General features: G+C 38.0%; 2 protein-coding genes across 3 annotated transcripts; both read right to left on the reverse strand.

Moving 5' to 3' along the window:
• Window positions 1-2,641: 2,641 nt before the first annotated feature.
• Window positions 2,642-9,412, reverse strand: LOC127410161 (Krueppel-like factor 11). Its single transcript, XM_051645265.1, has 4 exons — window positions 9,248-9,412; window positions 7,984-8,229; window positions 4,144-5,029; window positions 2,642-3,729 (listed from the first exon to the last, which is right to left on the reverse strand). Exons 1-4 carry the CDS (start codon window positions 9,275-9,277, stop codon window positions 3,467-3,469), a joined length of 1,425 nt encoding a protein of 474 aa, XP_051501225.1. The 5' UTR covers window positions 9,278-9,412; the 3' UTR covers window positions 2,642-3,466.
• A 10,637-nt stretch (window positions 9,413-20,049) lies between these two features.
• On the reverse strand, window positions 20,050-41,728 carry taf1b (TATA box binding protein (Tbp)-associated factor, RNA polymerase I, B). Of its 2 annotated transcripts, XM_051645255.1 has the most exons (15): window positions 41,558-41,728; window positions 41,329-41,427; window positions 40,183-40,267; window positions 39,502-39,599; window positions 34,758-34,850; window positions 34,374-34,470; window positions 34,088-34,262; window positions 33,769-33,868; window positions 33,500-33,647; window positions 26,255-26,432; window positions 26,032-26,072; window positions 25,834-25,915; window positions 23,853-23,923; window positions 23,219-23,453; window positions 20,050-21,689 (listed from the first exon to the last, which is right to left on the reverse strand). In XM_051645255.1, the coding sequence occupies exons 1-15, from the start codon at window positions 41,573-41,575 to the stop codon at window positions 21,536-21,538; spliced, it is 1,674 nt and encodes a 557-aa protein (XP_051501215.1). In that variant the 5' UTR covers window positions 41,576-41,728; the 3' UTR covers window positions 20,050-21,535. The 2 variants fall into 2 exon arrangements, with proteins under 2 accessions (XP_051501215.1, XP_051501217.1); XM_051645257.1 differs by lacking the exon at window positions 34,758-34,850.
• Between the last annotated feature and the right edge of the window lie 21,934 nt (window positions 41,729-63,662).

The raw sequence follows: 63,662 nt of genomic DNA on the forward strand, positions 1-63,662 counted from the left end.
ACAGACGTTGTATTCAATAGCGTGCAATTTTACTTTTCCCTCAGATTACTTTAATTGTATCCTTTATTTGACTGGCTGTCGGTGAAAAATAATGCGATGTAAAAAAATAAAATAATAATAGAACAAATATACAAGCACAAAATACAGCAATAAATAAATAATTCAATAAATATTCACTCTGTTATGCACATTCCCTGTTAGGAAAAAAATATATAAAACATGTTTGGGCACAGGTAAACCGCCTGAAATATTAATTAGAAAACACAAGGGGTCGCGCTGCACTTGATTTAATTACCATCAGAATCAGAATCAGCTTTATTGCCAAGTATGCTTACACTTACAAGGAATTTGTCTAGGTGACAGGAGCTTCCAGTGCATAAAATAAATACAAATTGAATACAAATAAAAATTAAATAGAAAATAATGTGTATATATAGAATACACAATAAGACAATATATATATATATATATATATATATATATATATATATATATATATATATATATATATATATATATATACTCAGTGCAAATACAAATCTGTTATATGCAGTGCAAGGGCATGTAATGGCAGAAGAGGTTGGATGTGTTGGATAATATAAAAAGACTATGCTGTGAATTGCACATAACTATTGCTCAATGGGGTGCTCAGAGCTCTATAGCGTCAGCCAGAAGGCAACAGTTCAAAAAGGTAGTGGGCAGGTGAGTGGGGTCCAGAGTGATTTTTCCAGCCTTTTTCCTCACTCTGGAAGTGTATAGTTCTTGAAGGGAGAGTAGGGGGCAACCAAAAATCCTCTCAGCAGTCCGAATTGTCCTTTGTAGTCTTCTGATGTCTGATTTCGTAGCTGAACTAAACCAGACAGTTACTAAAGTGCAGAGGACAGACTCAGTGACTGCTGAGTAGAACTGTATCAGCAGCACCTGTGGCAGGTTGAACTTCCTCAGCTGGCGAAAGCCCACTTCATCTGCTGGGGCTTTTTCGCAATGGAGTCAATCTGGGTCTCCCTTTCATGTCCTGTGAGATGGTAGTGCCCAGGAACCTGAATGACTCCACTGCTGTCACAGTGCTTTTTAGAATGGTGAGGGGGGTCAGTGTTCGGGTGTTTCTCCTAAAGTCCACAATGATCTCCACCATTTTGAGGGTGTTCAGCTCCAGGTTGTTTTGACTGCACCAGACAGCCAGCTGTTCAACCTCCCTTCTGTATGCAGACTCATCGTCATCTCGGATGAGGCCAATGACAGTGGTGTCGTCTGCAAACTTCAGGAGCTTGACAGAGGGGTCCTTGGCAGTGCAGTCTTTGTGTAGAGGGAGTAGTGGGGAGAGCACACATCCCTGGGGAGCACCTAGCAATTAGTATATATTGTATCCCATATAACAAACGTTCCACTGGAAAAAGCCTTTTATATATATATATATATATATATATATATATATATATATATATATATATATATATATATATATATATATAGTAATAATAATACAGCAAAAAAAAAAAAAACACTCCTTTGTAAAAAAACAAAACAGAATTTAGACATCGTTTATAATATATTTAAAAAATAATTAGTATAAAAATGTATAGGAAAACAAATAGAAAAACAAGATCATAAAACTTGTTCTTGTTATTATTTTTAAGTTTAAGAGATTGAATAATGTGGGATATTTCAAATCTGGATGAAGAAATTTGCTCTTATGAATAAATACAAAACAAAAACTACAATTTGTTCAACAGCATGGTTATTACTTGAATTTGTTTTTAGAACTATATCTCTAAATTATAATATTAACTCACAGTTTATAAACAGAAACAAATAAGAACTAAAATCCTCTCAAAGGGATCGTATGTTTACACTCCTCCATTTTGCAGAATACACATACATTGGATAGATATTATGCAATATCTTAAAATGTACTTCTCCTATCTTGTTAGAAATGAAGATTTTTCAGGTAGTAACCAGGCTCTTTTTCAGTGAATATTTTCACTCACACACACACACACACACACAAAGAAAACCATTCTAATGTTTTTACAATACATCAAATTAATATAATTACCTATTTTTATTGCCTAGGCTGTAACACAAAGAACAGTTAGCACTACACTGGGGGGGAAAGGCAGACTTAGGTAAGAACGCGACCTTTAGTCTTACGTCACAAGCTAGATGGTTTCGTAACAAGGTTAATAAAGGTCGGAAATCATTTTTATGAATTTTATCTGTATAAAGTTTCTATAAGGTATAACGATTCCATAATGTATATCTGAAAAAGTTCTATCTAATTCAACCGCTTATAGCTATTAAACGAAATCTTCAAATTATCATAAAGGCCGTTGTTCATGTAATGGGCCTTCGTCCAGTTTTCCAGTTTGTCCTCACTTATATATTTGAACTTTATACGAATACGAGTATACGATTTTTATTTAGTGTTTTATCATTAAAACGGAAAATATTGGGATTAACATCGCCTTTCAACGCAGTGACAGTTTCTTTGTTCCCGTTTCCTTTTCCCGTTTGAAAATATCGGTCAGTAAGGCAAATGGGCGGAGACAAGACTTGTCACTCAAGCTACCGTTGCCATATTTACAACTCGTCATCCTCTGTGATTGGTCGCGCCCCCTAAACGCTCCACAAACGCGCAATGTGATTGGAGCAAGTTTGTTACTGGGTATAGTGGAGTGAGAATGTATATTGAGCTAGTGTTGTGTAACTGTGTCGTCACATCAATGCATGGTTTTGTAATGATTCTATTGTCTGTTTTCATTCTTGACGTTATAAACGGTCTGTAACACTTGTCAAATTTTAGTAAATGTCACCTTGTTTTTATGTTTAATAGTTTTATGATCATTTTTTTTCTAGTTGTTATCTTATGAAAAACATATTCAGTCATTGGTTTTCAAGTGTCTTTTTTACTTCCTAACAATGTGAAAAAGATTTAGTAAATACATTGTTAGTGTTAAATTATGTACATTTGAGCTTTGTTTCAGTCTAATAAAAATATCAACAAATAAAACTAATTATACATGTTATTATTACTACAAATGTTTATTATTAAATAAAATGGAATATTGCAGGTAGTATCACATACAGGAATACTGTCCAATTAACTGAAGTAACATCAATAACATTTATTTATATATCAACAATAAATGCAAGTTTGAATACACATTACATTAATTTATATAGTGATATTTATGTACAAATATACAACAGTAAAGAGTAAGTAACAGATGAACTGATGCAAAGACTTTGGCAAAGGGAGTAAATACATATTGGGAGACATAACTTACATAAAAGTAAACATGAATTCCTTTTAACAACCATGATTAAAATAAAAAATCCAGTGCAATGTCACTTTTTTATGTATATGGATGTGTAGCAGCCTTGGTTTTCTTACAGTATTTCCACTGTAAAATGGTCAGTGGGATGTTGTCCTGAGGTGACTGAGGTGAGTGGTCTGAGTTTCAACCTAGTTTGAGGCAGGAAGAAGGGGCAGGGAAGAAGCCATTTTGTTGAGATCGCGAACTTCATTAGGCCATGCTGTAGACCTCTTGGTTGTCATATGACGTCGGGCGTGCTTGGTCAAGTGGTCACTTCGCATGAACCGGCGCTCGCACACAGGACAGACAAACTTCTTTTCACCTGTGTGTGTCCGACGATGTCTGGAGAGTTCATCGGAGCGGGCAAATTTTTTGTCACAACCTTCCCAATGGCAACTGAAAGGTTTCTCACCTGAGATGCAGAAGAAAGATTTGTTTAGTCCAAATATTTATTCATTAAAGGTGGAGTAAGCGATTCCTGAGAAAGACTGTTGATATTTGAACTCAACAGCCAAACAAACACACCCCTCCCTTCAGTGCTCCTTCAGAAGCTCCACCCCCCCCCCCAAATTCATGCACACGCAATAGTGTTGTGTATAAGTGTCTGTTTATTTTCCCATTTACAGAGCCAGGGCTGTGTACAAACACTGGATTGTTTTTCAGCGCACACACTGAATGGACAGCTAGCGGAATTTGACAAAAACTGTATTGGATTAAAATGATTTACTCCACCTTTAATGGTAGCAAACACAACCTTTCCAAAATAGCATATAAAAATGCTTGTTTGGTACTTTTCTGATAAGTTTCCTGTCAAATGAATACAAACCTGTATGTGTTCTTAGATGAGCCTTCAGGTGGGAACTTTTAAAGTAAGTCTTCTTACATCCCTGGTAGTTGCAGACGTAGTTCCGCCGGCGAGAAAAGTCTGACTGTGTCACTCCCCCACTCTGACCTGAGGGCACGTAGACTGGCGCAGGAGCCAGCGGCAGGAGCTTAGTGTTCCCAAGGGTAACAACACTTTGTTGGCAGGTGGGGGCCTGGGACTGGGGGACTACAAACATCACAGTGCCCTGTGCCATAGTTGAGCTCACCAGAAGAGGTTGAGAGAGGGTGGAAGCCTGTGGAAGAATATTCTTTGACCCAGAGGCCTGCATCTGAACCGGGGTCTGAACAAATGCAGAGATGATTCCAGTCTGCCCATTAACAGGAAACACTTGACATAGCACTGGGGGGCTGGCTATGGGAGATTGTGGAATAGCCTGAGATGTGGGGATAACAGGGCTGGTGGAGTCAGGGGAAGGGGCAGTTCTCTCAGTATCTGTAGTGTCACATGGTCTGTTGAAGATTTTAAGTTCTGCTGGGGGGTCGGCACTGGGCTCTGTATGCTGTTGAGGGATTTCTGAAGAACGTGGCTTCTCCTGCTCTGTGGACAGTGATGGAATGTTGTGATCCACCGATCTGTCTGCGGTGTGCCGTATAACACTGGTGGCTCTGTGGAGTGAGGGCTTTTCTGTGGTCTGCGGTGGAGATGGGTTGAACACGACTGTGGTACTGGGATGCAGGCTGACATGACACGTCGCCCTGTTGGTCAAGGCTGAGCATAGTCTGGACTGTGACAAGACTGGTTTGAGACCTGAGCCTGCCACTGAGGTACTAAGAATTGCTGTGCCTGAAGTTTCCGCAAAACTCGGGCTGTGGGGAGGGGTCATGCACTGGTGGGAGAGAAGAGAATTGGCTTTAGTGACTTTTCAATTCCTCTTTCAAAATGATGTATACCATTATAGCTTTCACTTCTGTAGGATCCCCAAGACTCAAATCCTTTTTTGATTGAAGTTATTTACTTATTTGTTTGTTTGCAATGCTCTCTTAGCACAGGATCACTCACCCACTTTTTCAGCTGTCTAGGCCCTGAAAGTATTTTTCCCATTCATTTTTTCCATAGGGGTTAGAGAAAATGCTTCATAAAAGAGTTCTAAGCCATGAACCCAACCAATCAGTTCCAAAGTAAATCACAAGATTACAAATTTTAATTTGAAGCAAAAAATTATCAGACAAAAAGTCAAAGGTACATGACTGTGAACATACCCGTCTTTCATGAGGGCGCGAACTACAATCTCATGAAGCATTGAGAATGATGTAATTGAATTTAAAACGCTGGAAAAATATAAAACTATAGACCAATCCTTTGGCAACGTCACCACTTACGTCACACATGGAAGTGGTTGCTGAAACATCTGCGAACAGTAAACTTTTATCAGATTTGTAAAATTATTTTGAGGGCTCTCGTAGACGGCTGTGGCTTTAAGCCATCAACAGAGCTGAATGGACTGCAAATTATCTCCTCACTCACTGCTTTGCAGCAAACATTTATAGCAAACATTATTACAGGTATGTTATTAACTCACATCATTATAATAACTGTATAGCTAAGAACATTTATGTATTCATGATGGTTTTGTGTCATGCTTTTGTTTAATTGTCTAACTTGTCAAATCTAAGACAACAGTTTGCCGGTTTTCTGACACCACTTATTGCGCAAGCACTGACATTTTTGTAAACAATACGATTTGTCTATTGATTTAAAGTTGTTGCTTATAAGTATAAAAACAATATATTTAATTTTAATACAAAAATATTCTGAAACTTGCAAATCCAAGAAGTTTAAATGTTGGACTTTAAGAGCGACCTCCCTGAAGTTCACTCGGTTGCATAGTACACAAAAGTCCACTACAAAATCCTCAATAGGACAGTTCCCCTGGCGAAAGCGCATGAGGCTAACCACTGCGTTCATGATGCTGGTTGAGCATTCTGTAACGTGTCAGCGGGAACAAACAAAGACAATGATGTGCAAAACCCAAGTGCAGTTTTATGTACTACAATTACAAAACAAAAGCAATAACTAAAAAAAGAACAGACTAGACTAAACTACAACATTACAATAACAATACTCGACCAAGGACAAAGGCAAAACGAGGGCTTAAATATACAAGGGCTGAATTTGAAATTCCATACTACTCGTACTAATTCTGCCATATCTGCCTATGGCAGAAATAGTAAGAGTAGTATGGTAGTATGCAATTCCAAACTTCTAACAAGGTTAACAAGACACAGCTGGGGAACAATCAAGACAAGGAGGAAACAGGAACAGGAAACAGTGACAAGACAAGGACCCAAAAAGAAACTTTAAAATTAAAGTCCAACATGACTAGTGCCCCTACTAGGGCTGGGCGATAGGACGATGTAATCATATATCGACGATATCTTACAAAGAACCCCATACAGACACTCAATTGACCAACGATGATAGACAATATCGGGAAATGGCAAAACCATGGATCTGGAAAGTCAGCAAATATATTAAACAGTAGCCCAGGGTGTGAAACTAGCACCCGCCAAATGCGACGAGGCTGAATCCAGTTCGCAAGCTCCTTGTCCAAATGTATTTCATAAGCAGGTAATTTTGCTCATCTACCTGCAACAGGCGGGTGACCTGTAAGACATCTCGGTGTGACACATGACAAGATACAAGATGCCGTTAGACACAAAGACGCGTGCTTGAAGAAACACACTTTATTATTTTTTAAGAACAGACAAAAGAAAAGCCGTCAATGCTCGTGTCTGATTCGCTGTTTGTTCAGAGGCGTGCAGCACGAGCATGACTCGTGGAACAGGTGCATGCAAAGATTTTTCACTCTTTTTTCTGTTTCATTTGTCTGAAAACAGTTTGCAAGAATAGTGTCGTGTATAAGAATGCTGCAAATGACCAAAGACCATCTCGGGAGGTGCTCGAAGTTTAGTTCGCTTTATTTCCACGGACCAGTTCGCGGGTAACATGCATTGTGAATGCAACTCTGCAGGTTCAGAAATATATATCTTTGTATTAAAGAAACAAAGATCAAAGTAATTAAATCATAAAATAATACAAGACATGTTCACCTTGAATCTAAAATTGAGTTCTATTTTATTTTCTTTAGGCAGCATTAACTGTATTACCAAAATGCAATACAAACACAAATTCGATAAGAACACACATTTAGCAGCATTATTTTGGGAACACAAGGATTTTTAGGCTTTATTATTATTATCTTTACATTTATAATTGTCTTTAGTTCTTAATCTGTAGACTATTAGTAATTTTCCACCTGTTGTCATTGACTGAAACTTGCGTGATGGGTTGACGATATAATTGTATATTGCAATATTTTTTAAGGTGATTATCGATAAAATATTTTTTTACGTATCGCCCAGCCCTAGCCCCTACTAGGCCGATAGGGAGAACACATATGTTACAAAAGCACTCAATTGCATCATTCACAGTGCGTCATGGGAGTGGGCTTTTGCTGCAGAGCTCATTTGGCGCACTTTGTTGGCTGTGATTGATTGGTGGATCTTTCTCTACTGGATCATGGATAATCTAGTTTTATCAAACACAATTTTCAAACAGTGAAGTTGAATAAACTTGGACGGATGGCTTCAACAGAGGAATATACCTCAGAGGTCAAAGCAGGTCTGTCTTTAAAAGTTTATAAGTTATTAAAAATCTATTCACCTATGGAGAAAATGAATGGGATTTTTACTTATGGAATCCAAACTTTGCGCTCTTTTGCAATGAGGATACAGTATTAAGTCAGTACTTTAAAAAATAAAAATATATTCAGTTACTCACCAGTGATGAGAGAGACACCAGGTCTTTAGGGGACTCGGTGACTTCGGGCTGCAAGGCGAGAGAATCACAGGAGTCTGAGGTGGGCGTCAGTGGGCGAGGCTTGTGCGTCCTTTGGACCCAAGAGCTCATGCATACCAAAGCCTCTGCAGCCTCCAGATCATTGTATTCCAGAGTGGACGAACAGGACATCTGACTGTCATGCCTGTTTCTTTCCATCATCACTTCACAGATGTCCACTAGATTGGACTATAGTATATAAAAAGATGATAAAATGCACATTTATAATCTTGATGCCGCAGTGGGAAACGAGCTGCTGAACTGGCCCGTTATGACCACAATATCACATCATACAGTCAAGAGCCATTATAAGAAAAGATGCCCAATGTGATTGCATGACATAATATCAAAGCGTGAACGGCTTAGCACTGTTGGCCAAACATCTGCTGAGTGCTGAACTGTAAATAGCTGCTGCCATTCATGAGCAGAGAAAGGGGCACCAGTGTTGGGCGACTACACCCACCCAGCCCCTAACCGTGAGCTGCTGGGAACCTCCCATCGCCAAATATAGATATAAGAGTGACGTGCACCCAACCAAAGCGCCATGTGAGTATGCCATGCAATGAGTATCACCTATGGGTAGTTGACCAAATCAAGACATATTCCATTAAGGTTAATATTTTTGTCATAATGGAGACTCGTGCATAGGCCAACTACACCAAGCAAAATGCAATGTTAAGGGTACATAACGTTGTTATAACACAACAAATAAATGTATAATACAATAGCATAATTCCATCAAATGTATACATTAATGAGGAGCACTTGTGTTTTTGACAAAACGTGAAACGATAATGTAACCATGGGGCAAATAATGACGCAAACGCGTAAAAAAAACCGATGACAATAGTTTGAACCTAAAGTAGCTCTGCAGCTCACCGCCAATGAGCACAGCAGGGTAATGCACAAAGATTGCGGCAAATTGCTCATCATGACTTTTTACAATTCAATAAAACATTAGATTTTACACAGATGTGGCTCCTTGCAAGAGTCAGGAGCTGTTTTTATTAAGTGTATTAACAATTGCATACTAAATACTGATGTAGGTCAACAGTTATGTACAATATCTACAACAATGAGCAAGAAAATATGTACTTTGCGGCGCAACTTTGTAACAGCAAGAGCGGACGTTATAAGTGGGTCAATAAGCAAAAAGAAGAAAAAAGTAACAATAAATAAACTATTAGGTCAATGAAAACAAACTTACCCGGTGAGAGTCTGAAGCAAAATTCAGCATGCGTAAATCTCTAAAAAGCGTTAGCAACGGGAAGACAGTTGTGATACGACCGTTCAGGAAACCCTGGGCACATAAGTCTAACCACTTTTTTTTTTTACAGCAAGGTCCAACCTCAGCTGAGTGAATCAGGGAAGCAAAAAAAAAAAACTGAAACAGAAACAGAAGAAAAAAAACAAAAAACAAAATTCAGAGCGCTCTGGCGGGTGGTAACATGTCACCAATCAAAAACAAAGGTGTAGCGGGAATGGACCAATGGGAACATAGACAGCGCGTGATCAGTACGTGATCGCTCTGCGATTGGCGGAAACGGGGTGCGTGGCTGTTGGGGGGCGTTACAGAGGAGTCAGCGGTGTCAGTGTAAACCCGGTGAACCCGGTGCTCGAGAACGGGGGGAAAGGTCGGAGCTGCGAACGAGCGGAATCGTGAGATACTCGCGCACGTCTGAGCGTGTGGCATGCGCAGACGAGCGCACACGGGAAATTCGTGAGCCAACGCCTGTATGGTATGGAAACAAAACAAAAATGTAATAAAGAAAAACAGCGATAACTTACCGCTAGATTATCGTGCGTTCTTACTGCAAAAAGCTAACTGCTTGTTTTTTTATTGACTAGTATATAGACAAGTAGTCTATATTACGTTCGTATTTTAAGATGAACGTTTATAAATGATTAGTATCCTCTTACGACTGTTGCACAAAGGGGAAACGAGGACATTGTGAGATTATGAAAAGATACTGCTTATGCAAGACACACAATCTATATTACTAATAACAATAAAAACAATAATAACAAGAGCAGTAATACGATTCAGATAATTAACATGCATATATAATTCGCTTTTTTGAAAAACATAAACATTACTGATAAAATGATGCATATTCTTTATGACAACCATGATAAACAATTTTTTTTAAACATTTTATGTCTTTTATAAACGGCAGTTGTTATCATTGCATCTTCCACATCACGTGCGTACACAGACTTGCGGGTTTCACTGAGCTAAAATGAACTCAGGGACCTCAGTGAACAGTTTTCTCTGAAATAATTCCAGGGCGGAGCCTACGAGTATGCTGCATCTCTTTGTTGGAGCTACACTAACCTTTATGCGTTTCTCTCTTGTTAACTCACAATAAGCTCAGTGTGTTTTCCATAATAATTACCTGTACTAAAAAGAACAGAGAGAACAGGTTGAGATGTTCAGCACATTTCAGTGGAAAGGATAAATGTCCTAATTGTGTGTCTCCACAGAAGGATTTGTGATTTGGTTTTTGTAGGTCTGTCTGGGATAGCAGAGCTGAGTAGACAAAAGGCATCATCAGTCCCTCACTCCACCTTAGAGATACAGATATTCTCTGAAAAAGACAGAAAACATCCTATTTCTTTGTCTGTGATTTTTTTTTTTTTTTTTTGTACAGATGAGGCAGATTAGACATTTGCTTTTCCTACAAAATTTTATTTTTACATTAATCACAAAAAACATTAAAGACAAAATAAATTAATGGGTTGATATTCATAAAACTAAGAAATACTGTCTAATATACCACATATACCTCAAAACGGGCAACTCTTAATGTCTTATACCCCTTTCTGAAATTAGATGTGCATAGTAATTTATTCCACATAGAACCGATAACTTAAAAAAAATATGTTGACCCTAAACACATAGCATAGTAGTATGGGAACAAAGGCAATTAAAGGAATATTCCGGATTCAAGCTCAGTATTTGTGGCATTTTGATTTGTCCCTCCTTTTATATAAAAAAAAAAAAAAAGAGCAAAAATCTGGGTTCCAGTGAGGAACTTACAATGGAAGTTAATGGGGCCAATCTGTAAACATTAAAGTACTCATTATTTCAAAATTATCGCCACAAGACATGAACAGTATGTGTTAATATGATTTTAGTGTGATAAAATCGCTCACTAACCTTTTCTATGTAAAGTTATAGCCAATTTTATAGCTTCCTTGCCTTGATGTAGTCAACAAACCCAAAAACCCTAAAATGACTGTTAAAATGACAATTTAAACAACTTTAGAGCTCAAATAATGCAGGAGTTTTAACAGAATAATTAATGTGTGCATTTATAAAATTATAAGCTTCACATTTCCACCTTTAAACCCTCCAAAAATTGGCCCCATACACTTCCATTGTAAGTGCCACACTGTAACCTCGATTTTTTTGTTGAAAAAAAGGGTTAAAAATGGGGTGGAAGATTAGTTGAATTTTTTTTATTTTATTTTTTTATTTTATTTTTTTTGGTAATCAACATTATGCTACAAATGCTGTAGATTGAGCTTAACTTGTATTGAACCCTGAATATTCCATTGATATGAAGCTCTTCTAAAGATCAATATTTTATTCTGTATAAAGATACACTAAGGAGCTTCAGTCATTATGTCTGATAATACAAACTGCAGGTTTCTCACTAATCTGATTCCACAGTGCAAATTCATTACTAACTGGACATTAATTGTAAAATATTGGCTTCTCCCTCCTAATTTAATCAGAACAAGACCTTTTATTGCTGAAACACATGCTCTTTTAAAGCTACTGCATGGAGGTCAGTTTAAAAGGCAGCATCTGGTTTTATGTTATCATTTTAACATTCTAATTACAGACAAGTGATTTTTCAGTTCTTTTCTCATCTTTTGGAAAGGGGTTTGTATGAGTCACATACAGTAAAAAGAGACAAAGGTCTGCACTTGGTGTGAATAAGGACAATTTCACCGTTTAGAACAAGCTACAAACAGTAAAACAGTGTGGAGGCTGAAAAGGAACAGAGCTCCTGTGTTGATAGAACAAATAGAAACAGGCTAAATTGATTGTTAAAGAAGGGAGAAATATTACACGCACATACATTTAAAAAGTATTTATTTAGGAAAAAAATGGGTTTGAGGATATGTCCATGAAAACTGCTTCCTGCATATAATACAAACAATCTGTTTAAAAGATCCCAATATTTTTTCTTTATTGTTAACTGCTGCTGAAGTGAACTGTGGTTTTAAGTCAATGTGTTCTAATAATGTATTATTATATTATTTATATTTATCAGTGTTTTAAAATCCACTAAAGATGACTAATTAGTTCTCTAAAATTTTAATCAGATTACATTATTAATTAAATCATTGGAAAAGTACTTACATTACTAAGTTACTTTCTAAAACATTTTCTGCTCAACACATTCATAATAATGTCTATATTTCTTTCTTGTTCATTGCTACACACAAGTCATACACTCAGCACCTCACATTTCTCCTTCACAATGACTCATTATGGGGCCATAATTCATGTATTCTACATAAATAACATATTAGAAATAAGCATAACTCTTGAAAAATGCACTTACAATTAACTAAATTAATTGAAAGCCAGTAACTGTAATCTGATTACAAGAATTTAAAATATAATTTATTACACTATTTTTTTGGCTAAAAAGAAATTAGATTATAGGAACTAATTACTTTGTAATTAGATTACACCCAACACTGATATTTATATTATAAAGTAGTGGAAATGTAATTTATTTATAGTGAAAATTTACTTTAAGTGGGATAAAGCATTTTGTCTCAGTCACTAACACAATTCATGCAGAGAAGTATTATATATTGTTTACAATCTACATGGTTATCATAACATATCTGAGTGACATTTAGGTTTCACAAGGCATTACTACTTATGTTTTCAGGGTTTCGTTTTGTGACAGCGACAGCAAAAATTTTAAACTAACTTTGAATGTTCTTCCTTTTGTTCTGCACTGCATTATGATCACTTTTATAAGCAATGAGTAGCAATTAATGTTAAATTGCATATGAATAAAGCCAATTGGATGCTCTGAGGGGTGTGGAAGGTAAGGTCTTGCTATAATGACAACTTTCCACAATTAAGTCAAAAGATATTTAATGAGGAACTTCCAAAATCAAAATCAGATGAATTTGGAGATCTTCACAGCTGTGGACGACTTACATCCAACCTAACCCTTGAATGCTTTACACACTTATAAATGGAGCTGAGAAAATACCACATCATATAAATCTTTATCTCTTAATCAGATATGAAGTCATCAAACTTTGCAATCTTAGATGTCAGTAAATAACTTCAACCATCTTTTTAGGGTCATCATCATAGCTTGTGTTTTCAGCCAAGCAGAGCTTCTCCTTGTGGGTGGTATGAGCTGTTTGAACTCAGAGAACGTGGAAAATTTCAAGAGGCCGGGAGACAGTTTGTGTGTCTCTGTGTGTGTAAAGAGAGAGAAAACAGGGTGTGCAAACACACAAGCTATGTGGAGGGCTGGGTGACAGATGTGCTATCCACTTTGGGTTGCTGATGAAAAAAACACAGTGGCAGCATGGGCAGAACTTTGAAAAAGGGGGAACCAATATGTGGTGCTTTAGTGTGTTTGAACTGAATGACTTGTGCTCAGATAGGTTGGGTTCTGAGCAGTAGGTCATCCAAGAAAAGGCAGGCCTACTTTTAACCACTATGATGCAACATGTTTTTCGTGTTGTGTAGCCCAAATCTTTTCCATCTAGGCCATTAGAAAATTTTGTGAACTTTGCAAGTCTTTTTTAAATATCATAAATTAAACTCAGAGATTTTTGCTTTGTCACTTTATAAGTTCTGCACTGGAATAAGACAAACAATTACTTAACATTTTTAGTAATTAAATTACAAAGGCCCATCCACTGTCACTGGCACATGAGTTCAGACTATATGAGCATCTTGCCTCCACACCCAAGCAACTCACAGAGCTTGGTGAAGCAGGATGAAGAATTCATAATATTCGCAGTATTCTTTTCACAATCACACAAGTATAAATAGGGAACAGCAAAAGTTACTCACACTGAATAGCAAATACAAAAAGAGTTTGCAAACCGTTTGAAATCAACTGATTAAGCACATAAAGCAACTTTTTAGATGCTGTAAACGTTAATGAGATAATATAATGCTGTTATTGGTATTCTACCTATATAAAAATAATTAATTCATTTTAAAATATTCAGAAAAGAAAAACCAGAAAGAGCCAAATAATCTAAGGTGTGGAAATTTGAGGCATTTCATTCGCAATAACAAACACTTACTGTCTCACTTGACAATTCCCATGTCCTGTCTGAAAAATGCATTGTCTAGAAATATAGCAACAAGATGCATATTCCGGTTTCATGTTTAATTTTGGCAAAGAATTGTTGCAGATAAGAAGTAAAATGTAATTGTTGTTGGGCATATGGTCACATGTGAGCTCCATTTTCTGGGTTAAATGTCCACAGAGGGGCACCAAAAGTGAGTGGTTTTCAGTTGTAAAGGCTTTAATATACAGCAGTAAAGAGGAATGCATATTTTATAAACTATACTCCCCAACCCTTCATTGGAGTAAAAATGTAGCCTAATGTAAGAGGGAAAAAGCAACCTCCAAATCGCACTTGTCACTAATTATGCATGGGATCCAAACCCAGGTCTCTCACTCTGCTGTTGCAACGTGCTTCTAGTCAGCTACAAGGGAAGGTAAATACACTAAATCCGATGCAAAAATGTCTAATAGGAGATCGCGCTTTTCAGGGAGTCGGCACAATGTGGCAGATCAGAGACTATTTAGCAGAGACAGGCCACTTCTGTTAAAATTAATGGGAGAAATTGGAACGGTCAACGGATGTAGAAAGGAAGTCCTGCCTTACAGATAAAAGAGCTAATCACCTTTCAGATTCAGACATCGATAGTCAATCAACTCAAGAACGCGCATGCGCATTAGCTATACAAGTCACACACAAAAAAAAATTGCTTTAAGCGTAATCTGAGGTAACAAAGACCAATTTATGATACCAGTGTTGTCAGATTTTACTGCTTATTTGAAATATGTTCTTTGATCGTAATCTTGACCAACTGTTCTGGAGATTTTGGTGTTTCCTCATTCAAGGAGATAGGAGCTGCACTTTTATGGCATTTGTTTACATATAAAAATAGCTGCCCGAGAGCATTCCAAAAATGGCTGCCAGTGGACAGACTTGCTAGAAAGACTTTGTGGGAGAGCATGTCAACTTCTCCTTTGGTTGAGTAATGACAACATTGCTATCTGCATTTATTAGAATTCACTAGAATTCTCATTGCCTGACCAGTGATGATTGATAAATCCCTTTAAATACAATACTTTTATTATGACTAGACAGCCATAAACCATTGCAATAGTATACAGACGTTTATATTTGAGATGTTTGCCCACTGGCAGCTCATATGGCTTTTAAGAGGGCTAAAAAAACAAAAACAAACAAAAAAAAACATTCAATTTGAGTCACAGTCTTGTATTCAAATGATAGCTGCTTGGTTCAAAAATTAACAGGAAAGAGATAATTCTTCCTCTGACAGGACTTGGCACTCTTTCCATTGTAACTTCTCTTCTTTTGGAGATTTCTTTTTAAAATACAATTTTACAGTATGAAACAATTGAAGGGTTGGAAGCACTTTCAGACTTGATATGTCTGGCATTTATCTGTCTGTCTCAATCTATCACACCAAACAAGAAAGAATTCAGCATTACAGCATGAAACATTTCCTTACTGCTCATGAACACAACACAGCACTGAGAGACAAAGACTGACACAGACAAACAGTGGTGGGGGAAGGAGAGGAAATGTGTGGGATAAAAAACAAAAGATAGTATTGTGACGTATATTGTTTACAATGAAATCATGGTGGAGACTTTGCTGTCTGGTGTGCCTAGTGTGTTTGTGTATGTCTGTGTACACAACCCCTAGGTGAGTTATTCGAGGTTAAAACCCCATGCTGATATCAGACTCATGAAAATGCTTGCAGTGCAGTCCCCACATTGAGTGTTTTCCATTTGGCACCATGTACCTTTAAAGCCGTAGTGTTGTGCCCAACTATTTCCACCAGCTCAAAATAGTGCCGTCTGTTTGGACGAGTCTAAGTCGAACAGAAACCATGCCAGCAAAATTCTGAGGATAGCCCTCTACACATGAGAGGGGAAAACAATCCTAAAAAGCTTGCTGGGTAAGTTGTTAACCTGCATGCCCTGGGATATTTACAGGTGCATCTCAATAAATTAGAATGTCGTCGAAAAGTTAATTTATTTCAGTAATTCAACTCAAATTGTGAAACTCGTGTATTAAATAAATTCAATGCACACAGACTGAAGTAGTTTAAGTCTTTGGTTCTTTTAATTGTGATGATTTTGGCTCACATTTAACAAAAACCCACCAATTCACTATCTCAAAAAATTAGAATATGGTGACATGCCAATCAGCTAATCAACTCAAAACACCTGCAAAGGTTTCCTGAGCCTTCAAAATGGTCTCTCAGTTTGGTTCACTAGGCTACACAATCATGGGGAAGACTGCTGATCTGACAGTTGTCCAGAAGACAATCATTGACACCCTTCACAAGGAGGGTAAGCCACAAACATTCATTGCCAAAGAAGCTGGCTGTTCACAGAGTGCTGTATCCAAGCATGTTAACAGAAAGTTGAGTGGAAGGAAAAAGTGTGGAAGAAAAAGATGCACAACCAACCGAGAGAACCGCAGCCTTACGATTGTCAAGCAAAATCAATTCAAGAATTTGGGTGAACTTCACAAGGAATGGACTGAGGCTGGGGTCAAGGCATCAAGAGCCACCACACACAGACATGTCAAGGAATTTGGCTACAGTTGTCGTATTCCTCTTGTTAAGCCACTCCTGAACCACAGACAACGTCAGAGGCGTCTTACCTGGGCTAAGGAGAAGAAGAACTGGACAGTTGCCCAGTGGTCCAAAGTCCTCTTTTCAGATGAGAGCTAGTTTTGTATTTCATTTGGAAACCAAGGTCCTAGAGTCTGGAGGAAGGGTGGAGAAGCTCATAGCCCAAGTTGCTTGAAGTCCAGTGTTAAGTTTCCACAGTCTGTGATGATTTGAGGTGCAATGTCATCTGCTGGTGTTGGTCCATTGTGTTGTTTGAAAACCAAAGTCACAGCACCCGTTTACCAAGAAATTTTGGAGCACTTCATGCTTCCTTCTGCTGACCAGCTTTTTAAAGATGCTGATTTCATTTTCCAGCAGGATTTGGCACCTGCCCACACTGCCAAAAGCACCAAAAGTTGGTTAAATGACCATGGTTTTGGTGTGATTGACTGGCCAGCAAACTCACCAGACCTGAACCCCATAGAGAATCTGTGGGGTATTGTCAAGAGGAAAATGAGAAACAAGAGACCAAAAAATGCAGATGAGCTGAAGGCCACTGTCAAAGAAACCTGGGCTTCCATACCACCTCAGCAGTGCCACAAACTGATCACCTCCATGCCATGCCAAACTGAGGCAGTAATTAAAGCAAAAGGAGCCCCTACCAAGTATTGAGTACATATACAGTAAATGAACATACTTTCCAGAAGGCCAACAATTCACTAAAAATGTTTTTTTTATTGGTCTTATGATGTATTCTAATTTTTTGAGATAGTGAATTGGTGGGTGTTTGTTAAATGTGAGCCAAAATCATCACAATTAAAAGAACCAAAGACTTAAACTACTTCAGTCTGTGTGCACTGAATTTATTTAATACACGAGTTTCACAATTTGAGTTGAATTACTGAAATAAATGAACTTTTCCACGACATTCTAATTTATTGAGATGCACCTGTATTTTGTTTCTGTTTGTGTATGTTTGTACATGTCTATGACACACATCACAACAGGGCAGGGCTTTTCTAACAGGAAGCATATGGCCAGTGTTTACCTGCACACACAGTCAGCTGGTTTGGCTATAGGAGAAGTGCCAGAGAAACACCCAAGACACCACACAGGCTTTCTCTGTCCCAATTTCCCTCTTGCCCTGCCCCCTGGCTCTCTCTCTCACACACACTCCTACCCTGCTGTGCCAATGTGTGCCACCAGTGTTTTTCTTTCTGTATTGCATTTCAAGGATTAACAGTTTAATGACATTTTCACGAATATACATTTTTAACCCTTCTGTTTCTGAGAAAATTCCTAACAACTTTTCAGTGTGGGTCAAAAAAGAGCCAGAGTATTGGATTATAAACATCAACATTGACATAGGCTTATTTCTTCACACTGAACAAAAGCTTTTAAAGCAGAATGTCATCTGGAAAGTGCGCCACCTATATGTTAGTGGTGGCACTATGCTTTTACAGTGGACATACTGTAAACCCTTAATTTTTTTGTTAAAAAAGATGGAAATTGGAATATTTGCACATGAATTACGTCTGTTTAAAACAAATACAGAATCATGGTTTATATTTTAAAATATATTTATTTCTGAATACAAATGTCCCCACAGATATCTAGAGATCAAATCATCGCAGATATTTTTTATTTTTATTTTTTAACTTGGGCCAGAAGCATCTATTTAGCAATGCCCTAGCAACAACCCAAAACAGCTTGACATATGTATGTAGCTTTCACTTCTTGTAACTCTAAAACAGGTCAAAAATGACCTGAACATCACAAGCAGTAAAAATAACACTGCATGTGTCTGAGGCTTTTAAAATGTTCTTGTGTCATCCATATCTAACTTAATTTATCTCTTTGCTTGAGAAGTGTGTAATGGGCTTATTGTGTTATCGATGATGTTATACTTATTATTTTGAGTACCTCTGACCGTAGACTTTTTTTTGTTTTTTGTTTGATGGTTTTTAGAGTATAATTTGAAAGTTACATGTTTTTTTTTGTTTTTTTTGTTTTTGTTTTTTTAATTAAGATTATTAATTGCAATAATTTGGTTTGACCAAGCAGAATGTATCTTTTGATTTATATGATTTTGATCAATGAAACAAACAAAAAGTTTCTTATGTTTAAACAAAGAAATGATCTTTAGATGGTCAAACCATCTTGGACTTCAGGAGAAAAGACAGAGAACAGTCCCATCACCATCAATGGAGCACCAGTGGAGAGAGTCAGCAGCTTCAAGTTCCATTGTGTCCACATCACTGAGGAACTCACATGGTCCGTCCACACTGAGGCCATTGTGAATAAGGCTCACCAGCGCCTCTTCTTCCTGAGACGGCTGAGGAAGTTTGGAATGAACCACCACATCCTCACATGGTTCTACACCAGCACTGTAGAGAGCATCCTGACTGGCTGCATCACTGCCTGGTACGGTAACAGCACTGCCCTCAACCGCAAAGCACTGCAAAGGGTTGTGCGAACTGCCAGACACATCACTGGAGGTGAGCTTACCTCCCTCCAGGACATCTATACCAGGTGGTGTGTGAAAAAAGCTTGGAGGATCATCAGAGACTCCAGCCACCCGAGCCATGGTCTGCTCTCACTGCTACCATCAGGCAGGCGGTATCGCAGCATCAGGACCTGCACCAGCCGACTCCATGACAGCTTCTTCCCCCAAGCAGTCAGACTTTTGAACTCTTGATCGCTCACGATACATATATCAGCACTGCACATTATTAGCCTCAGATTGGACTCACATTTTATACTTCTCTTAATAACACACTGGCAACTGACTGCCAACCGACAGCTGCATGTCAGCACAACACTTCATCTTTATTTCCACTGATTACATGGGGGGGAAGTACAGTGTGTTTTTAATGTATACAGTCTCCTTATTTGTGTATCCTGTAAATTGTATATCATTTTTATTGTATACAGTCTTATTTTGTGCACACTGTATATTATTAAGTGTATATTGTGTTGTGTAACAAGATGCGTAAACCATTATGTGTAAATCAGATGTTTATTGTAATTGTCATACTGCTATGTCGCTTGGAACTGCACCCAAGTCTTTCACCCACTGTTGCACTTGTGTATATGGCTGAGTGACAATAAAGGAATTTTATTTTATTTTATTTGAAACCAGATGCAAAACAAATACAGACATAATTATTCCAGGATATCAATGCACACTCTTATCATCCCTTGTCATCAGATGACAACAGCTGTTGCCACTTTTTCCTTAGTTCAGCCTCACAACAGTATTAAGAATTTTTCTTTTTGAAACTTATCAAATTCTTTTTTTTTCTTCATAAAACAATGGGTGATATTTACAAAAGATGAGTAGTTTTATATAAACCATGATCAATTTCATTTTGGGGATCAATGAATTACATCAATCTGAGAATAGTGGGCAGATGTAAAAAATGACAGTTGGAAGTATGCATATATGTTATTGGTTTTAGTCACAATGCAAGCAGATTTAGGCTATCTTCTCCTACACTAGCCATTTTTTGGACTGAAAGGACAAAATGGCTTATCAAGTAATTGACATAATATCAAGAGTCCAATCATTTTTATGTGCTATATCTGGACATGATTCTTGGAAGTTTCATTCCACAGCATTCACAAGATTAAAAACAATATGATAGTGAGAGAAGTTTCCTGCCCTCTACCAGAGTGGTATCTTTCTTTGTACACAGCTTCATACCTGATTTCATCAAGAGAAAGATTACAAGAACAAAGAAAAAAAATGCACAAAAGACAAATAACTAACCTTAAAACAGTAGAAATGCACAGCTGAATTAGTTTGATATTTTGTTAAACAATTTTCAAATGTTCCCAAATATCAATTTTACTGTTATTTGCAACTAAGACAGAACCTCATTGTTGAAATGCAGGATCAAGTAATCTATCAAAAATCTTACATGAACCAACACCCCCTGTTGGTTCACCTTGTTACTACAACCATTCCGCTACTGGATTTTCTTAAATCGAAATGTGCACATAGGAAATAAGAACACACTTTTGATCAGAATAAAGCAAGTTCATTTCAAATCTCATTTCAGATGCAAACTGTGTCAGACATATTTTAGGAAATATCACCAATTCACAATTTTAAAACTCGGGTGCCATTTAATTCCCTGGCTACATCAAACGGCTCAAACAGCTGCTGTTCCGATCGCAACAACATACAGTTCAGAAAACAATTTTGCACAGTGCTGTTATTTTGATGGAGGAAAACAAGATGGGCTCTTGGAAACTGATGTACAGATTTTCACTTTCGGCCAACCTTATTGTCTTTGACATACTGTCGGTGGCAATGTTGGTAGGTGGATGTTTCACAGCAGCAAACAAGTCAAAGTAGAAGACTGCTCCATCTTAAAGCTTTAAACCAGCATGTTCATTATGACTGAAATGTAACATAGCAAAAATAAATTTTATCATGTCAAGTTAGTTAAACCTTACAAAGATCATACAATCACAGATTTTGCCACTGGCATGAAGCAATCCATTTGAATTAATCAAAATACTCTCAAATGTAAATTTGAGAAATTTAATTTAATGGGAACTTTTTCACGGGGAGATAGAGTCACTTGGCCGTTATCTTCTTTTCAGGAAGCGGCGCTCTACATTGATGACCTCTTTGTGCACTTGTGCTTGAGTGACTCCCAGCAGAAATGAGAAGAAATCCAACAGCCACACATACATCCTGGGCAAGCTGGGCTCAATTTCTGAGTAATGATCGCCACAAAACCTATGTGAGAAAAAGAGATCCATAGTTTATCTTGTGTGATGTTTGAGAGTGCCAAATAAAGTAGAATCTTCAATAGTGCCCTGGATCTCAACTGACCCAAAATGCAAGTCTGTTATGATTAGACTGTGTAGAGCAGGCGAAAAACAAAGCTAAATGCAAATAACTATATAACTGTGCATTGTGTGCAGGAAAAAAACAAAATAGCCTTATCAATTTTTAAAAGGGAGAAAACATTTCCCATTTCTTTTGTGTTGGGTCCATGTTGCATCCACAACAATTCTATGGTATTTTGGTGCAAATACATGTGTCTCTTGGTAGAGGCTAGCCAAATTAGACAGATGTCAACATGGACAAGTTGTGTGACATGACCCCCTCCTCGAAAAACAAGAAATAATCTATGCAAGATAGAAAAAAATCTGACCCAGACCACCTTCAATATGCAATATGTTAGGCTTCCGCTTAATGTTTAATGTAGTTAAAGGGATAGTTTATCCAAAAATGGAAATTCTCTCATCATTAACTCACCCTCACGCCATTCAAGATATGTATGACTTTCTTCTGCAGAACACAAATGAAGATTTTTAGAAGAATATCTCAGCTCTGTAGGTCCATACAATGCAAGTGAATGTGGGCCAGAACTTTGAAGGTCCAAAAAGCACATAAAGGCAGCATAAAAGTAATCCATTAGACACCAGTAGTCTTAATCCATAAGTAATCCATATCTTCATCTCTTTTGCTTTTGGCGATTCACATTCTTGGTGCATATCGCCACCTACTGGGCAGGGAGAATTTATAATAATAAATATTGATCTGTTTCTCACCCACACCTATCATTTTGCTTCTGAACATATGGATTTAACCACTGGAGTCATTTGGGTTACATTTACGCTGCCTTTGTGCTTTTTGAACCTTCAAAGTTCTGGCCACCATTCACTTGCATTGTATAGACCGACAGAGCTGAGATATTCTTCTAAAAAATGTTGTGTTGTGCAGAAGTCAGACACATCTGGGATGGCATGAGGGTGAGTTAATGAGAAATTTCATTTTTGGGTGAACTATCCCTTTAAATGTACTGGTTGGATTACAGTAACAATGTTCCTTTCACTCCATTTTGATGGGAACATATACAAGTATATCCTTTAACATACAACATATATCAAATATCCTTTTGTGATTTACAAAGATCATTTACAAAATAATTCTTCCAGTCTTTTAATGCTAAGACACCAGTAATATCCTTCCCTATGTAGTAGGAAAGTCTCTTAATGCCTCTCTTTTTATGAGGAGAAATTAATAATAGGCCAAATTAACTTCAGCTAGAAAACTTAGTTTTGCCAAAAGAAAGCTGGATTTTGAGTCTGTTGGAAAAGGATTTTACTTTTCTTCACCAGTGATTCATGATGCTATTCCAAATTATAAAAAGGAGGATTATACATTTTTGTACAGATTGTGATTTAACCAAGTGACCGGTCAATTATTGGGCTGATATTTGGGCACTGTGAGATTACTGGTATATGTACGAGGCTCACTTTGGTGGGCAGGGTTTAAGGTCAGCATGCCAGTATTTTCGGTTGGCGAGGCACTTGACCCCTTCTTTCTTTAAGGTACAATTCAACCGATGGTGATGCATACTGGGTCCATCCGAAAACTCCTCTTTGCCCCAGTGGAAGTGAAAGCTGGAGATGGTGTCTGTGGTGGAAGGTGATTGCTTCGGTGAAGAGTCAGTTAATTTCTGAAATCTGTGCTGCAAATGTTCAACCACACCTGGAGATAGCATTGGATATATATTGAGATTCTGGGAAACATTTTACAATAAGATTATATTGGTTAACAATAGCTAACTACATAAGTTAACATGAACTTACAAATCAACAATACTTTTCAGCACTTCATTAATCTTGCTGAATGTTAATTTCAACATATACTAATACATTTTAAAAACTTAATGTTGTATATGCTAACATTGCATAATGCATTATGAACTCATTTGAAATAAAGAAATGTATTTTTATAAATTTACATTAAACAACATTAATATGCTGTAAAAATATATTATTCATTGCTAGTTCATGTTAACTAATGTTAACAGACACAACCTTATTAATGTGCGTTACCAGACAATGATATAATTAAAAGTGTGTATGACTGAGCAGATCTGCTTACGTCTCTTTTTGAGGACCACACTCTTGTTTTTCAGAGATGGAATGAGAGGCTTGCTGGACTTCCACTGTCGTCTGAAAAGAGCACAACACTTCACACTTAACACAGTGGACCTTCACATCTTCAGCAGAAGACAGTGCAAGAGATGCTGCGTGAACTGAATATTTGATCATTTACAGAATTTGTCATTTTGACAAAAATAATTTAAAAAATGCTATATATTTTAAAGAAAAAAATTGAAAAGTATTATATTCAAGTGAAACAATTCATGTGATATTTTCTACTACCTGTTCTCATAGTCACGTTACGATACCTTTATTTTTGTGAAATAATTTTTCTGTGGCTCATGTTAAGTATCGCAGCAGTTTCCAGCGCTAAAACAAAAACTTTTATTTCCTTTCTTACATATCACAAGTAAAAGGGAAGATGATTAGTTCAAAAACACTTATCGCCCTGTTCCTCACACAATGCTATCGTACGACATCAAAACTCTTTTACTGTAGTGCATGACTTGTAAGGCGATACATTAAAAATAATTTATATCCCAATTTGGAATGCCCAATTCCCACTACTTAGTAGGTCCTTGTGGTGGCGTGGTTACTCACCTCAATACGGGTGGCGGAGGACAAGTCTCAGTTGCCTCCACTTCTGAGACCGTCAATCCGCGCATCTTATTACGTGGCTCGTTGTGCATGACACCGGAGACTCACAGCATGTGGAGGCTCATGCTACTCTCCGCGATCCATGCACAATTTACCACTGAGAGCGAGAACCACTTATTACCACGAGGAGGTTATCCCATGTGACTCTACCCTCCCTAGCAGACCTGGCTGGAGTCACACAGCACACCCTGGATTCGAACTCACGACTCCAGTATTGATAGTCAGCGTCAATACTCGCTGGGCTACCCAGGCGATACATTTTAAAGGGGTAGTTCACCCAAAAATTTTTATTCTCTCATTTACTCACCCTCATGCCATCCCAGAGGTGTATGACTTTTTCATCTGCTGAACACAAGTGAAGATTTGAGAAGAATAGAACTTTGAAGGTCCAAAAAGCACATAAAGGCAGTATAAAAGTAATCCATATGACTCCAGTTGTTAAATATATGTCTTCATAAGCAATACGATAAGTGTGGGTGAGAAATAGATCGATATTTAAGTCCTCTTTTTACTATAAATCTCCACTTTCACATTCTTCTTTTGTTTTTGGCGATTCACATACTTTGTGCATATCGCCACCTACTGGGCAGGGAGAATTTATAGTAAAAAAGGAATTAAATATTGATTTTGTTTCTCACCCACACCTTTCATATAGCTTCTGAAGATATGTATTTAACCACTGGAGTCATATGGATTACTTATATGCTGCATTTGTGTGTTTCAGCAGAAGAAATTCATACACATCTGGGATGGCATGAGGGTGAGTAAATGTGAGAATTTTAAATTTTGGGTGAACTATTCTTTTAACATTGCCAACTACATTTATAAGACTGTACTAAATGTGATCAAATTGCTCGGTAACTCAACTGATAGAGCGTTGCACTACCTACAAGGCACAAGTCCTGAAGCACACTTCCTGAGTCGAAACATGAGACAAAAGGGTCATAGAAGCACCACAAAATGACACAGTTGCTTCAGCTATTGTATTTTTAATATTTATTTTTTGCTTTAAGCATCACAGTGGACATTTCACCTCAGAACTGCTACGATACGTGTAAGGAGCAAAGTAATATAAAATTTCATAGTCATGAGTCAAAAATCCACATCACTACGCTCTTCACAACTCAAGACTAAAACGGCTTTTTCCACACAAGTTCTTGTGGCATACCATATGTCTATTTAATTTTTGGGTAAATGAAAAATGACATATTATTGGAGCATAAAAGAAAATGTACAACCCAATCCAACAAAGTGATGGGTAAGTATTTGCAGCACAACTTCTGGACGTGAACAGATCAGAGGACTTCGGGCTTGAGTCTTACCGGGCTTCTGCTCGTTCCCTCTTCTGTTTGGCTTGCTCTATGGCAGGCTGCACTGTATTAAACCACTTTCTCAAATTGAAGGCTGTTAAAAGCAAATGAGAGAATGTTATGAGCTAAAAATTCAAATTAACCAAAAATTATATGCATCAAAGTAAAAAAACTAACACTGTTTGATCCTTAAAAGGATGTCACAACTACCTTTCTTCTTTTTCCTCTTCAAGGCTACATCAGATAACCTCCTTAAGACATTAAACAGAAAAAAGGAAATATATGCAACATAAAATTGAAACTGTAGGAACATTACAAGAAAATGAGTGAACCTAAATAAAAAAAAAAAGTGACACTTGAATAATTTTTTTTAAGACAATGAAAAGAACCCAGTTACAAATTATAAACATTTCTGGCCATTGAAGTGACGTACCACTCCTCCTGATCATCCAACTTGAAAAGGAGCTTCATAGTGACAATGATGACAGCTACTGCCAGAATGTCATAGCATATGAGACGAGGCTTCCGTCTGAGAGGGTCAAAGGTCAGGAACGAGTCTATTCCCATAGCAGCCTGATCTATAACCTTACAGACCCAAACATGAAGGGAATCTGAGTGGGATCAGAGAGAGACGAACACAGAGGAAGAAGAGAATTTGAGAATGTCTGGTTCCAACATTTCCACAAAACATTACACCAGTTTACGTAATCAAATTAAGGAGGTCGTATACATTAAACAAACACACATATCCAATCACAGTGATGAGTGATGTGCAAAGCAATCCTAAAAATACTACAAATAATGTGCAGAATTGAAGATGCAATGCATGGCAAAAAATGAATTCTCTTAAATTTTATTCAATATATATTATTTGAAAATAAGTGTTAAAAGGGATAGTTCACCCCAAAATTAAAATACTCTCACTATTTATCAACCCTCATGCCATCCCAGATATGCAAGTCTTTTTCTTCTGCTGAACACAAATTAAGATTTTTAGAAGAATATCTCAGCTCTGTGGGTCAAACAAAGTGAATGGTGGCCAGAACTTTGATGCTCCAAAAAACACAAAGGCAGCATAAAAGTATTCCATATGACTTCAGTGGTTTAATCAATGTCTTCTGAAGCGATATAATCGGGTTTGGACCAAAATATAACTCCTTTATCACTGCAAATTTTGCCACTGCAGTCTCTAGGCATGAACATGATTTCAAGCTCAATTACATTTCCTTGAGCTTGATGCATGTGCAGAGCGCTAGTAAGTTGATCTTGAAATCATGACCGCCAAAGAGACTGCAGATGGCATTTATAGTGAAAACTGAGTCACTTTTGGCCTGTTCTAACCCAAAAACAATTGGATCTCTTCAGAAGACATTGATTAAACCACTGGAGTCTTATGGATTACTTTTATGCTGCCTTTGTGCTTTTTGGAGTGTTAAAGTTTTGGACCCCATTTACTTGCATTGTATAGGCCTACAGAGCTGAGATATTCTTCTAAAAATCTTTGTGTTCAGCAGAAGAAAATCATACACATTTGGCATGAGGGCAAGTAAACGATGAGGGAATTTTCATTTATGGTCGAACTTTTCCTTTAATATCTTATACAATTTTGCTTTAAGTAATTGGATCTTATTTTAAGAATGTTTAGATATGGGAGGACACGTGACGCCATGCGAGAAGCAGACGTGTGATTGCGAGCTCTGCGCACTTTGCTAGTTTTTAAATTATTTTCATGTTATAATCCAGTGAGATTCGATACACCCAGTTACATACTTGCTCTTTGAGGTAAACACGGCAAGGAAATCAAAATCCTCAGACTCTGGAGACATTAAAAGACACTTACGTGTTCAAGCTGAGGCCTCTGATGGGCCTGCGAGCCGGGGACTCTATTTGGACGGCACGTCGGGAGATGAAATCCAGCATCAACTGTCCAACATCTCGGTGATGCTGATGAAGGTTGTTGCTGACTTGGAGGATCTCGCTGTTATACGTCAATCGATTACGGTGATGGAAACAAAATTCTCTGAGTTGGTCACAAGAGTCGCAGATGTTGAGAAACTAATTGATTATCTGGAGTCGTTGGAAAGGGAATTATCTGCTAATCCTCCCGTGTCCAAGACAGACTTGGAACACATTTTAGAAAAACTGGAACTTTTCGAAAATATGAGCCGAAGGAATAACATACGGATTGTTGGAATTGCTGAGCATGAAGGCGGCAGAGATATGGTGAAATTCATAGACAAGCTCTTCCCGAGTCTGCTCGACATAACAGGCCATAAGCTGGAAACCGAGCGAGCTCACAGAGTCCCGGCTTGGAGATTGGCTGAGGGAGAAAGGCCCCAATCAATCATCTGATAAAGATCTCGTGTTGCGCCAAGCAAAGGAAAGCTTTCTTGGAAAAATCACAATATTTTGTTGTTCCCAGACTTTGCGAATTCAACAAGAGAGAAACGCGATCGGTTCAAGGAATATAAGAAACTCTCACATCAACAGAAGATCGCTTTTGCACTGATGTTTCTGGCTAAACTGAGAATAGACACAGAGGACGGCAGCAAAGAATTTACATGTCCAAAACAGGCACTCTCCTTCATAAATACATTGGAATGAGTAAGCCATTTGATGTTTCTTATATTAGTGGACTGACTCACTTTTCAGTACCTCGATTGTCTGAGGAAGCTGGGCACCATTTTTGTTTCTTTTTGAGCTGGCTCTGCCTAGTGGCTGGAGTATGTTTTGTGGAATGACACTTCCTTCAAAAACTTTTGCATTGACATAAGATCGTTTTTTACACTGAAGTTCCCGGCCAGATTGTGAATGGACACTATGGATGACTGCAAAATATCTACATGCTCACATAAAGGACGTCTTTTATAAAGTTGACGGGCTGAGTAAGTCATGGTGTAATTTTTTTGTTTGTTTAAAAAAACAAAAAAACAAAAACAAAAAACATTGAATTTGGCTCTTGATCATCCGAGGAACCAGGATGCCTGTTTTGTTTCTTTTTGTGCTGGTTCCGCCTAACAGCTGGAGCTTGTTTTGTGGAATAACACTGCTTTGGGACAGTTGTGGGTGAATCTGTTCGTTCTTTGTGCTTATGCCTCCTGTTGGCTGGAGTTTGTTTTGTGGAATATTTTTAAGGAACATTGGAATGATTACGTCATCTGCTGCACAGCCAGCTCACTCAACAATTGTTTGTCTGTCCAAGGAAACTGAACGGCTTTATATCAGCTGGAAGTTGTTTTGTGGAGGAACACACCTTCGAGACAGTTCTGTGAATGAATCTACATGTTCTTTGTGTTTATTCTGCCTGTTGGTTGGGGTTTGTTTTACAAAGTATTTTCTGTTATGTAATTTTGCCTCACAAAATTTGTGCAGAAGCACCGGACTTGAGCAATCCGATGGCAAAGTTGTCGCGGGGGTTCTCGTAGGCGTACATGGACCTTTTGGAGTTTAGAGGGATTGACGCTGGTTGGTACTGTCGTGCGCGGGGTTAATGCGCACGTTTTTCTTTTTTCTGTTTGTTTTGATTGGGGGGAAGTTCGGGGTTTGATTGTTGCGATAATGGGGAATGTGGTCTGTATAATCTTGTTTTTGAAACAATTCTTTTTTTTTTTATATCTAAATATGTCAAATGTTAATGAGTGGATTATCTCTCTCCACATGGAATGTGAATGGGTTGGGGCACCCCATAAAAAGAAGGTTATAATTTCTTACACTTAAGAAATATAGTCTTTCTTCAAGAAACGCATCTTTCCCCGCAGGAAGCTGAAAAATTTGGGATGATATGGGGTGGACATGTTTTCTTTAGTGCTGGCTTGAGTAAGAGCAGGGGAGTCATTATACTGATAAATAAACATCTAGAATTCAAATGTCTCAAACAGATTAATGATAAATTAGGAAGAGTCATTATTGTTTTAGGAGAAATTCAGGGGCAAAGGTTGATTTTGGCTAATATTTACACACCTAAGGCTGATGATCAGGGCTTTTTTATAGATCTTGAAGGGATGTTGCAAGCCACTGGCACCCCTCATGATATAATATTGGGAGGAGACTTTAATCTTTTGATGGATTCAGTCTTTGATCATAGTGAAGCAAAAGTGTGTAAGCCCCCTAGAGCAACAGTGACTTCACAGGATGTGTAAAAATCTTGGTCTTGCAGATATTTGGAGACTTTTGAACACATCTGGTAGGGACTATACATTTTTTTCCATCAGTCCATAAGACTTATTCTTTTTTTATATATCGAAGTCCCTCATTTCATCTGTTGTGGATTGCCCAATTGGAAACATTTTAGTCTCAGATCACGCCCTGGTGAGTTTAGAGATGTTGCCACATACGGAGAAAAAGAAATCATATAGTTGGTGCTTTAATGTATCCTTTTTGTAAAATCCTGATTTCCAACAAATGTTAAAGACTGAAATCAATGTTTATATGGAGACCAACTGGTCCTCAGTATTCTGTGGACATGGCTTGGGAGGCACTTGAGGTGGTTCTTAGGGGCCGGATCATATAATATGCATCATTCACCAAAAAATCCAAAGCACGAGAACTCGTGGAGTTGGAAGAGAATATTAAAAGTGCAGAGGCAGAGCTGAAGTGCCAAATGTAGTCTGATGGTCTCAGAGAATTGACTTGTTTGAAATACAGATATAATACTATTTTGTCGCAGAAGGTGGAGTTTTGGTTATTCAGGGCAAGACAGTCATATTTTGAGTCAGGGGACAAAGCAGGGAAGCTTTTGGCTAGATATATATATAAAGCAGAGAGAGTCTTTTTCTACCATTCCCTCAGTGAAATCTGCTGGTGGTGAAATTTTTACTTCGGCCATTGATATTAATGCTTTTAAAGAATTCTATCTTGATCTTTATAGTTCCACGTCTTTGTCTACTGATGAAGATATTAGAAACTTTGTGGAACTATTAGAACTCCCTAAACTGAAGACTGAGCAAAACAATTCTCTTGATTCGGAGATAAACTTGGAGGAGCTTGACGAGTAATTAAGGCCTTACCTACAGGAAAGGCTCTGGGGCCAGATGGCTTTACCGCTGAATTTTTTAGATCTTATGCTACAGAATTGGCTCCACTTTTGTTAGAAGTTTATACGGAATCATTAAAGAATGGAAAGCTTCTGCCAACCATGACACAAGCCCAAATCAGTCTGATTCTTAAGAAGGACAAAGATCCAAGCGAGTGTAAATGTTACCGTCTAATTTCCCTGATCCAGCTAGATGTAAAAATTTTGGCAAAAATTCTGGCTAACCGATTAAGTTATGACATCTCTTATACATATCGATCAGGTGGGGTTTATTCGGGGCTTCTGACAACATTAGGTGTCTCATTAATATCATGTGGTCAGTGGCGAATGATCAGACGCCGGTCGCTGCCATCTCACTTGACACCAAAAAAGCATTTGATATGGTAGAATGAGATTATCTTTTTAAGATTTTGGAAATATATGGGTTCAGAAATACTTTTATTGGATGGATTAAGTTACTTCATAGACACCCTGTAGCAGCGGTATAAACAAATGGATTTCAGATTATTTTACTCTGGATAGGGGCACTCGGCAGGGTTGCCCCCTTTCCCCATTATTGTTCTGTCTTACCCTGGAACCATTAGCAGCCACGATAAGAAAGGAGGATGATTTTCCAGGGGTGACGGCGGGAGGTGTGGCACATAAGCTTTTACTTTACGCAGATTATATTTTATTCGTCTCCGACCCCACTAGATCTATTCCTTGCCTCCACAGAATTATTAATTCCTTTTCTAAATTTTCGGGATACAGAGTTAAAAATCCAAAGCTTTAGCTTTGACTGCGTACTGCCCAGTAACGGCCTTTCAGCCAGGCGCCTTTCAATGGCCCAAACAGGGAATTAAGTATTTGGGCATTTTATTCCCAGCAAAATTATGTGATTTAGTCAGAGTTAATTTTTATTAAAGGGTCAAAAGGTTTGAGTGATGAGAGTAGGTGGGCTTCATTACATTTATCGATGATTGGAAGGGTTAATGTTATTAAAATGAACTGTATTCCAAAATTCAACTACCTACTACAATCTCTCCCTGTAGATGTCCCCCTCTCTTATTTTAAGCAATTTGACAGTATAGCGAAGTCATCATTTGGAATGGAAAGCATCCCAGGTTACATTTCATCAAGTTACATAGGCCAGTTGACAAAAGGTGGGCTAGGCCTACCCAAGATTTTGTTTTATTATTATGCATTTGGTCTCAGACATTTAGCTCATTGGTCACTTCCACCGGAGAGAGCCCCTCCCTGGTTTGGAATTGAACAGGAAGTTATTGCCCCTATTTTATTATTACAAAGCCTATTAAACTAATTGGAGAAGTCGCACCCCGTCATCTCACATCTGCATCTTTTGTCTATGGACAAAAGTGTCCAAAGAGTTTAATTCAGACATTTATTTAAATGTGCCTCGAGCATATGGCTAAACCCAAAGTAGCATATTGGCGATTTCCCTATCTGCTGGTCGGAGTGGATTGTGAGGGGTGTTAATACACCCCCCTAAAAGGCCAGATATTCTAGAAGTAGTGATTACTGCTTTTGGAAAAGGTCATGAGGCATCAGTGTATTACTCCCTGTTAATTCAGAGTCTAGGGGATGGAGCTTCAACTTCTCTCAAGAGATTATGGGAGAGAGATTTAAATCTGGTATTGGAGGAGGGAGTGTGGGCTAAGATTCTAAAAAACGTCAAGTCTATATCTAGAGATTCAAGAGTCCATCCGATGCAATTTAAGATTTTGAATCAATTATATTGGACATCCTCTAGATTGTATAGACTTGGTCTTAAAGACACACCCACCTGCAGGCGATGCCAATCAGAAGACGGGGACACAACCCATGTGTTTTGGGGATGTGTTAAAATACAGGAATTTTTGTTGAAGATTCAGGGATTTATGTGCGATGTGTTGGACACACAGTTTTCATTTTGCCCCAGACTCTGCATTTTGGGTGATGGGGAGGTCATTAATTTTGGGGATAGCCATTTGAGAGGTTGGGTCCTGGCCGGAGTTATGGTGGCCAGGTGAATAATTCTCAGGGGGTGGAAAACGGTTGGGGCACCCTCATTTCGGGAGTGGTGCAGGAGATGAGTGAGGTTGCGGCATTTGAGGAGGTGATATATAGAAGGTTGGGAAAGTGGGATTTGTTTAATAGGAAGTGGGGTGGATATATAGATTTTTTGGAGGGTTCTTGGGGAGGGGCAGTGGATAGGGATTTTTTTATTTTAAATTTTTAGTTTGATGTGTATGTGCACTCTTGTTTTTTGTAAGTATATTTTTTTAGCTTGTTTCTAATTTTTTGTTATAATTGTAAGAGGCCACTGTAATGCATGTTTGTGTCGGGTGGTGGGGGGGGTGTTCGGGGGGAAGGGTTTAATTTATAAAATTGATTCCATATTTTATGTTGTGTTTATTGGTTTTTGTAGCTGGAATCAATAAAAATGTTAAGAAAAAAGAAAAAAAAAAAGAATGTTTAGATATTTTTGCTGGAAAACAAGCCAAAAAAAACTGATTAAGCAAATGATTTTTGCAGTGAAAGTGTCAGTGCATATAAAACAACCAGAAAGATAGAGGATTATAGATGTTGGGCAAATTAATTAAACATCTAAAACCTATTTGACATCATAAGCCTCGACCTCTCCATTAGCTCTGAAAAAATACCCACCAGGGAGGTTTGACTCCAGCAGATAGCGGACAGTGAGTAGAGTCGGTTGTAGAAGACAATCCTGAGAAACAGCTGGGAAAGACGGCAAATTCATGACCTTAGCCATATAAACAGCTTCTCCATGGATCACCGAGTACGAGGGAAGAGACTGTTAAAGACGAGCAGAATTAACAGCTATCAGAAACACAACTGGCCCACCTCACAACGTGATGCAGTGGTTCTTGACTAAAGAAGTGCACTCAAATGTGCATGGGCTGTTTATTGTTCACCTCAACTCGAAAGATCTGGGTATCTCTTCCAAATAGTCGCATCTCTGCAGGAAAATCTTCATGAAGGTTCAAGTAAGGAACATGTCTCTCTGACACCATCCTGCAAAAGAAAAATCACAGACTGCTAAATCAGTATTCCAGTGCAAATATACACAGTATAAAAGTAAAGAACATCTCCTTGTTTGTTCCATGGAAGAAAAAGTCATTACACTTTGGAGCAACATGAGCGTGAGTATTTTATCATTTTTGTGTGTACTATCCCTTTATGAGATGAAAAGGTTAAACATATCTGGTAGTAAATAGCACTTGTCTTCCACACCTCAGTAAGTCAGCTAGAGTGATGGCCTCTCTGACCCACAGCAAAGCCAGATAGCACAGGGCCAGAGTCCGCGGCATGGTCATAAGTTTGAGACTTCTACTTTCCCTCTTGTTAACGTATGACAAAGCATCCAGAGAGCCTGAACATACCAATGCCTGTCTATCAGTGATGCTGCCTGTAATGGAAAAACATGGTTAGTCACCTAACAAAATGTAGTTCAATTAATACTTCAAATAACGTGGCAATGTGCCAGCTGACAAAAGGAAGGAGGGGGTGAGGTTTGTACCAGAGGCGGATATCCCTTCAGCCTCTGATGTAGCCCTGCTCTGGAATGACTGTTCACTTTCAGCCATAGACTCTGGCTCACTCTCTGAGGTCAGATCCTGGAGGAAGAGACAGTGTGGTGAAGGTAGGAAGAGGGTGGAGAGACAGGACAGAAAAACAGAGAAAGGGAGAGAGTGACTGAGGGTGATAATTCTAAACTGTGCACATTTCAAAGGTCCTATTTATTTCAAAATCACATAAAACAGATAGGGTGGTTTGAAGTAGAGGCTAAAGCTCAGGTCTGGTAATCAAAGGGTTGTAATTAATTCCAAGACAATGGAAAGGGAGTTGCCCCTTTTTGTTCAAAAATTTCAAAGTTCTTAAGTCAAAACGCTTGCTCGCTCACCACTGTAAACTTTGGAGTGTACACTGGATTTTTGGTGTAAGCTTGCCTTGTGTTCTGCAGATATCGCTTCCAGAAATTCCACAGAACCTCTGTCTGTAAAAGAAATACATGACCCGGTTTACACCTGGTACTAAATGGATATTTTTTTGTTTGTGAAGAAAGTCATATATATCTAGGATGGCATGAGGGTAAATAAATGAAAGAATTTTCATTTTTGGGTGAACTATTCCTTTAAAATGCGTTTCGGTTGATCCGATCACATGTGGCAAGGCGAGACACATCGCTAATTACTCCTGGTCGCATAAATGAGTCTCCTGTGACCACTTGTGATCGGATTTCAAGGCAAGGGTCTCTGGCACACATCAGTCACTATGTCAGTGTGTTACTGCATTAGGGCTGCAACTAACGATTATTTGGATAATCGACTAATCTTACGATAATTACAATGATTACTCAACTATTCTGGCGATTATTGCAACGATTAATCATTAGCTCTAAACTGATCATTTAGCTTGTGCCTTGAGTTAAAGGTTTTATTAAACGTGTTTAGTAACAATAAAGAGGACTGTAATACATCAATAGAAAGGAGGCGGCGAGAACCGGCTTGATAATATAAATAAGTTTAATTATAAACTGAACCAAAAGACGAACACACACAGGTGTCGGACAGCTGTCCGTAACACTCTCTCTGTCGCACTGCCGTCTCCAGTCGGCTCTTATCCCTCTCGGGCTAATCAGCCTGATTAGGAGCCGGGTGTGTAGAATCATGACCCGGCCGCACCCTGCCACATTCCTCCCCCGTTCTCTCAGGCCGGGGAACCCCCGGCATGACGTACATCCCCCCTCCCTTTCCCGGGGGGGGGGTGCCTTCCGCCCCGTCTGCCGGCAGGTCATCCCCGTCTGCCTGGATCAGGGGAGGGGACAAGGGGATGGAAACAAAAAAAAATGTGGCACCTACACGCTGTAACAGCGATCGTGCCAAATTAACAAAAACATTTAAAAACAGAGGGAAAAGGCCAACATAGAGCGGCAGCGGGAGAGAGAGAGAGAGAGAGAGAGAGAAAAAAAAAAAAACAACATTCACTTGCCGGTTCTCCGATACGCCGCAGCATGGTCCTCGGCCACTCCTCCAACCTCTGGTGGATGACAGCCGCGCCTCCCCGGGCGGATCGGAGGCAGTCCTCCAGCCCCTGGCGGAGAGAACGCCCCACCGCGTTTTTGGTGGACGGAAGGGTCTCCTCCGCCCCTGGCAGCGGTTCTCCCGCTCCAGGCGGTCAGCCAGGAGCCCCTCTCCGCTCACGGTCTCAGACCCCGCCACGTTTCAGCAGCTGGTAGGGGTCTCCTCAGCCCGTGGCAGTGGCCCTGACCCCTCCAGGCAGTCGGTTAGGAGCTCCTCCTCCCCTCGCGGTCGGCGGCTGTTTCTCCGCTTCCAGGCGACCGGGCTCCTCCGTCCCCCGGCGGATGGCCGTGGCTGCTCCGTTGGGGTGGATGGTAATGGCGAGGACTTTACTACGGCGCATCCCTCCTCCTTCCTGGGTCTCGGCACCAGTGTAACATCAATGGAAAGGAGGATGCGAGAACCGGCTTGATAATATAAATAATAGCTTAATTATAAACTGAACCAAAAAGACAAACACACAGGTGTCGGACAGCTGTCCGTAACGCTCTCTCTCTCCGACACACCACCGTCTCCGGTCGGCCCTATCCCTCTCGGGCTTAATCAGCCTTATTAGGGGCCGGCTGTGCGGAATCACGACCCGGCCCCGCCCTCCGCCCTGCCACAGGGGCAAAATCACCTTTTAAAAATATATCTTAATGACATTCACTGAATTAAAGGGAAAAAATACTTTAAGTTTAATTCAGTAAAAAAAAATGACTGCAAAAAAAAATCCTATTGTCATCAAGTGTTTTGTCTAGTTTTCCATTTAAAAATATCAAAAATCCTTAACACGATACGTTTACTTGAGAAACAACATAAGATATTTTGACTTGCTTTCAGAGAATGTATCTTAAATATAAGTGTATTTTTTCACTTGTTCACACTAGGGATGTGCCTGAGTAGTCGAATACTCCAGTATTCGTTCTGCAATAATTATTCGAAAAGTAAAAATACTATTCGAATTTTGCAAAGTGTTGCTTTGCTGGCCATATATACAGTGAGATGCATGTTAAATCCTGAACACAAAAACTAAAACTGGCAGTTATAACAGAATGCACTAGGTGGCGCTGTTGAGTGTGGACACAAGTTGATCATATTTGATGAACAAACTGTTCTGTCAGTACGTTTAGATGGACATCAAAAAGTGGGTTATTGCGAGAATGTGGCTTACTGCGAGAAAGCTGGGTTCCTGTTTAAATGTACTGGATAAGCGGTGTCCTCTTTTCTCCCGTATATGTGCAGCTCGTCAGAAAGCAGGGTCCCCGTAGCAACGTAATCCCTGCGACGCTTCTGTAAACAACAAATATGGCTTCCGAGAGAGACTTTGCTAGCGGAGGGACATTCCATCATTTAAACTGGTGTGCATAAATGAGTATAGTTTACTGAGCATGTGGATATGCTTGTTTTTCTCAAAAAACATGACATGAGACAATATAAACATAACTATTATATGTTGAGTTTATATTCATCCTGTACGTTAATTGCGTCAATTTATTAGATTCTTTTTCTGCGCTTTGCGTGAGCTTAAATATTTTCATTCTGTACTTTTTCCACGCACTGCTTGTTTAAATGTTTTCAACAAAAAAAAAACACTTGTTTTGGATGTAATTTAGAAGCTTTTTTATTTTATTTTTTTTAAATGGTGACGCACTTGTTTTGACTAAAAAATTTTTTTTTACATCTTTCTCATTAATGACCTTCATTTAAATAATAGAATATTCAAGTATTCGTTTTTATTAGCTTAAATATTCGAATACCAAATTATTGATGAATGCCCATCCCTAGTTCACATTTTTGCCAGTGCAGTAAAGACAAAATATACTTATATTCAAGATATAATCTCTGAAAGCAAGTCTTAATATCTTACATGTTGCTTTTCAGGTAAATGTAAGGATATTTTTAAATATTTAATATTATATTCAAAATTCAATATTCAAGATTTTCTTCTGCAGTATAGCTCCTAAAGTAAATGTACGTTGTTTTAAAGGGGTTTTAGATTTGTATATGGGAAAACAAGCCAAAACAACAACAAAAAGTATTTTGTTGCAGTGTATAAATGGTGAAGACTTTACACTCTCAATTTTGTTCACTTCAATCCTTCTTTAACTCACAAAAAAACAACTTCTTAGAGCTGCGTATCGCATATTTTCTTCACGTTCAGAACTGCAACACATATGTATTATGATTCACTATGCCGTGAGCCATCACGTTATAATCTAGCTGCAGCAAGCGCGAGTGTGAGGGACGAGAGTCCCCGCGCCAGACAGTGCATCAGCCAGGCGCAGTTTCAATCTCTCCCCCTTAGATCGGGTCACTTCACGCAACTCAGAAGCAGTGCTGACCGCACAGAATAATACCAGGTTCTGAGTTTATACTTATTTACATGACTTGCATCCTTATTATTTAAACTTTAATAAAGGATGTATTAAAGATATAATGCCAGGGTTTTTCCTTTAAAGGCGCTTGACGCGCAAGTTTTGCTCAAGTGGTACGGCAACTTCGGCTCCACTTCATTTCACAACGAGAGTGCTTATATATTTACTTATTTTGTATTTTTGTAAAATTCCTTCATATGATCTACATCACCTGAAGCTGTTTGGAAGGTTTGGAGTGTATCTGGACTGTGATCTGGTGGAGTGGTGGTGGCGTAGTGGACTAAAGCACTGAACTGGTAAGTGGAAGGTTGTTGGTTCAATCCCCCCACCACCATTGTGTCCTTGAGCAAGGCACTTAACTCCAGTTTGCTCCAGGGGGATTGTCCCTGTAGTCAGGGCACTGTAAGTCGCTTTGGATAAAAGCGTCTGCCAAATGCATAAATGTAAATGATCTGCGTGTTCGTCCTCTCCTCAATCACGTGCATGCTGCAGTGCTGCTCAAGCGCCACCATTAGTTTAATGTGATCTTGTTACATTAAATTAGATCAAACGACTATTCGACAACGGAAATTTCTGTCTACAATTTTTTATTGCTGATGTTGTCGATAACATCGACTAATCGTTTCAGCCCTATACTGTATGATCATAAACTGCAAAAAATTTAATAGACAAAGCACGAATAAAATCAGTGCGCTGTTTCTCTTAGATGCAACTGAAATTTCAAGCAGAATTATTGTTTTAGTGGAGTACCTGTATTAACCTGTGCTTCAGATGTGTGCTAATCATCTGTGTCCTTGCATGCTGATATCAGTAACACTGAAGAAGATACGTAAAGTTCTCATGCTTGTGTATGTATCCGCTTTTTCAGTTTTTCCAATCAGCCGGTTATTTCCTTTTAAAGCTGCTTGTAACTGGCAAACTTTAAATTCTTGTTTTAGCACAGCAGATTAACAGGTGATGGGTGGTGCTTCACTGCTGTCCAGGACACATTCAGTATGGATTAACGTTTACACCTCAAATGGGATGTGGTCACATGCGTTTTTGACTACCTTCGCATGTGTTTTTTGTGATTCTGTTTACACCTGTATTTAACTATGACCACTTGTTATCGGATCATCCGATATGCATCTTAAAACCAGGTGTAAACGGGGTCTATTTGTAACACCTCATAAACAGCTACACCTATCACAAAGTAGCTATTGTTACTGACCTTGAACTGTTTGCAAACCCCAAGATTAACCAAAGCATCAGCCTGGTGTTTCAGGATGAACTGAAATCCCTCACATACCACCCACTCTCGTACTCCCTCTGAAAACATACACAAGACACCATCAGATCACAGAAAGAGAAGGGTTTTATAAATCAGGTAGCTGACATAAAATACTTTTGGGAATATGACATGTCCTGTGACGTGACATATTGTAGTACACTCCATCTAAAACTAATTTAAACAGCATTATGCTGATTCTCTTCGGAAATACATCAAATCCAGATAAAATAATCTTATAGATGGATTTTAGATGTTATGTTGCAATATGATTGCAGAAAGGTTTCCAACAGTATGGGAACCAAAAATGGTTAGTTGGGTATGCAAAAAGATTGAATTACCTCATTAAGTGAAAGACTACATGGAATATCTGTACTAAAATAATTTTTCACACCACGGGACAATTTTAAAGGAATTAGTAAAGGCAAAAGTGTTTAAAATAGTAACCAAAAAATAAAAATAAAAATTGTGAGTGACCAGTAAATGCACCTTAAACACTTTTCTGTCCCTACATTCATATACATTTTAACCTGAAATCTTGATGTTAAAAGAAAAATGTCCATGGGTCAACTACAGCAAAAATTGCTCACACCACATAAGTAATATAAAGTGCTTTTGACTGACCCTTTCCGCTCTTCTTTGGTTTAGATATCCTTGAGATCTTGCCACGTATGTGTTGGGTGGAATTATCCTCCACTTCCCTTGTTTTCTATGAAAAATTGCATCATTTGTCCAGAAGTGAAAATATAATAAGTGATAGAAAGTAATCTGGATTATGCAATCAGATTACAAAAATCAAGTACTTGTTACTAGATTACATTACATATTTAAATATGCGTGATCAGATTACAGTAACTTTTTAGGGACTATGTGACATTCAAAACAATCGCCAAGTTGGACTTTAGGGACTGACAAAATAGTAAATAGTTTCATTTCATGTTCACTATTGTTTATCTTAAAATGAGATTTTATCAAAACATGCAACAAGTAGTCAGAGTAATTAAATGACCTAAAAAGTGTAAAATAAAAGATTAAGTTAAAGGGTTAGTTCACCCAAAAATGAAAATTCTCTCATCGTTTACTCACCCTCATGCCATCCCAGATGTGTATGACTTTTTCTTCTGCTGAACACAAAGATTTTTAGAAGAATATTTCAGCTCTGTAGGTCCTTACAGTGCAAATGAATGGTGACCAGAACTTTTAAGCTCCAAAAATCACAAAGGCAGCATAAAAGTATTCCATATGACTCCAGTGTTTAAATCTATATCTTTAGAAGATATAGAGGTCTTTTTTTTTTTTTTTTTTTTTTTTTTTTTTACTATAAATCTCCACTTTCACATTCTGAAAAAAGGAATTTAAATATTGATCTGTTTCTCACCCAAAGTGATTGCTTTGCTTCAGAAGAGACTTATGGGTTACTTTTATGCTGCCTTTGTGATTTTTGGAGCTTCAAAGTTCTGGTCACCATTCACTTGCATTGTAAGGACCTGCTGAGAAGTTTTTCTAAAACAATCGTCATTTGTGTTCTGCAGAAAATAGACAGACACACATCTGGGTTGGCATGGGGGTGAGTATATTTTCATTTTTGGGTCAACTATCCCTTTAACTGATTATTACAATCTTAATTGTGTAATTTGTTATCAGTACCAGATGGTTACATTTAAGAAGTAATCTACCCAACACTGATAATAAACGTCATGATCTGTGAGGTTAAACGTGTAAACACAGCACTAGGTCATGAGATCAAATCATGTGTGACTATCGACCAACCTCGATCACATTGTGACAGTTCTTGCAGAAAAAATGACCCCCATCTGACACTCCCCAGTCAACAACAGCACACTGGCCGCAAGGCTCACTGTAGCCACACTGGAAAAAGAAAAGCTCAACAGGTAAATCAGCAGCAACTTGTTTTGCTCACGTTTCCAAACACCAATGCATTTCGCTATGAAAAGGGCCAAACTAACACATGCGCAAGACTTTATCAAGGGAAACTCACAGTGAGCTGTTCGTCCATGATTGCAATGCGAGCTGCTTAAAGCTCCCGCATCAAATTATAGACACATTAAAACTTTTGTTTCTGTCTCAGTATATTTTCTAGAAGCGTGGAGAAAATAAGCACGTTTTCAATATGGCCTTCTTCTTCTTCTTCGCATTCTTAAATAGTGCATTACCGCCATCTACTGTGGGTAATGGATCAGAGACTTTCCTACTCTATACTTCCCCAGGCTAATCGGCTAATCAGCTGCGTATCCGAGAGAGAGAGAGAGAGAGAGAGAGAGAGTAAAAAAAGGGAGCCTATATTCTTTCAATCAGATTTGAACTTTTAAGAAACTGTAATAGTACATTACTTCCTATTGTTGGATTCAAAATGTTCTTTAATGTTATTTGTTGCTCTCCATTCTTCTGTATTTCTTCTACTAATTTGTTTCTTTCTTCTGCATATCCTTTGTACTGTATTATTACATGTTCGACTGACTCCTTAACCCCACACCAGCTGCATAACCCTGTTGGCCGTTCCTATTAAATGCATTGGTGCATTTAACCCTATATGCCCCAGTCTGAGTCTTGATATAATACATTCTTCTTTCCTTCTTCCCCCTGATATTCTTCCTCTACCGACCAATGGTTGTACTGAATATAAATGTCTTCCCTTTTCCTCATTATCCCAATAGTATTACCACTTTTGCATTATTTTCTTTTTAATTATTGCTTTAATTTCTGATCTACTATATGATATTTGCATGTCAGTGTCTTCTTTCATCAGTTTTTTTTTTTTTTTTTTGCCAATTTGTCTGCTTCTTCATTTCCTTTCACTCCTACATGAGCAGGTACCCATACAAATTTTACTTTCCTGTTTGATTGATAAATATACTTTAGGTTTTGGCATAATCCGTAATGGAGTTGGAGGTAAAGTTATTATTGATGCAACTTTACACTCCTTTAATTTCATTTCTTGTACTAAATCTTCAATAATCCAACCAAAGCTAGTTTCCTTTCCTTTTCCATGTTCCCAACAGGCTTCTAATACCTTTTTCGTTGGGTGCTAATATGGCCTTCTTCTTCTTCTTTCAGTTTTGTGGTGGTTGGCAAACAAATTTATTGTGCATTTCTGCCACCTACTGAGATGGAGTATGGAGCATCAATGTTGATAAAAAATAAATAAATAAATAAAATCTGTACTAAATAATTTTAAATAGATTGGTTGCTTTTAAATAGTCTAATAAAACCTTATAAACTTCTGGTGACTTTCTTAGCTAATTCTGAAGTGACAATCCGTTCATACCTAATGACTTGATTTGATTTTCGAGCATGCCCCTTTCATTATTATATCCTATGCACTGTAATAACACATGCTCCACTGACTCTGGTAGTCCACATGTGCTACACAAGCCTGTATCATGTTTTCCTGTGATATGTAAAGACTGATTAAGTGCTGTATGCCCTATTCGGAGATGTGATATAACCGAATCCTCCCTTCTTTTACCACAAATCGATCTCTTATGACCTACTTCCCTTTGAATTCTGTACAAGTGCTTTCCTTTTCCTTCCTTATCCCACATTTCCTGCCACATTCCTTTTATTGCTCTTTTTATTAACCCTTTGATTTTGAATTTACTTAATGGTATACTTATTTCTATTTCTGAATTTTTTTTAAGTCTTCTTGGCTATATCATCTGCTTCCTCATTCCCTTCCACCCCTTCATGAGGTGGTACCCATACAAAAAATATTTCCTTTATAATGTAACCTGTATATTTTTTGTAAAATTACTAATAATATATCTTGTCTTGATGGTGATTTCACCATTCATTAAACTTACTAAAACAGAAAAAGTATCTGAGCAGATCACCACATTTAATGGATGAGTGTCCTCCACCCACTGAATTGACAACAGAACTGCAATCATTTCTGCTGTGTAAACAGATAAATGATTTGCTGTCCTTTTATTTATTTTATATTTAAACTGGGGAATGACCACTGCTGAAGCTGTTCACCCAGAATCTGGATCTTTTGATCCATCAGTATATATTTGCAAACAATGATTGTATTTCTGTTCTAAGTATTGCATCACTGCCAGCTGCTTCAAAATACATCTTTGTTTATCCATAATTACGTTCTTCAACTGGAGATCGACTGAAGGAATGGGAAATAACCAAGGTGGTATAATAGGCATTGCTATTGTTGGACTAACATCCACATCAATTATACCCATTCGCTGTGCTTCTTTTTCAGCAATCCATCCATAGCTCTCCAACTTTAAATACTCATATTCCCAGCATTTCTCCAGTACTTTCTTTACTGGGTGACTGTTTCCATGTCCTTTTTACTGAAGTCCAATATACCATTCTTAATTGCATACTACTAAACTCTGATGGTAATTTCCACTTGTAGTGATACTGCTGGTGATGATCTAAATGCATTGCAACATATTCTTAATGCCTGTGACTGAATTATGTCATTCTTTTTCTTCCATGACAATAATGCTGAGCTATATATAAAACTACCATAGTCAATTGTAGATCTGATTAGAGCACTGAATATTGTCCAAAGTGATTGTCGGCTAGCGCCCCAGTCTGTTCCAGCCAAACATCTCAGTATATTTATACCCTTCTTACATTTGTCAGCTATTTTCTGAATATGACTACTGAATGTCAATTTTGAATCCATCCACACTCCCAAAAATCTTACCATTGATACCTGCTCTAATATCTGATCGTACATTTTTTTACTTAACTTTAGGCCTTTTTTCTTTTCTGAAAAACATATTACCTGTGTTTTAAAGGCTGAAAATCGGAATCCCCAACAGTTTGCCCATTTTCCTACTTCGTTTATAGCCTCCTGTATTTTTCCCTCTACATAACTTACATTTCTTCCTCTCTTCCATAATGCTCCGTCATCCGCGTATATTGATCTTCCTATCTCAGGTCTTACGTTGGAAAAAACATCGCTTATCATTATATTAAAAAGTATAGGACTTGAAACACTTCCTTGAGGCGTTCCATTATCAGTTGAATATATTTTTGAATATGATTCTTCCACCCTAATTTGTATTGTCCTGTCCATCAAGAAACTCATAATCCAATTATATAATTTCCCTTTTATTCCTATTTTTTCCAGTTTTATTAATAACCCTTCCCTCCACATCATATTGTAAGGCCTTCTCTACATCAAAGGACACTCCCACTAGTACTTCTTTGTTCACTTGAGCTTTTCTAATATCATTCTCAAGACATATAATCAAATCTATTGTGCTGCGACCCTTCCTAAACCCATTCTGATATGGATTTAATAGCCCCTTATTTTCCAGCACATATGTCAGAAGTGACATCACCATCCTTTCCATTATTTTACACAGATTTGATGTTAGAGCTAAGTGTCAGTAATTCATTGGATTTGAATGATCTTTCCCAGGTTTTGCAATAGGTATAATAACTCTGTCTTTCCAGGAGGACGGCAGCTTCCCTTCTTCCCATACCATGTTAAAAAGATCCAAAATACTATACAATTCCCTATCTTTGACCTTCTTCAGACTTTCTTTCAGGATATCCCTTTCTTCAGATTATTGTTTACAAGACATAATAACATGTTCCACTGTCTTCATCATACCACAATGACCCATATTGTGTTTTCCCATTAAGAATAAATGAGCATTTAAACCAGTATGTCCGAAAAGTAATCTCGTTAAAATCGCCTCCTCTCTTCTGTTTCTACCCAAGCTTCCAGACTCCCCTCTAACCATTTGAATACCATAGAACTGTCTTCCAGTAGCACAATAATTCCATCTCCTTTGAAATTCATTATTTATTTCAATGGTCATAAATTATTTGACCTCAGCTTGACCTAATGGAACCTGTATATCCTCATTACTTCTTTTAAGGGCCTTTTTTTGCAAGCTGATCTGCCTTTTCATTCCCATTTACCTCTGCACGTGCTGGTATCCAGCAAAACCTCACTTTGATTCCCATCCTATCTAGTGACATTAACACCATTAATATGCCTAATATAAGATCTTCTCTGATAGTTTTAAAAGAATCTAAGCTATTAAGTGCTCACAAAGAATCTGACCATAGAATCACTCCTTCTGGCCACACCTCCTCCACCCATTGAAGACCCACCAGTAGAGCCACTAATTCAACTGAATCAACTGATAAATTATTTGATAACCTTTTAGTTATTCGATACTGGAATTCTGGTATACCATAAATACTCCAATACCAGTATGTCCCTTCTCCGGATCCTTAGATCTGTCTGTATAATTCTGAAGAAAGGAATAGTACTGACTATCAATGTAATTTTCTACATAATCACCTATATTAACCTTATACATGTCTTTCTTTTCAGCAAGACTTATATCTATGTAAGTCTCTGGGAAAAGCCAGGGATGAACAACTCCCAGGACTATAGAGGGCACAATGTTCATATTTGATATATTATATTCCTTTGCCTCATTGTTAATTGTCGATCCAAAGCCTTTACCTTGGGCATTTTAGCATTCCCACATTTTTCGCTATGTGGTTAGTCTTGCTACCTTTTAGTCTTGTCCAGTATGTTAATGACAATTTTTTCCGACGTAAATCTAATGGTAACTCCTCTGATTCCACTGATACCTTTTAGTCTTGTCCAGTATGTTAATGACATTTTTTTCCAACATATATATATATATATAATTTTTTTTTGAGACATTTGAATTGTAAATGTTTATTAATCAATATAACATTTGAATTGTAGATGTTTATTAATCAATATAATGACTCCCTTGCTCTTACTTGAGCCAGCACTAAAAAAAACATGTCCACCCCATATCTTACCAAATTTTTCAGCTTCCTGTGGGGAGAGATGTGTTTCTTGAAGAAACACTATATCATATTTCTTATGTTTAAGAAAAGTAATAACTTTCCTTCTTTTTATGTGGTGCCCCAACCCATTTACATTCTATGTGGAGAGAGATAGAACACTCATATTAACATCTGACATTTTGATATAGTAGAAAAAATAAATTGTGTGTCAAAAACAAAATTATACAGACCACATTCCCCATTAGTGAAACAATCAAACCCCAAACTTCCCCCCGAACAAAACAAACAGAAAAAAGAAAAACGTGCGCATTATCCCCGCGCATGAATGCGCCAACCGGCGTCAAACCCTCTAAACTCAAAAGGTCCATGAATGCCCACGACAACTTTGCCATCGGATTGCTCAATTACATAACAGAAAATACTTTGTAAAATAAACCCCAGCCAATAGGACAAATGAACACAAAGAACGAGTAAATTCATTCACAGAACTGTCTCAAAGGTGTGATCTTCCACAAAACAAATTCCAGCTGATATAAAACCGTTCAGATTCCTCGGACAGACAGACGAATGTTGATGACGTAATCATTCCAATGTCCCGTAAAAATACTCAACAAAACAAAATCCAGCCAGCAGGAGGAATAGGCACGAAGAACGAGCAGATTAATCCACAGCTGTTCCAAAGGAGTGTTACTCAATAGAACAAGCTCCAGCCACTAGGCGGAACCAATGCAAAAAGAAACAAAACCGGCATTCCAGTTCCCCGGATGGTCGAGTCAGTTCACTCGGAGGCCGCATAAAAGTATATACCATGACTTACACAATCCATCAACTTTATAAAAGACATCCTTTGTGTGAGCATGTAGATATTTTGCGGTCATCCGTAGTGTCCACTCTCAATCTGGCCGGGACTTCAATGCAAAAGTAATCTTTTGTCAGTGCAAAAGTTTCTTTAAGGAAAAGTGTTACTCACAAAACAAACTCCAGCCGCTCGGCGGAGCCAACGCAAAAAGAAAAAAGAAACCAAAATGACGCCCAACTTCCTCAAAAGCCAGAGTAAGTACAGCGAGTCGACCCACTCACATGAAAAACACTCAATGGTTTACTCATCCATTGATTCAATAAAAGACATTGCTTGATTGGGACATGTAAATATTTTGCGGCCGTCCTTCGTTTCTATTCTCAGTTTGGCCGGAAACATCAGAGCAAAATTGATCTTTCGCTGATGTAAGAGTTTCTTACATTCCTTGAACCGATCGCGTTTCTCTCTTGTCGAACTCGCAAAGTCCGGGAACAAGAAAATATTATGGTTCTTCCAAGAAAGCTTCCCTTTGCTCCTCGCCTGGTGCAGCACAAGATCTTTATCGGATGATCTCAGAAATCTGGCCAGAATCGATCGGGGCCTATCTCCCTCAGCAAATCTGTGAGCTGGGACTTTGTGAGCTCACTCGATTTCCAGCTTGTGGCCTGTTATTTCGAGCAGACTCGAGAAAAGCTCATCTAGGAATTTCACCATATCTCTGCCCTCCTCATGCTCAGGAATTCCAACAATTTGAACGTTATTCCTGCGGCTTCTATTCTCAAGATCTTCAAGCTTTTCAAAGAGATGTTCCAAATCAACTTTGGTCGTGGGTGGATTAGCGGTTAATTCCCTCTCCGAAGATTCCAGACAATCAATTCGTCTCTCAACATCAGTCACTCTTGTAACTAACTCAGAGAATTTTATTTCCATCGCCGTAATCGATCGACATATTACAGCGAGATCCTCCAAGTCAGCAAGAACCTTCGTCAACATCACCGATATGTTGGACAACTGACGCTGGATCACCTCTCACGCTGCACCATCCAAATCGAGTCCCCGTTCTGTAGGCCTGTTGGGGCTTTCATCCTGAACACGTAAGTGTCTTTTAATGTCTCCAGAGCCCGAGGATTTTTACTTTGCCATGTTTTGCCTCAAAGAGCAAATGTGTAACTGGGTGTATCAAATTTCACCAGATTATAACATGAAAATCATTATAAATTTAGCAAAGTGTGCAGAGCTCATCGCTCACACGTCTGCTTTTTGCATGGCATCACGTGACCCCATGTCATTAACAGTTTTTATTGATTACAAAATTTCAATTAACACAGACAACACATGAAAACACGGAATCAACTTTTATCAATATATACCCATTAAAAAAGGAGCTCCATAATCAAGTATAGGTCTTAGCATAAGTTTGTACATTGTCCTCAGTGACTTCTTATCTGCTCCCCAACTGCAACCCGAAATGGCCCTCATCAGATTAATGACCTTCTTACTCTTGGTTTCTATGGAACAAATATGCATTTTCCAGTTATATCTACTGTCAAACAACAAACCCAGGTATTTGAACACATTTACTCTGTCTAATAAGCTCCCATACAAGGAGAACTTTATATCTTCTATCATAGGCCTAGGTTTCTTTGGAAAAAAGCATACTACAAGGCTTATTTATTGACATTTTAAAACCCCATTTAAATGACCATTTTTCCAGTCAACACTGCTTTTTGAAGAGCAGCAGCAACATATGCTACTCCTCTTTTCCACACAGCCCCATCATCAGCATATAAAGCAGCCCCTATTCCTGGTCCCACATTATCAAATATATCATTTATTATTATATTAAATAGCATTGGGCTGATAATGCTTCCTTGCGGTACTCCACAACCCACCTCATATGATGACGATAGGAATGAACCTACTTTTACTTTAAACGATCTGCTTGATAAGAACTCTAGGATCCAATTATATAGTCTTCCACCCACATCCATATTATGTAATTTAAAGCCCTCTCTCCACACTGTATCATATGCCTTTTCTATGTCAAAGAATACTGCAGTTCTGTTTCCTTATTAGCCATAGCCTTTTCAATTTCATTACTGAATTTTGTAAGTGCATCTGTTGTTGATCTTCTGATGATAACTGATTAAACCTCTACTCTCTAGAAAGAAGGATAATTTACAATCATTTTCTCCATCAGTTTGCATAGATTTGATGTTAGTGCGATAGGTCTGTAGCTGTTGGGGCTCGATGGATCCTTACCAGGTTTGACAAAAGGAAGTCCTACAGCCCGTTTCCAGCTCAACGGTAATTTTCCCTCTCTCCATCTTCTATTAAAAATGTTTAATACAATATATACATTTGCCTCAGACATACGTTTTAGCATATTATAAGTGATCTCATCTTCCCCAGGAGCTGTATTCTTACATCCATTTAATTCTGATAATGTAAACTCTACTTCCATTGAGTCCTTTGATGGAGACAGGTACATTAATATCTCTGTACTGAATAAGGAGATCTGTCTGTTTAGTTACAGTATATATTCATTGTCATTGTATAATATATGTACTTTAGCAAAAGCTCTTTCAAGCAAATCAGCCTTCCTATATCCTCTATACCACATTCTCCATCCTTAATCACAGGAATAGATTTAAAACATCCCCTGCCACTCATTCTCTTCAACATCCTCCATATATCTCCAATACTAGTTTATTTTCCAATAGAAGAACAGAACTCCCTCCAACAATTCCTTTTGGCTGTTTTAATAGTATTTTGAGCTATTGCTTTCAGACGTTGATATTTTGAAACATTATTTGCAGTCATATTTTCCATAATAGACTGGAATGCCTGATTAGCCTTTTTCACACTTTTTGTCACTACCGGGAGTGACCTTGCAGGGTAAACTTACTTCCAGTAATAACAGTGGCCATTGAAATGTGAGCCAGATCATTCTTCATACAAATTAAATTGCGTGTAAATGTTTGATCTGACTTTATGCTTTGTTGGCGACTGTACATAGCTTTAGATATTTCTTTTTTATTATACATTTTTATTGATTCCATTCATAAAATAAATAAACATAACATAAAATATGGAATCAAATTATATACATTAATGAGTCCCCCAAAGACACAAACATGCACTACAGTGGTCATAAATAATTAGAACATAAAAAAAAAAAAAGTATACTTTCAAAAAACAATAAGAATACACATACACATTTAAAACTACAAATCACTCTCCAGTACACCTCCCCGAGAACCCTCCAAAAAAGCCAAATATCTACCCTCCCTGTTAAACAAATCCCATTTTCCCAGCCTTCTATATATTACCTCCTCCACCCCGCCCATCTCATTGCACCACTCCTGAAATGAGGGTGCTCCAGCCAACTTCCATCCCCTGAGAATGATCCGTCTGCCGATCATAACTCCGGCTAGGACCCAACTTTTTAAATGTCTATCCCCTATATTAATGACCACCCCATCGCCTAAGATGCAGAGTTTGGGACAAAATGAAAACTGAGTGTCCAATACATCACACATAAAACTCTGAACCCTCAAACAAAACTTAACACACCACCAAAAACCATGGGTTGTGTCCCCATCTTCTGATTGGCATTAACAGCAGGTGGGTGTGACTTTTAGGCCAAGCCTATACAATCTAGAGGGGGTCCAATAGAATCGATGTAAAATCTTAAATTGCATCAGGCACATCCTTGCATCTCTAGATGTAGACTTGACGTTTTTTAGAATCCTAGCCCACACTCCCTCCTCCAATACCAAGTTTAAATCTTTCTCCCATAATCTCTTGAGAGAAGTTGAAGCTCCATCCCCCAGACTCTGAATTAACAGGGAGTAATACACTGATGCCTCATGACCTTTTCCAAAAGCAGTAATCACCACTCCCAGAGTATCTGCCGATTTAGGGGGGTGTATGCTACTCCCAAAAATAGTACAGAGCAGGTGGCACAGCCATAAATACCTAAAGAACTGAGATCTGGGAATCTCAAAATGCTGAACCATATTTTCAAAGGATCTCAACGCTCCACTCTCAAATAGGTCACTGAGCATATTAACCTCCCTCACAATCAACTCTGACCAGCAGAAAGAGGACTTATTAATACATAATTTTGGGTTCAGCCATATGCTTGAGGAAACATTTAAGTAAATGTCCGAATTAAACACTCTGGACACTTTTGTCCATACCAAGTGCAAATGCGTGATAACGGGGCGTAACTTAACTTCTCCGGTTAGTTTAATAGAAAGGCTTTGCAATGGCGAAATAGGGGCAAGAACTTCCTGTTCAGTACAAAACCAGGGAAAATCTTAATCTGCAGCTCTTCTTCCTCATACACCTGTACAGCTCCAGAATGAGAAGCAGGGCAGGGAAAATCACGTTTGATTGCTTGCACCATGGACACATTCATAAACAGAGACACTTCTGTCATCTCCCTCTTGGATATTTCATCTCATTCATGTGCTCCTGTCATCATCATGAAACCGAGTGCGGTAATGTTTAACATTTGGGATCATTTTCATTAAAACTTGTGTATTTTAGATGAAGCCAAACCAACTCAAATACATATCTTTCTTTTACATAGTATACGGATCCAATTGTTAAATTTGAGTTTTCTCATAGTAATTTTTATTGTCTCTGTAAAGAATATAATTAAACATTGATTGTGAAATGTAAAAAATAAATAAATAAATAAATAAAAATATATAATTTTAATAATTGTTGAGTAATGTTTGTAGTTAATGATCTTTCTCTGTTAAACTAATTGCTCTTATGGCTGCTCTTAATATGCAATGTAGTGCTTATGTCACTTTGCACACGTTAATATTTTTTGATAGCCTATAATGATACAAGATGTTGTAATTAATCATTGCATTGTTCCTTATTGCTCTCTGGTGCTCTGTTAATTAAATATTATTGCTAATTTGATGTGCATTGTGTTTATGTACTGTATATAATTTATGAAAACATAAAATACTTTTGAAACAATATATGACTTTAATTACTTAATTTGATTACACATTTATAGCATTTCATTTTTTATTTTATTTTTATTTTTTTTTTTTGGTGCAGTGAGACATATTTAACTTAATTTGTATTTTTACATCAGTGCTGGGTGTATATATATAGCTTTTAAAATTTATTTCTGGTGATATGGTGACGTGAGGAGGGAAACGGTTGAATGAGAGCGGTGGATTAAGACAGTAAAATGGGAGAAGATGCAAATTTACTGTCACCCCCTCGCAGCTACGGTAATTCGTTTTTTAAAACTAATTCCAGGATAATATAACACAAAGCATAATGTTATAAATTTACACTCAATATTTAAAAAATGTAAAATATATATAAAAAATGCGAAATGTACGCTGCTAAATAAGGCGGAAACGCGTCATCACAGTCTGTGGAAAAATGTCAATTTTTCATAATAAAAGTCCAAGAAGACAGCAGTTTTCTGGCGACTCCCACTAAAATCTAATGAGACTAAAAGTAAACTAGTATTTCGGTTAAAACTTTCGTTTATGATTATTGATAATATTCCTTGTTTTTATATTATTAGTTCCAACTTAAACAATAATCATAATTATTATTATTATTAATAATAATTATAAGTTCTATAAGATTATTGTTATAATAAATATTATTATTATTGTTTCATGTTAAACATTTTATCTTTTTTAATTATTCTACATATTGTATATTATTTCTGGCATTAATTTATATAATTAATGCTTTATTATTATTTCAATAATTGTTGCTATAATAAATATTATTATTATTTCATGTTAAACATTTCATTTTAGTTTTTTAATTATTCTACATATTGTATTTTTATTTCTGGCATTAATGTATATAATTAATGCTTTATTATTATTATTATTTCAATAATTGTTGCTATAATAAATATTATTATTATTTCATGTTAAACATTTTATCTTCCTTTTTTAATTATTCTACATATTGTATTTTATTTCTGGCATTAATTATATAATAATAATAATAATAATAATAATAATAATAATAATAATTATTATTATTATTATTATTATTATTATTATTTCTATTATTATTTCAATAATTGTTGCTATAATAAATATTATTATTATTATTATTATTATTATTATTATTATTTCATGTTAAACATTTCATTTTACTTTTTTAATTATTCTACATGTTGTCTTTCTGGCATTAATATATGTAATTAATTCCTTATTACTATTATACAAAATAATAATAATTATTGTTATTAGTATAATTTTTAATGTTACATTTTTTTATTTTTCAATTACTCTACATATTGTCTTGTATTACTGGCAATAATCTATTGTAATGCTTTGAAAATACAAATGTAAAGGCTAGCTATTCTTAAATAGCACATTTAACCTACATTTACAGCAGACACTTTTATCCAAAGTGACTCACAAATGAGGAACATAGCAAGAAATTTGTCATACAAATGAGTAAAAATAGCATAATGTTTCAATACTTGTGAGTTGAGATTTTTAACACTTTAGCTATTATGTCTTTGCTTTTTTATTTTCATTTGTTTTGTCTCTGTTGCTGAACTAAGACATGATTTCATGGACAATGGACAGTAGATGGCGAATATGTCCATGATGCTGTCAGTGCCTTGGTCAGGTAAACAATATCACAAAGCTACATACCTAGATTACTTCCCTTCCCCCAAAATTTCCTTTGAACAAGATCTGAGCTGCATTCCGCTTTCTTTTCATTGCTCTCTTCACTCCGTGACCAAATAATGTCCTTTTTTTTTGGCACACACAAGTGTGTGTGGGCGTGTGCACTGTGTATATTTGCATTATGACATTGTGGAAGACTGTGTTAAGAAAACCAGTTAAAGCAAAATGGAAATGCATCATTGTAAGGGCTGCTTAGCATTTAAGTAAATGTATATAATACAGTATTTAGATCACACTGCATTTTATTTGCCCTCTATAATTATATTATAATTTTATAATTTTGAAAGATCCCTTGTTATTCTGATGAAGGAGGATGTGGGGGCCGGGTAAACTGTCCACGTAAGTTTCTTTATTTTTAACACTTTTCAGTCTCACACAAAAAGGTTTGCTTTTCAGCATATCAAAAGCACACTCAAAACACTGCTGCGTGCATCTCTCGCTCTCTCACTCTCTCCGGCAGTCTGGACTGCCCTTTTATCCCTCTCCAGCTCTCACTGTAACACAAAACAGCTGTTAGAGATAATTTCCCACAGGTTTCAAACCTTACCGCTCTTCCTATCCCGGCCTCACTCTCCACAGATGTTGCTTGGCGATGCCCCCATCTCCACAATAATATATTACAAACACTTTTTTTTAGTTCAAAAGTGAAGTTCTGCATGAAATTTTTTATTTAGAAATTGTATTTTCAACTATGTAACAGACAAATTAGAAGTAATGTTATTGTATGATGTGATGTCCTGTTTTTTAGTGTTTGGTGTCAGAGTGTATGTGTGCATGCATATGTGGAGTTTTTTCACGTGTGTGCATCAGCAAATCCCCCAACACCATCCCACCCTTTTAAAGAAAACTGCTTCTCTCACCACTGGGCCAATTTCATGGTTTACTGCCTCCCAGACTGTCTCTCATGTTCTTTATGCAAAGCACAGCGTTGCCTATGGAAATCAGGAACAGTCAGTAACTGCCGGTGTGGGTATTATTCTTCCCACTAAAATGCAGCAGATTGCTCTCCTTCCAGTATGTCACATTTCATATCCCCACTCATCCCCCACAGACATCGCATGTGGAGGATAGAGAGGCTGTGGGTGTGCAACGGTGCTTGGGTGATGAGAAAATGATACTGAGTGTTGCTCAGTTGGTTCTTAAATGTAATAAATATCACATGCTCTCACTCACTTCCCCATCACGACTCTGCTTCCTGCTGTTCACCAGCAGTTGAGGTTGGCCAAAAAAAAGAAAAGAAAAAAACTCCACCGCTTGCTTTGAGCTATACCAGACAGCAGAGGAAGAGACTTTCTCTGTAATTAAAATCTAACCATGAAACAGTGTTTACCATCAAATATAACACTCAAAATTGACTGCTTTTATTTTTGCCCACCTCTTCGCTTTTTCTTAGTTGACAGCATCCTTCTCCAGTCTTTGGGTAAAGTGTGACACGTCAGATGTGAGAAAATGTTAGAGTGAAGGGAAAGTGGGATGCATTGAGAATAATAATCGTACATGCAAACAAGGCCTGTGAAAATTGTAGGTACAGCTATGCAACATACAGTACATGAGGCAGTGTGTAAAAGTGTACAATATTACAATACAACAAATGAACCACACTGTCTGTAAGGCAATAGAATATACAATATAATATACAATATAAACTATGCAATACAGTACTGTACAGTACAAAAGTAATACTAAACATACACTATACAATATATTACAAAATATACCTTCACTATGTTGACAGGCACTATATTGTTATAGTTGTCATACGAAAACCTTATGTTACCATATTGCTGTTTTCAAGAATTAAAGTTATTGGCATTTGAACAAGCGTGTATACCCTATATGACATGTGAAATAAACCTCAGTGGCTCACAAAATTTGCCATCAAAAACGTCATTCATGTTAAATTTGTAAGGATTCTCTCCGGCATGAAATACAGCGTTTGATGTGCTGAGATGAAGACAGTGGAATCTTCACTCTCCTCACACAGACTACACATGGAAAATCCTATTGTTGCTCACCTCAGGTTTGCGTCCCATCAGTTACCACGGCAACCGGAACATGTAGTAGCAGCCTCTGCTATGCGAGGGGGTAGTTCATGCATAATCAAAGATGAGAGCATGTGCACTGTGCACAGTCCACATTTCAAAGAGGCTGTCAGAACTGGTAAAATTATGCATCTCACAAAGGAGCAGATGTTTTGTAAGTTCCGGGTAGGCAACTGCTTTGACTGGGTACAATAAAATATTAAATACTGATTAGGAGTTTTTGAATTTAGCTATTTGGGTAAGTATCTATGGGTTAATTTGCAGACAAACATGTTTAAAATGTAATATAATGGTGCTACGTTGTTAAATAAGCAACACAACAACCTCTGTCCTTGCATTGGTCAGAAAATAATCTAAAGGAAACGTTATCCGGTTCCCACTATCTTTATCCATTCTTTTTTTAGCCTTAAATCTTTCCATTTAACAACCCTGCAGAAAACACCATATTAGACCAGCACAGATTTTCAGTGCTGGTTTAGGGTAGTTTATGCTGATTAGTGCTTGTTTGGCTGGTTACCATAAAAAAAATACTGCATGGTCTTTCTGGTGAAGCTTGCTGACTAAGGAAGTATAGTGGGTATAGTCCTCTTACACTCAGCGGACCCACCGGCGGGTCTAAAGGGGGCGCTATATCGCGAAAAAGTTTACACTTAAAATTGTAAAGTCTATGTAAATGTAAGTCAGGCATATGAGGTATCATTGGAAAACTTAGAATCTGAACTTTTCAGAGATAACCATCACTTCTGCATTTATGTTACTCATGAGACATAAACAATTTTGTGTATGTATGAATGGTGAGCTTTTAAATTTGAGTGTGAAAAATTGCGGGCGGCAGCCCAAACATGCCTGGTGGGGATACTAGCACATCAGCACATCAACATGCAGGTCTAGAATATACTTCACCCAGTCAAAAATGGCTAAACAGTTGTTCAGTATTCAATATTTTCTTCACTGACAAATTGATGGTAGGATTGCTCTTGGAAGCTTTCATTTGTTTTTATGTCATGGTGAGGAGGACTTTCACAACATGATCACTTGGGACCTCAACATCCGAATGTTCTAGTAACTTTATATTGAGTTACTAAAAAGCTATGTCTTTCATCAGACATCTTTACATCAATTTACCTTTTCCTGTTTACATTGCACGAGCATCCTCATAGCTGTGGATTCTGGTTCCATGGGAAACAGTAATAGCGTTCACATAAACAATGATGAATGTGATTCAGAGGTTGCATTTTCCCTCTAAAATTTCATTTTTACTCCACTGATGGCAAGGTTTAGGGTTGGGGAGAGGGTTAGGGCATATGGTTAATCAAATATGTATTCCTGTTTCCTGTTTTACAAATGTAAAAAAAACTAAATTTACAACTCGCTTTTGGCTACACTCTGTGGACATATCAACCAGAAATTGGAGCTCACACATGTCCATATGTTCAACAACACTTCCAGCTTCACCCACTGGGGGCAGTACTTAAAATTTCGGTAAGCACAGAATGATTTCATCTTAAGAACTTTCAACCTATTGTCATTGACTACTATTGTTTTAATATTGAGCTAATTATGTTTTCTATGTGCTACCCTTACCCCTAAATCCTGATGTATACTTTGGTCAGACACGAACACTAGGCATTTGTTTGATGCATATTTCATCATCAGAAGAATGCTCGAGCACTGAACACGTGCGCCCCAATTATTCTGTATGTGCGTGTGCCAGGAACTGTTTGCACTAATAGAGCACAACAGTGCCTGCCAACTTATTCAGCCTTCTGGGATCCAGAAGTATTTTTGGTAAGTCACAACATCACAAACTTTGTTTTGAAAATAAAGTATTTGAAAATTGGACTAAAAGACAAAGGTACAAGACAGTGTACTTACCGTGTTTCATGATACACTATATTGCCAAAAGTATTCGCTCATCTGCCTTTAGACGCATATGAACTTAAGTGACATCCCATTCTTAATCCATAGGGTTTAATATGACGTCGGCCCACCCTTTGCAGCTATAACAGCTTCAACTCTTCTGGGAAGGCTTTCCACAAGGTTTAGGAGTGTGTTTATGGGAATTTTTGACCATTCTTCCAGAAGCGCATTTGTGAGGTCAGACACTGATGTTGGACGAGAAGGCCTGGCTCGCAGTCTTCGCTCTAATTCATCCCAAAGGTGCTCTATCGGGTTGAGGTCAGGACTCTGTGCAGGCCAGTCAAGTTCTTCCACACCAAACTTGCTCATCCATGTCTTTATGGACCTTGCTTTGTGCACTGGTGCGCAGTCATGTTGGAACAGGAAGGGGCCATCCCCAAACTGTTCCCACAAAGTTGGGAGCATGGAATAGTCCAAAATCTCTTGGTATGCTGAAGCATTCAGAGTTCCTTTCACTGGAACTAAGGGGCCAAGCCCAGCTCCTGAAAAACAACCCCACACCATAATCCCCCCTCCACCAAACTTCACAGTTGGCACAATGCAGTCAGACAAGTACCGTTCTCCTGGCAACCGCCAAACCCAGACTCGTCCATCAGATTGCCAGATGGAGAAGCGTGATTCGTCACTCCAGAGAACGCGTCTCCACTGCTCTAGAGTCCAGTGGCATCGTGCTTTACACCACTGCATCTGACGCTTTGCATTGCACTTGGTGATGTATGGCTTGGATGCAGCTGCTCGGCCATGGAAACCCATTCCATGAAGCTCTCTACGCACTGTTCTTGAGCTAATCTGAAGGCCACATGAACTTTGGAGGTCTGTAGCGATTGACTCTGCAGAAAGTTGGCGACCTCTGCGCACTATGCGCCTCAGCATCCGCTGACCCCGCTCTGTCATTTTACGTGGCCTACCACTTCGTGGCTGAGTTGCTGTCACTCCCAATCGCTTCCACTTTGTTATAATACCACTGACAGTTAACTGTGGAATATTTAGTAGTGAGGAAATTTCACGACTGGACTTGTTGCACAGGTGGCATCCTATCACAGTACCACACTGGAATTCACTGAGCTCCTGAGAGCGGCCCATTCTTTCACAAATGTTTGTAGAAGCAGTCTGCATGCCTAGGTGCTTCATTTTATACACCTGTGGCCATGGAAGTGATTGGAAAACCTGAATTCATTTATTTGGATGGGTGAGCGAATACTTTTGGCAATATAGTGTAGCACGGACTACAATCCCATGAAGCACTGCAAATTATGTCACTGAATAATAAATAAAAAACTATGAGAATATATGAAACGTTTGATTTTAGGTTGAAGATTAAATACAAAAACAATATATTTTACGTTTATTGCAAAATATTCCGATATTTACAAATAGATACAGTAAGTAGTTTAAGAGTGAAGAGACACCGTCCCGATTTCGTCATTCACAGTGCGTCATGGGAGGTATATCCTTCTTACAACCCACAATTCTTTGTGTCAACGGAAACTTGCATAATTTGTTGGAAAAAAATGATCCCTATTTACCTGAAAATATGGTGTTCAAATGCAAGTAATGTTAATTCCCAAGCTGAAGTACCTCAGTAGACAGGAGTACAATATATAATGTTTAATTATAATATATAATGTAAAATAAAGTATTATGAAAGTACAGCCACAAAATCTATTTTCTTTTCTTTCTACATCATTATAACTCTCATAAAGTTTACCTCAGAGATTCCCTTCTCACTCAGAGCGCTCATGCAGGTTGAGAGCGATGTGTGTTATCAGCAACCATGATACATTCTGTTTCCGTTTATCCTATGAAAGCCGTCTCGTTTAAACAAAGCTAATTCTAAATATGTATACTGCAGCCTACAGAGGACTCATCCTACCAATCACCAGTCTTTGAAAAGAGACACAGCCCGAGGCACGTTTCATGGTCTTGGTTGGCCGCGGTTCTCTGATTGGTGGATCTTTCTCTGCTGGACCACCAATCTGCTATCAAAACACGAAATTGAAATAATGCAGTCTGATGGCTTCAAACGATGCATATACCATCAATGAACAACCTTGGAGCTCAAAGAAGGTCTGTCTTTAAAGGTTTATAAGTTATCTTTGAAATTCAATGAATCTATGGAAAAAACGAATGGGATTTTTACTTCCGGAACCAGACTGTTGCGCTCTATTAAGGGGTCCACAAGGTGGCAACACTCACAGTTGAGCCACTGCTGTCGCGAAGGAGCGCTAGAAGGAGATGTAATCACTGCTAAACAAAAGGAGACGAATGTGGAAACAACAGTGGATTAGCACGTCATGTGCATGTGTGAGGAGGTCTGGAGATACCTGCATTTGTATAACTAGAGTCTGAAGGAATATATAGGCATATTTATGGGTCTAAACTCTTGAAGATAAAAAGTCCAGTATCTCATAGCAGTCATAGCACGCTTGCACCAACTGCCTGTGTATGTCAGCACAGTCAAATGAAGTATACTTTGAAAGGGTAGCCTTCGACTGTTTGCTGGCACATATCGATTGCGTCAAAACCAAATTTTACTTTGGGCTTAAACCTAAGCCTCACAAAAGCCTTTCTGCATTTTTAAAAATAAATGATTTATTATGTTTATTAATCCATTTTCCTTATGGAGATCAGTGACTTGTCCACACAATGTAGGTGATTTCAGGTTTTACTATACACTTGGGGACATTTGGTCTTTAAAATGTAAGCAACACCTGACCCACACACACACTAAGAGACACCAGATTTCAGTTCCTCCTCTGTCACTCTGGAACAAATGACCTCATCGCCATCATCAGTCACTGTGGTGGACTGTCGGCAGACCCATTATTTATTCAGCCCTCCATCACCATGGTGATGAAAGCTCCACATATTTTCCTTCTTTCAGAAATAGTAATCTGGACATTCATATGTTTAGAGGACTGCAAGCTTCATCTGTTTCAGTATGAGTGCCACTGCTTATCTGTATGCTTACATAAGTTAAACAACATCTGCAGTTTCTAATACAAAACACTTCAATCTCCAGAACAGTAAAGCCTAACACATACTACATAGATCTCCTGCATCAACACGAGCAGCTCAGACTCTCATTTTCCATTCATGAAGCTATCCAGCAGGCTATTTATTCCAGCTTTTCTGCAAACACAACATCCAAGAATCCTACTTTCCAACAACAGCGATATTTTTCAGTGACTGGCCCTCAGAGCATGATCAGTAATTGACTGACGTTACTCTCAACAAGCCTAATTAGAATATATTGTAGTCAGCAGAATGGAATGAGCCAGCACTGGGATGACCTTTGAAAATGAGCTGAGGAGAAATATTCACTTTCTACAAAAATACATATTATTATTTGTGTGGTTGAGGGGAACACATTTAAATTTCTGTTATTTTATTCAAAACCAAACAAGCAACATGAAGATCTATAAAATGACACAAAGTTGTGGTGTATGAACTTATAGTGGGAGATGTAAATAGAATGTTTTTATAATATGACATTGATGTAGGTGAAACAATATCAAGAAAGCAGCTAAATATTATGTCTGTATTTGAATGGGGGCACGTTTTGCTTGGCGCTAATCAATGCTGTAACCTCATATTCTGTATCTAATCATTAAAGAATCAACCATTGAAAAACACATAAAAAACATTGAAAATTAGTGCTTATCATCAAAAGTTACTTTTGTATGACAATATGCTGTCTGCTTCATGTGCAATCCTGAATAGGTGACATAAGTGGCAACTTTATGGAACGCAACATTCTGCAATGTATGGAACTGTGGTGTACCCTGGAAGATGACCAATAGTTTCTTTTAAATAAGCTATAAGGTACGAAAGGTAGTGCTATATTATATTCATGGGCAGGGCCGTAGCAAGGAATATACTTGTGTAAAAAAAACTTGAATATAAATGATGATCCTTTTAAACATTTAAATGTACATAATACATCTAAATGTTTCTCAATGGGTACATTTCCCTGTCCACTTCCTGTGAAGTAATACTGTATATCACTTTTTGCATCAGGCGATTGTAACGTACCCACCGCCTGATCTAGTCTCCACTGCTCCCTCCCACCTGCTGAAGGCTCGTTCAGAATACAATACCAAGCGTGGGATAATGGGGGCTGTCTCCATAGCAACTACTGATGGACTCAATGACAATGAGAAATAGAGGGAGATGTGTGTATGTGTGAGAGTAGAGATACAGAGAAAGAGGAATTCTATGGTTATTAACCCCTTACAACCAATTAAAAATAGAGCCCATCGTATATCACATTACTCCTACATTCCTGTACACCTATTACTGTAATAATTACATAGCCTTTCATAAACACCTAATTTGCAAATGGTTAATATTTGAAGACAGTAAAGAACAAAAGCGTTGTGTGGGCGTGCATAGGAACAGCCTACTCTGCTTTGGAGTGGCAAAGTTTGTTTGTGCAGAACATTTTGCCAGTTACTACATCTAATGAACATGTCCTGACTTATTAACCCTAAGGTCACTCTAACTTTCAACTTTAGTGTTATAGTTTAAGCTATCTGCATAGTTTTATAAATATGTCCCTTGAAGGACAATTTCATGCCTCATTCATAAAATGTTGTTGCATTTATCTAATTGCATGCTTTTATCTTTATCTCTAACTGAGAAGATAAGAGGTATTACATTTTCTCTACACATGCAGGGGAGGGAATTGGGGTGTGGCCCGTGGGATATGCAGAAAAATGATAAAACAACACAGCATTTTTTAATCAAAGCTTTGTCTAATATTACCTTGTCTGAGAAAAGGAATCCATCGGAAATAATTTCATTTGAAAGATTCACCACCGTACTTATGCCAAAGGGTCAGGCATTATTATGGATGTTTACCCTGACCTTCACAGGAGGAGGGACTGTGGGCATAAAGAGAAGGATATCAATAGATAAACCTGAGCAAAGGTAATTGATGTGGAAAACAGGAGGGAGGCAGAGTCAGTGATGGTCCTCGCTATAGGGAAACTAAGTAAGTTGCTGAGGGCACCGGATCTGCCGGGGGCCCCCACATTGTCAAAGACATTAAAAGTAGTGTTCCAAACATACTGACGGGGGCCCCAAACAAATGTTTGCTTAGGGTCCCAAGAAGGCTAGGACCGGCACTGGGCATAGACATAGTAGTTTGAGACACATTTTTAAAAGTTGAAGTTTAAAAAAACGTGCCGCTCCTGTTCCTGGAAAACAAGTAGAAACAAACGTGTTCGGTGTGAATGGCCCATTATATCCCTATGGGCAGTGGCCCACCTGTTGTGTAATGACATATATTCTGGCTCATCATGGGTGTTTGGCTTCATCCTTTCTCACATACAGAGCCGTGAGTATAAGGACAACAAAAGTTACCAACATTACCAACATTTACAGCTTAACTGTTCCCTTACGACTCAGTACACTTGACATTGCATTTTGCTAACGCGTATGGGGAATGTCCTTCCACATGTCCTAGTTGAAACCTCTCTACAGTAACGCCAATATTCTAATATTGGCTGTGGTGTTTGAGCCCCACCTTTTTAGGTAGAGGGATAGACTCATGTGAAGTAATGCATGCTCTGATTTTACATTGCCGTTTACACAACATGCTATACTTGATGCACAGTTGCAAAGTTGCAGTTGCACAAGATGCACAATCAATCTATGTTCCTTCAAACCAAGACATAAATGAGCATTTTGGAGAAAGGGTCCTTTATCATATTAATAAAAAAAAAAAAAAAGCTGCCACCAGGTTTACATGCAATCTAGGCTGATAATTATGACCAGCTAAACCATTTAGTTTTTCCCTCTTTTGCCAGATGCTTGATCCAGCACATT

This window comes from Myxocyprinus asiaticus, chromosome 19 (assembly GCF_019703515.2).
Source record: "Myxocyprinus asiaticus isolate MX2 ecotype Aquarium Trade chromosome 19, UBuf_Myxa_2, whole genome shotgun sequence".
NCBI lineage: Eukaryota > Metazoa > Chordata > Actinopteri > Cypriniformes > Catostomidae > Myxocyprinus > Myxocyprinus asiaticus.

Excerpts from the sequence above, each read along its gene's own strand:
- LOC127410161 (XM_051645265.1), bottom strand. The coding sequence starts at position 9,277 with ATGCTGAATTTTGCTTCAGACTCTCACCGG. Across the intron at positions 8,230-9,247 it reads TTGCTTCAGACTCTCACCGG|TCCAATCTAGTGGACATCTG; the intron begins GTAAGTTTGTTT and ends TATATACTATAG. Across the intron at positions 3,730-4,143 it reads TCATCTAAGAACACATACAG|GTGAGAAACCTTTCAGTTGC; the intron begins GTTTGTATTCAT and ends TCTGCATCTCAG.
- taf1b (XM_051645255.1), bottom strand. Across the intron at positions 39,600-40,182 it reads ACCAAAGAAGAGCGGAAAGG|AGGGAGTACGAGAGTGGGTG; the intron begins GTCAGTCAAAAG and ends GTATGTTTTCAG. Across the intron at positions 26,433-33,499 it reads GCTGGAGTCAAACCTCCCTG|ATTCCCTTCATGTTTGGGTC; the intron begins GTGGGTATTTTT and ends GATCCCACTCAG.